Consider the following 60,948-nt stretch of genomic DNA (forward strand, 5'->3'; position numbering starts at 1 on the left):
GAAGTAGCCCGTTTAGCTGCACAGTTAGCCTTGGCATTCCCCAGAGAAATGTTATCTTTAGAGGGAGCATGGGCCTGACACTTTATCACTTAGATTAACGAGGGGAGTTGAACAGCCTCCAACAGACAGGACACAAGCTTACCGTGAGTAATTTGTTTTCCAGAGGAGGTCGAAAACCCTCTATTCTTCTACAATGTTCCAAATCATGCACTACACCAAATGAATACCTACTGTCGGTGTATATGTTAACAGAGCTGTCTTTATCCAAAATACAAGCTCTAGTCAAAATATAGTTATGCTCCTTGAGCTGACAGGTGAGATGGGAACCTTGCACTCTCCACAGTCTCCAAATTGGTCACAACAGCACAACCAACTTAAGGCTCTCCTTAATCATTACGCTGAGCAGACCCATCTACAAATCCGGATTTTCTAACAGGGTATCTCAAGTCCAACCTAGGGCTACAGTCAATTTCAAGAGCTAAGTCACAGTCACGGTCTTCAACCAGCATCTGCTATTGGGAGAAGCGTTCAGTTAAAGGGTAAAGAATTGTACACCGCTTCCGAGTAACATGGGACATTGTCAACAGAATGTTCTGATCGTCTAGCAGTCTCGCAGGCTTTAAATGAGCCGTTTTTGCCTGTGTAATAATTGTGTGCACAGCATGGGGCGCATGGAGGGTTAAAGGAGACACAGCCACAATATCAGAACATGCCAAAACAGCCTCAGTAGCAGCCGCTACCGATCTCAAACAGGAAACCATTCCCCTGATCACACTATCCAATCGTTTAGAATTATAACAAGTCTATATCCATGATATTCCGTCAAAAGTGCTGACATAAACTCCCCCGTCTCAGAAACAAACAGATGAAAAGGTTTTGTATGGTCGGGCAGGCCCAGGCAAGGGTTGGACATCAGAATTTGTTTCAATTTTACCAATGCCACCTCAGCCTCATCGGTCCAGACCCCAACTTCACTCGCCTCCATCTTTGTCCCATAAATACAATCCTGCAGTAGTTGAAATATCTCTGCATAGTCTTTCAACCACGGACGGACGACAGTAACCAGCCACACCCAACAAAGACATCATGTGTTGCTTGGTACCAGGTTGTTAGGCAACCCTTTAATTGCCCATTGCTCCACCATCCCCTTTCTGGGTTACATCATTGCTGCAGGGAGTGTACAGATGGATCGCGGAAAAGTGAGAGCGGTAGTGGATTGGCCCCAGTTTACATCCAGAGTGCAGCTACAACGTTTCCTGGGATTCACCAATTTTTATCGCCGCTTTTTCCGGGGTTACAGCACCCTGGTTTCCCCCCTGTCTGCACTCACCTCTCCCAAGGTTCCGTTCATGTGGTCCCAAGCTGCTGACAGGGCGTTCCGAAATCTCAAACACCGCTTCAGCACAGCTCCCATCTTGGTTCATCCTGACCCGTCCCGCCAGTTTGTGGTGCATGCCAATGCTTCGGATGTCGGAGTGGGGGCTGTCTTGTACCAGTGTTCTGCCCTGGACCTCAAGTTACATCCCTGCGCCTTCTTCTCCCACTGCCTCATCTCCACAGAGAGGAACTACGATGTGGGGAATCGTGGGTTTCTTGCGGTGAAGATAGCATTGGAGGAGTGGAGATAACCAGATGTTCGTTCCTGACAGGGTCTGCTCCTCATCCTGGAGTTGGCCCACTCCTCCAGGCTTGCCCGCCATCCGGGATCCCGGCGGACCCTGGCCTTTGTGCGACAAAGCATTTGGTGGTTCCTGACGTCTCCGCGTTCGTCGCCGCATGCACGATCTGTGCATAGAACAAGACTCCTCGGCAAGCTCCGGCTGGTCTCATTCAACCTCTGCCTGTCCCTTACCGTCCCTGGTCTCATATATCCCTGGACTTTGTCACATGTCTCCCCCCGTCTGATGACAACATCCTGACCGTAGTGGATCGGTTTTCCAAAGCTGCCCACTTCCTTCCTCTCCCCAAGCTACACTCTGCCAAAGAGGTGGCCCAGCTCATGGTGCAGCTTGTCTTCCGGATACATGGACTGCCTGTGGGCATGGTCTCCAACCGGGGTCCTCAGTTCTCATTCCGGTTCTGGAAGGCGTTCTTGCCACTCATTGGGTCGTCAGCCAGCCTATCCTCTGGGTTCCACCCCCATTCCAACGGCTAGTCGGAGAGAGCCAACCAAGACCTGGAGACAACTCTGCACTGCCTGGTCTCCGCCAACCCCACTGGAGCCGGCAACTAGTGTAGGTCGAATGCGCCCGCAACACCATTCCTTGCTCTGCCACTGGTCTATCGCCCTTTGAATGTTCCCTGGGGTATCAGCCTCCACTCTTCCCTGAGCAGGAGAAAGAGGTTGGCATACCTTCGGCCAAGATGTTTTTCCGCCACTGTCATCGTACCTGGAAGAGAGCCCGGTCGGCCCTTCTCAAGTCCACCTCCAGTGGCAGATCGAAACCGGACCCCGGGCTCCCCGGTATCGTCTCGGGCAGAAGGTATGGCTGTCCACCCGGGATCTACCCCTACGGGTGCTGGGTCCCCGCTAGGGACATCCTGGACTCAGGCCTCATCGCGGATTTCCAAAGCCGGCACCTTGGTCAGCCAGGTATGCGCCCAGGTAGGACGCCAGGTGGCGCCCCTAGAGAGGGGGAGGGGTACTGTCACACCCTGATCTTTTTCACCTGTGTTTGTGCTTGTCTCCACACCCATCCAGGTGTCGCCAATCTTCCCCATTATCCCCAGTGTGTTTATACCTGTGTTGTCTGTTTGTCTGTTGCCAGTTCATTTTGTTTCGTGAAACCTACCAGAGTTTTTCCCCTTGCTCCTGTCTGTTCAAGTTCCTGTTTTCTAGTTTTTCCCAGTTTTGACCATTCTGCCTACCCTGACCCTGACCCTGAGCCTGCCTGCCGTTCTGTACCTTGCCACACCACAATGGATTATTGACCCCTGCCTACACTGACCCTGAGCCTGCCTGCCATTCTGTACCTTGCCACACCACACAGGATTATTGACCCCTGCCTACACTGACCCTGAGACTGCCTGCTGTTCTGGACCTTTTTCACCCTATCTGGATTATTGACCTCTGCCTGCCCCTTGATCTGTCATTTTGCCTGCCCCTGTACTAGTAATAAACGTTTACTTCGACACTGTCTGCATCTGGGTCTTACCTGAAACGCGATACACTTGAAGTCAATATTACACGAATCACTCTTTATTGTCAGCAAGCTGGAGAGGTCAGTCAGTTGGGTGCAAAAATTACCAGTCTGAAGTGAGCTCTATACATATATACTTATATACGGCCACATAAAAACCAACATAAACATGATTCATTGGATTGATTCCAGCATGTGACTGGCGCCATCTCCTATCTTAATTCATAGAACATGTTCTGGGCGTTCTGCCAGATGGTCCTAAGGAAAGGGTCATGACTCCCTCGTATCTTTACCCAGCACAGGCAGGAACCAAGGATGACTTATGACACGAAAGACAAAATGAACAAGTTCAAGGCTATCTCATCACTACATACAACGATCCTTGTGTACTGTCCCTCTCCTATTAGAATCATGGTTTTACAAACAGCACAACTATACACATGGAATAGTCTTCTTCCTTTACAAGTGACAGTACAGATACAGTATCATAATATTTCGGAGAAAAAAATCTGAACACAAAGCATGCATGATATTAAAAAGCTATGTAATATATGATTGTTTGTACAAAACAAATCTTATTTTACCAAAAAATGTACACACATTGACCTAAATACAGTGAAACTGTGAAGAGGAAGACATCTATGATAATGGGACCTGAGGCTGTATCATGGACCTAGCAGAATCTCTCATAGTCAAATACATTCAAAAGACACACGCGCGCGCATGCATACACACACACACACACACACACACACACACACACACACACACACACACACACACACACACACACACACACACACACACACACACACACACACACACACACAGAATCACATGATCAATTCCATGTAAAAAAAAAAGCGAGAGCTAGTTACTCCTCCGTGTCAGTGATACACAGTGCAACATTTTAACTACAAGTTTCAGTGTAACAAAATCTTACCTTGCCAACAGAAAACTACAGACACAATAAGGCCCTCAGTACTGCACTACAAATATGAGCCCACGTACTGTGCAACTATAGCTTTTTTTTTCAAGTACTTGAAAACCAAGAACCTTCAAGTTTTCATTTACAGTACGGTGCTGAAACAAAAGGGCTTTGGTTTGTCAGCTCAAGCTTGAAATGAATGAATAAAAACTATATTTGAAACTATTGTGAAACAATTAACAGTTGTCAACCCAGCCATTTGAGATTATATGTACAGTATCTCGGTCTGACAGCCTCTACCATACGTCACACAAGCCTGCACACTATACAGCTGAACAACGAAACTAAATAGAAATGCGCAGGGGAGGAAAAGCCAAGAAGTAACATTAAAGCACACATTTCTTCATGTTGGAGTCTTTCTAGCAGATTCCTCTCCTAGTTTTTGTGTCAGACAGCAAACAAACACGCTAATGTTCAGAATAGCGATACCTCTCCTCTTCTTTTCCTTAATTTTTTTTTCTGCCCTCCATTCAATCAGGCAGGTGAAGAAGTCTCTCTCAGACGTAGTCCTTCCTGTCGTATCGCGCTGCACCCCCGCTGCGAGGGGCAGAGTAGGCCATGCCGGGGGGCTTGTACCTCTTCTCCTCCCTGGGGGGGCAGGAGCTGCACAGCATGGCCCCTCCGATCAGTAGCAGGGCTGCGGCCCCCCAGCCAATGTAGAGAGAGGCCCCCAGCTCCCTCTTCTGTGCGTTGATCAGAAGGGGGTTGTAGAAGTCTTGGATGATGGTGCTGGCCGACCAGGAGACAGGGATGAGGACTAGGATCCCGGCCAGGATGAAGAAGATTCCGGAGATGATCATGACTTTAGCTTTGGAGGGTTCATCATCGATGCAGTTGGTGCACTTGGCTCCGACGATGGAGACCATCACCCCTAGAATCCCCAGGATGATTGCGATGATTGTCATGGCTCTGGCAGCCTGCAGGTCCTGGGGCAAGGCCAGGAGGGAGTCGTAGACCTTACACTGCATCTGCCCCGTGCTCTGGGTCACACAGTTCATCCACAGGCCCTCCCATATGGTCTGGGATGTGATAATATTAGCTCCGATATAGGCTGTCACCTTCCACAAGGGCAAAGCACAGACCACGATGCCCAGGATGAATCCTATGACGCCCAGGGCAATTCCCACGATCTCCATGCCCATCGACATGCTAGCTCCCTGGGCTGGCTCTCTCCAACACCTGCCCTTCCTGGTGGAATGAGGATGTGACTTAACTAAGAAGTTCTTAGAACCTGCTGAGATTCTCAACTTCCAGAGTCCAGTGCACAAATTCTAGAACTAACAGAGGATTCAGTCAAGCTGAGATTCTAATCAAAGACAGAAGAGTCTGTTCCAAATCTGGAGCTTCTTTGTGGTTCTTTGTGTTCAGTGTTCTTCCTTGTAACTCCTCGCTCTCTCGCTCTCTCTCTTTCTCGCTCTGTGTGTGGGGGTGTGATGTAGCTAAGTGATGCTGCCACATAATCAGAGATCCTTTATACCCCAGGGTAGGCAGGAGAGAAGGAAGGGACCAGTCACCTGGTGATGATGTCTCAGTATGGTAGAACAGGAGTTTTCAAGCTTTTCACAAAAACAATGACCTGCCCATAGAGGCTACTGAGAAGGGGATGGATGGAGGAGGAGGAGGAGGAGGGAGGAGAAGCAGGAGAGATGAGAGAAGAGAAGGGAGGGAGGAGGCAGCCAGAAGGGAGGGTTTCACCTGTAATCTGACTCCCTCTTGACTGTTCCTTACAGGAACATAAGGACAATGACAATTACCCTGGCCTTGCCTGCTCCTTTCAGAAGAAATAATGCCCTCTAAATGTTGGGGGAAAGTATGCTGAATCATGTCTTCTGACTGGATTTACACTGTATATTTGAGGTACAGGCTGGTATAGGTCGGTCGTTCCACAACACGAGGGCCTTTTGTGTAACGAGTGCCTTTTTGATAAAGACTTGCTAAAGTGCCAAAATTCTGCATTTGACATGTCCCTCCCTGCACCCTCTGTGACTTCTGGGAATATTTTAACGCACTTAACCGCACACTTTATCCAAGTTTTTACCATCATTGTAAAGCTCTAGTTAATTTGTGGCTTTGACAAAGTCATTTCTGAAGATGATCATTTATTTCATGTGATTAGCGATTCATTTAAGTCTGTCCCTCATTTTAAGGTCAACCCATTTATGTGAACTGAACTCTCATTTTAATATGGTGAAACTATTCATTTAAAAAAAAAAAAAAATTCTAAAGAAACATTCAACATCTGAAAGTAAAATCATAGTGTGGATAAAAAACTGCGTGGGTCATGCATGCAGTAACACGTCAACCCTGTTACCCATAGATATACAGGCTTGAAATGTTTGAACAAATTACATTTTGTGGTGAAGCTTGCATTCAATTGCCACTTCCTGCTGTCCATTCTCCCTGTCACAGGGGGATTTATTGCTGATTTAGGATGAAATCATCAACCTTGTCACGGTCAATCCTGTTACTTTATTTGGCACTTAATGTAGTAAAGTAATTTAAAAAAAAAAATTGAGATGAGAAAACATATTTTTATGAAGTTAAATATGTTCAAATTAAGGAAAATCATTTATTATTTAAAAAAAAATTGTGACACTTCTCAAAAGGCACCGAATTGGTGGAACAAGTCAGGAAGTGTCATATCATGGTTTGAATACAGGTGTATTTCACACAAAAAACATGGAGGGGTTATGTTGGTTTGGCGACAAACATTAAGCAGCCAGTCAATTGGGTAGGGCCTGTGGCTACTTATTTGCATGGAAACACACACACACACACTCAGGCAGACACAAAAATACACAGGCAGGCAGATACACTCAGTCATAGCCACGCTCACACAAAAATGCACGCACGCACACACAGAGCAATAAAGCCTTACATTGTGATCGCCCTAGACCTATAGCAAAGTACGCAATTGCATTTTATGATAGTGATTTCTGACAGTGGTCTCTTGGTCCCTTGACTGTAATGGTAATTATTCCATAATTTGTATAATTCTTCCTTAGTTTATATTCCAAATAGAATGTATTACAGTTTTTTCCAACTGCTTACACACGTTTTCAAAACTGTCTCCTTTTTTCAAAACTCTACACACAATTCCCAAAACTGCACACACAAAATGCAAAATGCCTCACATCTCCTTCAAAATGTAACACTGCATTCAAAATGCCATAAACACATGTCAGAATGAAGCATTTGCATCAAATGGCAAACACTGCTTTCATAATAGTACATTTTTGGATATACCATGTAAACACTGTTGTTCTAAATCTAAAGCTCTTTGGTCTTTCATAGGCTTATATCTACATTTCAATACAATGTTCTACAGTGAAAGTAATCTGCTGAGAGGGGTAACAAGTACACTGTAAACACCAATGCAATGTAGAAACAGAAAATATTTATTAGGCCAAACATTACTGTTGCATACAGTAGCATACAACAAAACCATAAACATATGTAAATCAAAAGTATATTCTTTAGAATACAGTAAAGAACACAATTGTGTGTGTGGGGTCCTGGGGGGGCAGTCCAGGAATTGGTAGGGGGGGGGGGGGGCAGTCACCAGTGCTAAGCTACGCTTCATCTCTTCTCCGGCCTGGGTCTGGCCACAATACTTCGTCCACATCACAAGATACGTTTTCTCTTGCCAGACATCGAGGGAAGTATCTCCTAGCATGGCGTATCCAACCTTGGACAGAGGCAACCTCTATGTCCCCACATGCGTCCTCCATTGCCTGGAGAAGGGGCATGCGGGCATAGGGTTGGCGATCATACACTTTCCAGCGGCAGGCTGAGAAGAATTCCTCTATGGGATTTAGAAAAGGTGAATATGGGGGTAGGTACAAAACTACAAATTGTGGATGGGTGGCAAACCAGTTTTGGACCAGAACAGCCCGGTGAAAACTAGCATTGTCCCATAAAACCACAAATCTAGCAGGCTCCTGATCTGGATCAGGGACAAGCATTGTGTAAATTGCATCCAGAAAAGTGAGCATATGGCCGGTGTTGTATGGACACAGTGTAGCATTGTGATGGAGGACCCCGTTTTGAGTGATGGCAGCACACATAGTTATATTACCCCCACGCTGTCCAGGGACATTGGTAATTGCCCTCTGTCCTATTACATTTCTTCCGCGGTGCCTGGTTGAAGCCAACCTCATCCACATAAATAAATTCATGGCGAATTACATGGGCATCCAGCTCCAATACTCTCTGTAACAGACAAAAGGATATACAGATGAGTAAATATGGTATGTCTGAAGTACTGGAAGTAGTGTTGCATACATACCTCTACAAAGTCATGTCGCATATTCTTGACTCTGTCAGTGTTTCTCTCAAATGGCACCTTGTAAAGTTGTTTCATCGTCACTCGGTGCCGTTGGATGATGCGTTGTATGGTCGACAGGCTTACAGCATTGATGTTGTTAAATATGGTGTCATTATTCAAGATATGCTCTCTTATCCTAATTGCATTGTTGGCCAAAACCATATTTATAATTGCAGTCTCTTGTACATCTGTAAACAAGCATCCTCATCCTCCATGATGTCTTTGCCTTTCCACTCTGTACAGAATTCAAACATAGTATGTGTTCAGCATAGGAACTGTAAACAATGTACAAATGGCAGTAAATGGATGGCTTAGAGTTACAAATGTTTATGCAATACTATGCAGTCATACGTATTTTACAGTACATTACTGTAATTCTAAAATAGTCATTAGACAGTTGCATACCTGTCTCATTTCTGAAGATTCGAATTATGGACACCACTGTAAATTGACTCAAGTTGGGCTGGACTCTCAGTCCAGCCTCTCTCATGGTCAAACCGTGGTTGATCACATGATCTACAAGTGTTGCCCTAATCTCATCAGAGATGGCTCTCCTTCCTTCTCTTCTTTGCCCTCGTCCTCTTCTTCCTCTTCCTCTCCCTCCTACTCCTCTTGCTCGCTGTCCATTGTTGGCATCCATTGTTCAAAACAGGTAATCTGACCTTTGACCTATTTATAGGCCTATACTACAGTAAAGCAGTGATTGGTTAGTGATCAGTTAAGCTATTAGTGTTTGCACATGTGAGGAGTGTGTGTGTGACCTGGTGAATAAGTGTAGCATTTTGATTGGTTGTGTTTGGAAAAGGAAAGCAAGTCACTCCTGTTAGATTTTTGTGTTTTAGGTAGAGAATTGTGTGTAGTGTTTTGAAAAAAGTGTTTTATGCAATTGACAACTGAGTCAAAGGCTGAGAAATAGCTTATGATTTTGGATATTTGGTGTGTAGTTTTGCACTTTGAGTGAGAGGTTTCAAAAATTGTGTGACATGAAAAGATTTTGTGTGTAAGCAGTTGGAAAAAACTGTAATAAAAGACAATAAGGAAAAGGTTAACATTCCTGTCAGAATTGGTGTCGCTTTATTATGTTAGCCTACTTCCTGGTGCCATATGGTGACTTGGCTTTCCACAGCCAGCAGGTTTCTGTGTCTGTTCCTGTAACAGAGCGATTGTGTGTGCAAATATTCCCAGATCCCTGAAAACACGTTTTCTGAGTAAATAGAGAGAGAAAGAGAGAGACAAAGAGCATAGACACCCTTAGCATACAAACTCCCCCACCTCTATGATTCAGAGGGGTTGGGTTAAATGCGGAAGACACATTTCAGTGGAATGCATTTAGTTGTAAAACTGACTAGGTATCCCCCTTCCTTTCCCTCATCTCAGTATCGGTTAGATACACACTCACATTACATATATACCCAATGCCAGATTAGAAATACCATAAAAAATGTCACCCACACAATTGTTGTCCGTCATAAGTATACCTAATATTCAGTAACTTTTAAATCCTTAACTAAGAGTCTATTGACCCGTGCATCAATCTAAGTAACATAATAAAACAAATCCCCATCAAAATCTGTCATTTTAAGCTAGAGATATCTGGTGGCCGAGCTAAACAGTGTTTGTCAGACCATGAGACATCCTGAAAATTGGTCTTCTCACGAAAATGTCTGTAGCATCCGAAAGACTCGTCTGAAATCAGTACTGCTGATTTCAGACAACTGACAACTTCTGTCTGTAGCGTCCGAACCGTTTGGGCTACAAACTAATATGACCACTCTATGGTCACGATGGCGTTCTCCGTTTTCTCTACGACCCTCACAAGTGTCACAGGACTCGTCTGAAGGTAACCTGGTATCGGTTTTCAAAATGTACGGAAGTATGGAGGTAGTTTTGTGCCAACAAAAAAGAGGTTAAAAATGTGTAAAAGAAAAGTTAACATTTCCTGAGCGTTTATATGGGCTATCGTAGTAAAGGCCAAATTCAATATTTTATCAACCCTTTTTCTCAAAATCAAATAGTTAAATGATCCTGGATATGACCATCTTTAAAAAATGACATATGTTAGCTTAGTTTGCTGTTTTGTCCTTAGTTGTCCGTGAAGCACCTTTCAGCTGACAAAAGCAGTTGTACAGACAAACTTGGGGAAACACAACAGTTATGCTGTTTGTGGTCCAGCAACCCAAGATGGCCGCATTTGATGAGATAATGCAGCATTACAAATACATCACAAAGGATACAGTGTAAAGAGTCACTTTGGGGGCTGGGCCACTCTACACTCTTCTTTATAAACATTTGTCTTTATTAATGTCTTAATGAACTTTTTCTAGAACACCATATCACACACTCACAAACTGAAAACATAACGTGTGTACAATTCATTGGTTAGAGAGAGGTCTCAAATATCACTTTCATTTGTATCACCTGTAGCGTTGTAATCGGCGCAAAGTTGCTTCCTGTTCCGGTTGCGTGTTTGGCAACGTTGGCGTGGGTCAAACAAAAACACCCTAATGATTGACTGACAAACTGTGACGACGGCATGGTGCGGTTGGTGAGAAGGAACTGCAGCGACTTGAAGGTGACTTCATAAAAAAAACTCCATGATTTTTTTAAAGTTCATGTAGTCGATATAGTCAGCCGCAAGTCAATTTTTATCCCCATAATTCAAGACACTTTGAAAGGCGGTGACGTCAATGGACGTCTTGACAAAGGTGATCCGCTCAAACACACCCACTCAGTCAGGGTTGGGGTCAATTCAGAATTTTGGAATTGACTCCCATTCAACTCATGAGTTGAAATTAAATTGACCACAACCCACACGATGTAGAATTTGAATATGAATGACTGGAAGTAGAATTGAACTTAGTCATAGAACGAGTGTTTCATTGAATCTGACAAGTCACACTTCCAGATACCAAGAATACAGTATATCACTTTTCTCTGGATTTTTTTTTTCCTATACTCTTTTAACCTCAGTGCTTAGAATAGCCAATTATATTTTTTCGGCAAACAATGTAGTTAAAATAGACCCTACCTTATATATTGCGTTTTGTATTCCAAAGCCACAATCTGTGACTGGTGCAAAGATTTTGTGGACATGTATTTTCTGGATATAATGTAAACCCATTGCTTGGAGGCAGAGGACGGTGCCAGGGACGTACTGAAGTCTGTCCACAAAAACCTGGAGAGACTGGAGATGCTACAGACAAACCAGCAGAGCATCGCAGAACTGACAGCCAGTTTAGAGTTCAGCCAAAAGGAAATAGACAAACTGAAGAAGGAGAATAAATCTTTGAAAGGTACTGTGCATACCATGCGGAATGCTGTTGACACAATCGGGAGAGCAGAATGCTGAAGGAGTCACTGCTTGATATACAATCTCAGGGAATGAGAGACATTCAAATTTTTTGGGGGGGGGATTTCTAAAACAGACAATATCGAACCAGAGAATAGTGTGAATTAATTTATGACTGAAAATCTGAAACTGCCCTCTGATGTGGTGGAGAAAATCACCTTCTCCAGGGTGCACAGAATGGGGAAATCCTTCAGAGGCAGACCTCACGCAATTATTGCGTTCTTTGAACATTTCAAACAGAAGGAAATGGCCAAAAGCAGAGGCAGAGAATTAAAAGGAATAACTATGGGATGAATGACCACTTTCCTCACAACATAAAAGAGACGCAAAGTGCTCTATCCTGTCATGAGAGAACAAAGGGCCAGAGCGACCGAGTTGCACAGGTTGTGAACAAACTGTACATAAATGGCCAGATGTTCAGATACACAAAATGTACTCACTCTTGGCTAACAGGCCATTCCCTGTTTACAATGAGTCCTGAATCCAGTGTTCCACTAAAAACACAATGACTACCTCTACAAAAATGTCCTATCGATTTGCAATTATCAAAGAAAGGTCCCCATATCACCCATATAAATGTGTGTAGCCTCCCTAATAAGATCCATGAAGTCTATGACTTGGTGCATAAAGACAACGTGCATGTCCTAGCTATCACAGAAACCCATCTGGATCATTCTATTACTGATGGACAGCATCAGTGGTCATACTACGATTAGAACGGACAGGAACAGACGAGGTGGTGGTGCAGCAATATACTCTATATATACACAAAAGTATGTGGACACCCATTCAATTTAGGGTATTCGGCTATTTCAGCCGCACCCGTTGCTGACAGGTGTATAAAATCGAGCACACAGCCATGCAATTTCCATAGACAAGCATTGGCAAAAGAATGGCCTGACTGAAGAGCTCAGTGACTTTCAACGTGGCACCGTCATAGCATGCCACCTTTCCAACAAGTCAGTTCGTCAATATTCGTCAATAAGTGCCGTTATTGTGAAGTGGAAATGTCGAGGAGCAACAACGGCTTAGCAGGGAAATGGTAGACCACACAAGCTCACAGAATGGGACCTCCGAGTGCTGAAGTTTGTAGTGCATTATAATCGTCTGTCCTCGGTTGCAATACTCACTATTGAGTTTCAAACTGCCTCTGGAAGCAACGTCAGCACGAAAAATGTTAGTCGGGAGCTTCATGAAATTGGTTTCCATGGCCGAGCAGCCGCACACAAGCCTACGATCACCATGCGCAATGCCAAGCGTCGGCTGGAGAGGTGTAAAGCTCGCCGCCATTGGACTCTGGAGCAGTGGAAATGTGTTCTCTGGAGTGATGAATAACGTTCACCATCTGGCAGTCCGACAGAGGTATCTGGGTTTGGCGGATGCCAGGAGAACACTACCTGCCACAATGCCAACTGTGACATTTGATGGAGGAGGTACAATGGTCTGGGGCTGTCTTTCATGGTTCGGGCTAGGCCCTTTAGTTCCAGTGAAGGGACATCTTAATGCTACAGCATACAATTACATTCTAGACGATTATGTGCTTACAACTTTGTTGCAACAGTTTGGGGAAGGCCCTTTCTTGTTTCAGCATGACAATTCTCCCATGCTCAAAGCAAGCTCCATACAGAATGGTTTGTCGAGATTAGTGTGGAAGAACTTGACTAGCCTGCACAGAATCCTGACCTCAAAACCTTTGGGATGAATTGGAATGCAGACTGCGAGCCAGGCGTAATCGCCCAACATCAGTGCCCGACCTCACTAATGCTCTTGTGGCTGAATGGAAGCAATTCCCCACAGCAATGTTCCAACGTCTAGTAGAAAGTCTTCCCAGAAGAGTGGAGGCTGTGATAGCAGCAAAGCGGGAACCAACTCTATATTAATGCCCATGATATAGAAATACTACGACTAGAGTTTAATTTACCATTTCAACCACCAAAATTAGTTGGGTGTGTGTACATGTTCAAATGTATCTTACCTGGATGTTATATGTGACAGTATTGACCATGCTACTGATGAAAACAAAAAGTGATATATTCTCAAAGATTTTAATATTACTGTAACTGGAAGCACAAGAACGAGGGCCACAAATCCAGACTTGCCAGATTCAATGACAGTGTAAATCTAACGGAAATGGTTAATGCCACCACTAAATCCTCCAGAAAAAGGTTTGGCAACCAAACTTCATCACGTATTGGTTTGATATTTTGCAGTAAAAATATGTACCTTTGGGCTCGACCAATCATAGTATTATTAAAAACAAAAAACACCATTTTAAGTGAGAAGTTGGCGTTGGTCTGAAACCAAAAAAATTTATGAAATTCACATAAGCACCACAATGCCTATTCTACCCAGGCTCTACCGAGGTTTTCCAGCACACAGCTTTGACCTACTACAGTAGCTATGTTGGTATTGTACTTCAAACTATGTTTAGGCATGTTGCTTATGATTCAAACCTTCTCAAACAGTCTAGTTCATACTCTTAGAGGAGGTGCTTCCACAATAACGTGATGTGTACCGCATACAAGGTAAAGCATTTAATTTGTCACCCACCTCAGTAAGACATCTCATTACTCTACCTTTTCATGCTGTTTTAATTAAATGAAAGCAAGCATTTTATACTTACAAGACCATCAGGCTTAACTGAGCTGTTTTGTCTTGTAGTAATGTGGTGCATGCCTGTATTTCCTTAAACCTTTGTTTTAGCAATACATGTCATTGAAAATAATTAATAATAAAAACGTAATTTTTGGGGTCAGTAGGTGCCCAACATAACAACAGGTGGTGGTGTGTTGGACACAGAAGCTCAGATAGATACAGCCTATCTGCATTCCTGATTTCTGTAACTGTTAGCTTTCCTATGTAATAATGACATAAGCTCAGAACCACTTGTGTTTCTAACGTGGTCCTGTTTCATCAATGCTGTGCAGATCAATTCACTACCTCTGTCAAAATAATATGTAACTTAAAGTTATATTTGTACTTGTATGCCTTTTTGCAAAAAAGATGCTGACGCATTAATAATACACATTTACAATAGACCTATACGTAAAACTACATGGAGCCAACTTATATATACAGTACCAGTCAGAAGTTTGGACACACGCACTCATTCGTGGGTTGTTCTTTATTTTTAGCATTTTCTACATTGTAGAATAATATTGAAGACATCAAAACTATAAGTAAGATGGCGCCAATCGAGAAAATCCTGACTGGTTGCATCACTGCCTGGTATGGCAACTGCTCAGCATCCGACCGCAAGGAGCTACAGAGGGTAGTGCGCACGGCCCAGTACATCACTGGGGCCAATCTTCCTGCCATCCAGGACCTATATACTAGGCGGTGTCATAGGAAGGCTCAAAAAATGGTCAAATACTCCAGTCACCCAAGTCATAGACTGTTCTCTCTGCTACCGCACAGCAAGCGCTACCGGAGCACCAAATCTAGGACCAAAAGGCTCCTTTACAGCTTCTACCCCCAAGCCATGAGACTGCTAATCAAATGGCCATCCAGACATTTTACATTGACACCCCCTCCCCTGTTTTTACACTGCTGCTACTCGCTGTTTATTATCTATGCATAGTCACTTTACCTCTACCTACATGTACCAATTACCTTGACTAATCTTTATCCCCCACATTGACTCAGTACCAGTACCCACTGTATATATCCTCGTTATTGTTATTGTATTGTGTTGCTTTTTATTTATTTTTTACTTTTGTTTATTTAATAAATATTTTCTTGACTCTTTTTCTTGAACTCCATTGTTGGTTAGGGGGCCCTGAACTCCAGGGGGCCCTGAACTCCATTGTTGGTTAGGGGGCCCTGAACTCCAGGGGGCCCTGCACCCTAGGGGGACCTGAACTCCATTGTTGGTTAGGGGGCCCTGAACTCCAGGGGGCCCTGAACTCCATTGTTGGTTAGGGGCTTGTAAGTAAGTATTTCAAGGTAAGGTCTACTACACCTGTTGATTTTTGGCGCATGTGACAAATAAAATTAGATTAGATTTGATATGAAAGGCACATTGTTTATTCTATTGACCTAATCATGGCATCAACAGCCTGCAGTTTCACATTACCACAGGTATCAGCTGATGAAGTGCTCAAAACATTCATTTGATTACCTGAGGTCACATGGGCTCAATCTCATTGACAACAAACAATTTTGACTAGCAGCAACTTACTGTATATTGCAGTTCCAATTAGGCATATTGTTAACCTCCCAATAATCCAAGGAAAGTTTCCTAATGAGTGGAGGCATGCAAAATTGTGTCCAATTCCAAAAGAAAAAAAATACCTTTTATAATATCAAACAGTAGACCAATTAGCTTACTGTCGTCATTTCGTAAGATTTTGGGAGCAATTGGCAGAAACCATATATGGGAATATATAGAACAGAATAAAAGTATCACAGCCTACCAGCATGCATACCGTAAGGATCATATGGCTGCAAGAGCTCTGGCTGATTTAAAAAGATCAATGGCAGGTCACGTGACCAAGGTAAACTTCTTCTTGATTTTATTGCTGCTTTTGACCTTGATAATCATGATGTACTGTTGAGATTGTGTGACTATGGATTTGATAACACCTCATTAAGATGGTTACAGCCATATCTTGTCAACAGCAAGCAGTTTACATACATTAAATGGTGCCCATTCTGTATACTGTGGTGTTCCACAATGTAGTGACCAAGAACCTCTTACAGTGCGTGCCTACAGAATGAGTATTCACAACCCTTGACTTTTTCCACATTGGTTTGTGTTACAGCCTGAATTTAAAAAATTATTTAATTGAGCTTCTGTCACTGGCCTACACACAATTCCCCATAATGTAAAAGTGTAATTATGTTTTTCAAAAATGTTTACACACGTTTTTTAAACGAAACGCTGAAATGTCAATTATTTAACCGCTTTGTTATGGCAAGTCTAAATAAGTTCAGTTTTAAACATATGCTTAACAAGTCACATAATACGTTGTATGGACTCACTTTACATTTTTTTATTTAACTAGACAAGTCAGTTAAAAACAAATTATTATTTTCAATTATGGCCTACCAAAAGTCAAAAGGCCTCCTGCGGGGACGGGGGCTGGGATTAAAAATGAATAGATGTTACGCACGCTTCTGAGAAGAGGGAACGCAACTCCCTGCTGCAACTCAACTCTCCGTGAAGCGAAAGAGGCATGGACCGTAGGTGCGAGAAAGGACGACAAAGGCAGAATTTACCGTTACTAGGATTTATTTCCTACACGGTAATATGGGGAAAAGGGGCTGGACGGAACCAAAGCAAAGACAGTAAATATCAAAGCTTCCCCCTCTCCTATCTAACCTGCCTACCTATCTTAGCACCACCTGGTGCCCTAACCAAAATACAGGGGGTGGTCCGCCCAGGTCTTACCTAGTGTGCCTAGACATTGAATATACTACGGGTATTTGTATGCCCGCAGGCCTCTTGCCTATGCCCGCAGGCCTCTTGCCTAAGCACTCCCAAAGTGCCTTCTCCTTCCCCCCTGGGAACAAATGAAACAGAACAACAAACAATTTCAATAATCAAAACAGTGTGTCCTATAACACATAACAGACATAACCAATCAGCTCCCTCAGCAACAACTTACATAGTACATACCAAATCTCTTTGAGAAACAAACAACACTTTATCACAATCAAATTCTCCAGAAAAAATGCCTCTCTCTCTAATCTCTCAAATATTAAATCTTCTCTCCTCCTGAACAGAACACTGGCTTTTATATGGCTTCAGTAGTCTAATTGGATACAGCTGCATCTTGACGAGGGGGCGGGGTCAGCTCTCTAATCATCCCTTAGCCATTGAGTCGACCAATCAGCTGGTTGGGGAGGCTTCCAGGAAGCCATCTCCTGAAACACACACACTCAAATACAACACAGAAACTGGGGAACGTAACAATAGATAAATCAAATATAAATATAGGACAAACACACATCACGACAACAACATAGCATGGTAGCAACACAACATGGTAGCAGCAAAAACATGGTACCAGCATTATTGGGCACAGACAACAGCACAAAGGGCAAGTAGGTAGAGACAACAATACATCACACAAAGCAGCCACAACTGTAAGTAAGAGTGTCCATGATTGAGTCTTTGAATCGTCCTGAATACAAAGTGTTATGTGTAGGGAAAATCCAAAACAACTCATTACTGAGTACCACTCTCCATATTTACAAGGATAGTAGTGTCTGCATCATATTATGGGTATGCTTGTAATTGCTAAGGACTGTGGAGGTTTTCAGGATAAAAAATAAAAGGAACCAGGCAAACCTGGTTCAGTCTGCTTTCCACCAGACACTGGGAGATGAATTCACCTTTCAGCAGAACAGTAACCTAAAACACATGGCCAAATCTACACTGACGTTGCTTACTAAGAAGACGGTGAATGTTCCTGAGTGGCCAAGTTACAGTTTTGACTTAAATGTGCTTGGAAATCTATGGCAAGACCTGAAAATGGTTGTCTTGCAATGATCAACAACCAATTTGACAGAGCTTGAAGAAGTTTGAAAATAATAATGTGCAAATATTGTACAATCCAGATGTGGAAAGTTCTTAGAGATTTACCCAGAAAGACTCAGAGATATATTTGCTGCCCAAAGGTGATTCTAACATGCATTGACTCAGGAAGTTGAATACTTATACACTGCTCAAAAAAATAAAGGGAACACTTAAACAACACAATGTAACTCCAAGTCAATCACACTTCTGTGAAATCAAACTGTCCACTTAGGAAGCAACACTGATTGACAATAAATTTCACATGCTGTTGTGCAAATGGAATAGAAAAAAGGTGGAAATTATAGGCAATTAGCAAGACACCCCCCAAAACAGGAGTGATTCTGCAGGTGGTGACCACAGACCACTTCTCAGTTCCTATGCTTCCTGGCTCATGTTTTGGTCACTTTTGAATGCTGGCGGTGTTCTCACTCTAGTGGTAGCATGAGACGGAGTCTACAACCCACACAAGTGGCTCAGGTAGTGCAGTTCATCCACGATGGCACATCAATGCGAGCTGTGGCAAGAAGGTTTGCTGTGTCTGTCAGCGTAGTGTCCAGAGCATGCAGGCGCTACCAGGAGACAGGCCAGTACATCAGGAGACGTGGAGGAGGCCGTAGGAGGGCAACAACCCAGCAGCAGGACCGCTACCTCCGCCTTTGTGCAAGGAGGTGCACTACCAGCGCCCTGCAAAATGACCTCCAGCAGGCCACAAATGTGCATGTGTCTGCTCAAACGGTCAGAAACAGACTCCATGAGGGTGGTATGAGGGCCCGACGTCCACAGGTGGGGGTTGTGCTTACAGCCCAGCACCGTGCAGGACGTTTGGCATTTGCCAGAGAACACCAAGATTGGCAAATTCGCCACTGGCGCCCTGTGCTCTTCACAGATGAAAGCAGGTTCACACTGAGCACATGAGCACATGTGACAGACGTGACAGAGTCTGGAGACGCCGTGGAGAACGTTCTGATGCCTGCAACATCCTCCAGCATGACCGGTTTGGCGATGGGTCAGTCATGGTGTGGGGTGTCATTTCTTTGTGGGGCCGCACAGCCCTCCATGTGCTCGCCAGAGGTAGCCTGACTGCCATTAGGTACCGAGATGAGATCCTCAGACCCCTTGTGAGACCATATGCTGACACATGCACATTTGTGGCCTGCTGGAGGTCATTTTGCAGGGCTCTGGCAGTGCACCTCCTTGCACAAAGGCGGAGGTAGCGGTCCTGCTGCTGGGTTGTTGTTCTCCTACGGCCTCCTCCACGTCTCCTGATGTACTGGCCTGTCTCCTGGTAGCGCCTGCATGCTCTGGACACTACGCTGACAGACACAGCAAACCTTTTTGCCACAGTTCGCATTGATGTGCCATCGTGGATGAACTGCACTACCTGAGCCACTTGTGTGGGTTGTAGACTCCGTCTCATGCTACCACTAGAGTGAGAACACCGCCAGCATTCAAAAGTGACCAAAACATCAGCCAGGAAGCATAGGAACTGAGAAGTGGTCTGTGGTCACCACCTGCAGAATCACTCCTGTTTTGGGGGGTGTCTTGCTAATTGCCTATAATTTCCACCTTTTGTCTATTCCATTTGCACAACAGCATGTGAAATTTATTGTCAATCAGTGTTGCTTCCTAAGTGGACAGTTTGATTTCACAGAAGTGTGATTGACTTGGAGTTACATTGTGTTGTTTAAGTGTTCCCTTTATTTTTTTGAGCAGTGTATAATAAAGATATATTACTGTTTTTTATGTATTTTTTTTTACAAATGTATGAATTTTTCTTCCACTTGGACATTACAGAGTATTTTGTGTACATCGTAGACAAAAAAATGACAATGAAGTCCTTTTTAATCCCACTATGTATCACAACAAAATGTGGAAAAAGTCAAGGGGTATGAATACTTTCTGAAGGCACTGTATATGCTTGCTTTATACAAATTACCTCCCTCTCCAATTCTACGGCAACCATGTTTGCTGACAAAACCACTGTCTGGTAAAAGGCAATTCTGAAGGTCAGCGAAAAGAGTCTCTGAAGCTGACAGGATAAGTATTTCAAATTGGATAACCCCAAACAAATTAGTGCTAAATACAAAGAAAACCAAGGCAATATCTACGAAGAGCAGGAGGAATAAACTACCCTCCTTACAGCTGACAGTTGGCGGGACACCAATAGAAGATGTTTCAGTGACTAGGCTGTTAGGTGTGCTGCTGGACAACTGTGTATCTTGGTCATCACACATTTCACAACTCTGCAACAAAATGATCAGTATGCTAAGATGGACTCCCAGAGCAAATTCTGGAACAAATCTCACAAGCTCTCATCCATAGTCAAATTACCTCGTCTGGAGCAATGCAAGTGTTGGTGACCTGAAGAGACTGCCGATAGCACAAAATAAGGCAGCCAGAATGGTTCCTCAATGTGGTTTTGATTGGTCCTCCATAGAATTACATAATGCACTCAAATGGCCTGACTGATGTAACATGCGCAGAGAGAGCGGTTGCCAAGTGCGTCGTTGGAGCATGTGTCGATACTGATAGGATCGAAAGAAAGGGGATGTTGCTCTCAGATCAGCATTCTCAATTCAAAATCGTACGTTAACATTCTAATTATTTCACAATACTGACGACAGATCAGCTTCTAGAGAGAAATATTACCGTCTATGGCTGCAAATATTGCGGTGGTTTACTCTAATGCTTATCCCTCCCAAAATCTTTACAAAATGACAGATCTTGCACATGACTGCACACGTTAGGCTGCACATCATTAAATATATATTGAGACAAATTACAGTCAGTAGCCTACTAGTAGCAAAATATAACTACATTTATTGAACATTAAATATATTTCAATATGATTGAAATATGCCTAGAGCCTACTATATTTACATTTTAATGCAGCCATCTCGGTTTTTATTTTAAGCGTCTTTTTATGTCGCTTGTTTGTAACCATTGCAAAGACATTGGAAACTTTATACTGAATTTATCGGCTGTCACAGAGAGATGGATAAACCATGTGATTCTATGTTTAACTGATATATTCTGTGTATACAGTGACGCAGGAGGGCAAAAAAGCATCTAACAACACACTTAGCTGTTCTACGAGTGGTCTGAGGCAGGCGTTAGATTACTAGCGTTTTCAAGTGCAACGTTAATTCATGTGTTTTTGGGAAACAGCTTTAACGATGCTCCTACGAAATTTGTAACGATGAACTTAGACTTAAGACGCTATTGGGAATCTGGGCCCAGTCCAGCATCTCTTAAAGTTGAAATATATAACTTTTTGGGGTAACCCGACCAAATCCGCATAAAAATGTGAGTTGTAGACCTGTCATTCTCATTGAAAGTAAGTCTAACAAGAGGCATATCTGTTCTATGTGTGCTATTTCTATGCTTCCCTTTCTTAATTTTGTTTTTTGCGTCTTTCACTTTCGGTTGTGTACACCAGCTTCAAACTGCAGAAAATGCAACCTTTTTGGTTTTGGAAATTATATTTCACAGCGGTTAGACACTTGCTTGTTTTGTCACATAAACTGAAATTAGGCAAACTATTAGAATTTTAGCAACCAGGAAATGGCAGAGCGATTTTTGCATAGTGCATCTTTAAACATTCCTGGATGCTTTTTCATGTGTGTTTGAGGTCGTTGTCCTGTTGGAAGACCCACAACCTTCAATGGAGACCCAGTTTGTAGACACTGGGTTGAGCATTGGACTACAAAACACATGATAATCTGCTGATTTCATGATGCCTTGCGCACATTCAAGGCCCACAGTACCAGAGGCAGAAAAGCAACCCCACAGCACTATCAAACCTCTACCATCTTTGACTGCAGGGAGGATGTTCTTTTCTTTGAATGCTTCATTTGGTCATCAGTAAACACAGCGTTGATCTGTATTGCCAAAGAGCTCTAATTTTGTTTCATTGGTCCACATAACATTTACCCAAGAATTTTACTTGTTTCGGTGTTTCTGTGGGTTTTTGAATCAAGCTTTCTTGTGTCTCCTTCAGCAATGGGGTGTTCTTATGTTTACCAACGACCAAAAGAAGTGTTCAAAGAAAAGATCACCCTCTATACAATCAATTATGGGGGATGTTCGATAATGCTGTGAGGTTGCTTTGCTGCCTCTGGTACTTGGGGCTTGGGGCCTTGAATGTGCGCAAGACATCATGAAATTAGCATATTATCAAGGTGTTTTGGAGTGCAATGTTCAACTCAGTGTCCAAAAACTGTGTCTCTTTTGAAGGTTGTGGGTCTTCTGGTAGGACAACAATCCCAAACTCACATAAAAAGCAACCTGGAATGGTTCAAGAAGAAACGCTGGACTGTTCTGGAGTGGCCAGTGACGAGTCCAGATCTGAATCACATCCGTTACCTGTGGTGAGAGTGGAAAAGAGCAGTTGGTGGAGTGCACCCCTCAAACATTGAAGAATTACAGCAGTTTACTGCTGAAGAGTGGGACAAATTGCCAGTAGAAAGGTGCAGCAAGCGTATTGATGGTTCAAAGAAAGCATTTGTTGGCTGTTATCTTGGCCAAAGGATTTGCAAACCAAGTAATAGCTCCAGGGTGCCAATAATTTTATTTGCCTTTATTTTCTACTTTAAAATTGTAACTTTAAGTTTACAAGAATATAATTCGTCCTGCAATGTTGAAAATCCAATAAGAAGGTGTGGAGACCAAAAGTTTGTAGGGATTTTTTTTAACGAAAAGTGCAAGGGTTCCAATATGTTTGGCCGTAACTGTACACTGATGTTTATGAATCAAACTGAAAACACAATATTGTCAGGCAAACAGAGGTCCACCATTTACAGTACAGTAGTAACACTTACACGTACCATCGAAAGGTTATTTATTTCAAAATAATTTACAATATAAACAGAGCCCAGATTGGCTGTCAATTATAATAAGAATGGTGAAAAGATAACATAACGCAACAACAAAAACAGATTACAAACTTCCATATGAGCCGTTTTTTTTTAAACAGGTTCACTCTATGGGGAGAAAATTTGCTCCCATCCCAATGTCACTGCTGTCACATAGTTTATGGCTACAGTGCCACCTTGTTGGCTAGACTGGTTGAGCCCCAGTAACCCTGCACAGTATATTTTGGTATTTATGTATCATATAAAATATATTTATACATTTCCTAGTCCTACTGCAAGTATCTTGCTTTGTTATAACATCTGTTGGATCGATTGGACGCATGACCTATTTATCCATTGAAGAAAATTGTTTTCTGCAAACTGTGCTTGCTCTTTGGTACACACAACAGTTATTTACAATACAATACAAGCTTTGCAACGTCCTACCTCTTCTTCTCACAACAGTACAAAACCCAAAGGCTGTGTTTCACATATTCCATATAACATTTGGAAATGAGTGATTCAAACCACTACAAAGAAGAAGAGCAAACTAAAAAAAAGTTCTGATAAATATGATATAAACATTAAGTTCAGCTGTGGGTCAACTTGCCATGACGTTTTATTTATCAGAATATCTATTATATAATGACATGTGTTGTCAAGATACAGTATAATATACTGTATCTTGTAATAATTGTTGTCATAATATACTGTATCTTGTAATAATTGTTGTCATAATATACTGTATCTTGGCCGCCCTGTGCTCGATACATCTCCCTTTCCATGAAGGCGAGGATGAGTAAAAGAATTTGCCCATGGTCCTGGTATATTTAAACAAACTGTGGAAACACTCCGTTATATTCTCAAGAAACCCACAAATAAACAGATATGTTGAACACCCCCCCCCCCCACCCCTCCTTTTCTCACACATAGTCTTTCCTGTTGTAGGAGCTGGGGGCCATGGACCTTGGAGCAGCGGAATATTCCATCCGGCTTTGGGGAGGGATTGAGTACCTTGTCATTGGTTTGTCTTCCTGAGGAGGGCAGCTGCAGCAGAGGATAGCCCCCCCCACCAGCAGCAATGCGGCCGCGGCCCAGCCCAGGTACAGCGCTGCTCCGATCTCCATCTTCTGTGCCGAGGGGATGATAGGGTTGTAGAACTCCAGGATGATGGTGTGGGCTGACCAGGACACAGGCACCAGCTGGGCCAGCGAAGCCAGGATAAAGGCAGCTCCTGCGGACACCATCACCTTGGCCTTCACTCCCTCCTCCTCGATGCAGTTGGTACACTTGGCTCCGATGGTCGCCACGAGGAGAGCTAAGACCCCCAGGATGATGGTAACCACAGAGAGAGCTCTGGCAGCCTGCAGGTCCTGGGGCAAGGCCAGCATGGAGTCGTACACCTTACACTGCATCTGGCCTGTGCTCTGAACCACACAGCTCATCCATAAACCTTCCCAGTAGACCTGGGCTGTGACGATGTTGGCTCCGATGAAGGCTGAGACCCTCCACATGGGCAGAGCACAGCTCACTACGCTCAGTAACCAACCCAGCACTGACAGGATCACACCCACTAGCTCCAGAGCAAACGATGCCATCGCACCACACTACAATTAAGTCTCATTTAGGATTAAGATGGCACTCCTCTTTCTCTCACTCTCCTTTTCTTGGTCTCAGTCACTCACTCTTCTGCTGTGGCTCTTTCCCTCCTTTCTCAGTCTCTTTATTTTCTTCTTCTCTTTCACTGTCCCAGACTCTCACTTCGGCCTTATTTCCTTCTTTCGCTCTCACTCTTCTTCGTTGTTACTATTTCTCACCTTTTACCCCTCACACTGTCTTTCTCCTCTGTATGCAGTCCTATTTCCTTCTCTCCTTCAGTCTTTAGCAGCTCACCTCTCCCTTGTCTCCGTATCCAGGAAGGAAGGCTTCTCACAGTGTGTTCTCTGTGTGTGTATCTCTGTCTGTTTGCTTTCGGGTGAGGAGTTGTCCACTCTTATCTTGTTATATTTTATTGCAGCTTGGTCAGACCCACCTAAGCCATGACATCACACATCAGGGCCAACCGATTAGGTGTGGCCTGAACACCGGCCATGTTTACCGGTGTGTGTGTGTGTGTTTCTCTCATAAAAGGGAGTAGTATTTATGGGTTAGCCATTAGCCCATAGTAGCACTGTGTTCTGTGGTGTGTATCGGTGTTAATGGGTAAGAGCTTGTTATGTGGTTGATGGGTAACTAGATGATAAGGAGGCAGGGACACTGAAACAAAGCTGGTTAGGGTGTGTGTGTGTGTGTGTTTGTGTTTGTGTATGTGCGCATGCGTGTATATGTGTGCGTGTTTGTGCATGTCTGTGTGTTTACTGTGGCCTACGTGTGTAAAAATGGGCTGCATGCTGACAATTCATTCTTAGGGGCCTTGAGGGTGTGCACACCTTCGTTCCAGCCCGAGACTAACATACACACCTGTTTCAACTAACTAACCCTTGACTACTTGAAACAGGTGTTAGTGTAAGGTTGGAACAAAAACTGTGCTCATCAAGTGGTTCCCACACAGGAAAGAGATGAGAAACACTGATGTACAGCAAAGGAGACACACCAACACTGTACAGTCTGCAGCGATTTGCCATTTTTACTGTCTTAGATTGGCAGATTGGTTGGTTGTGTTGGCAGTAGAGTTGGCACCATACCTTTACACTTGTGGAGCTACCAAAGTCCAATGCGGTAGATTTATTGGAATAATTGAATAGCACAAACGGTTAAAACAGGGCATATAACAATTCCATTAGCACATAGTGTCTTGTTTGCTCTCCTTGAGCTCTCTCTCTGTAAGCCTGCATGGGGGATAGGTTACAACATGCAATATAATATATCTCACATGCTTCAGGCCACAATACTTCTACAGGACAATGGCAGGCCATCCGTCTTCGAGCTGAAACTGAAGAGCATGCAGCAAGACAATGATCCAAACCTCACAATCAAGTCTACATGAAAATGGTTAAAAAGCAACACATTTGAAGTTTTGGAATGGCCTAGTCAAAGTCCAGACCTAATCCCAGTTGAGATGTTGTGGCAGGACTTGAAACGAGCAGTTCATGCTTGAAAACCCACAAATTTGGCTGAGTGAAAGCAGTTGATGGAAGAGTGTCTCAGATGACGTGAGAGACTGATCAACAACTACAGGAAGCGGTTGGTTGGAGTCATTGCAGCTTAAGATGGTCTCAATAATTGGTTGTGCTAAGGGGGCAATTATTTTTTCACACAGGGGCATTGGGTGTTGCATAACATTGTTTATGAAATAAATGAAATAAGTATGAAATTGTTGTGTTATTTGTTTCCTCAGGTTCATTGTATCTAATATTATATTTTGGTTGAAGATCTGATAATATTCAGTATCAGAAACATGCAAGGGTAGAGAAAATTCTATGTAAAGAGGAAAATACTTTTTCACAGTACTGTACCTAAGTAACAGAATTTTAAAAAATCCCCATCAAAACCTTCAGTCTAATCCACCAGTTTAAGCATCTGCGGTGGAAGGTGGCCGAGCTACAGCGGTGTGTGTCAGACCATGGGACATCCCGAAAATCGGGTCTTCTCACGAAAATGTCTGTAGCGTCCGAACGGTTTGTCTGAAGTCGGTAGTGCTGATGTGCCACCTTCTCTCTGTAGCGTCCTGACCATTTGAGATACAAACGAATATGACCCCATGGAAAAGTGAGACTCTCACGAACACTATGGTGTTCTCCATTTTGCTCTACGACCCACACAAGTGTCACAGGCCTGAAGGTAATTCATACCAATCAATGGAAGTATGGAGGTAGTATTGTGCCAACAAAAATAAGGGGTTAAATATGTGTCCAAAAAAACACATCTCCTAGATATACTGTATCTTGACAGGCTATATATAACTTGACCACATCAGTGCATTTTTTTTGCAATAATAATCCACATAAAGTACAGTCATTTGTTAAATTAGAGGTACATATGAATGTGAAACCACTGTTGCAATACTATGAAAGACTGAAGTAATGGGAAATCGAATGAGAGATGGCTGATCTTTCTCTGTTGGAATATTTGACACACTGCATTTCGCAGAGATCACGTTGTTAGAGACAGGTGGGACTTTTTTGCGGAAAGTAGAGATTGGCCAATCAGATATCATTTCCCAAAACCAATATTATAGGATATTTGTGAGGATTTAAGACCTAGTTAAGAAAGGCAAACACATATCTTTCCAGTTCAAATCAAAGTGCTATCCACCCTCAAGTTTTTGTCGATGGGCATTTTTCAGCGGGAGCTTGCCCGATCGGCATATCACATCTCTCGATGAGCCAATGTTTTGGATGTAATTATCAGTAAAATTAAATGTAATATACAGTTTCCATACACCATCACACAACAGGTTGAAGTCAAGAGGGATTTCTTTGCCATCAATTGATTCCCAAACACAGAGAAATAGACAGTACTGACCTCGCCATTAAAGCTCCATCCCAAAATGAGTTAAACTATGTCATCAAAAAAAGACTTCCACTCTTATGTGCAGGTAATAAGTTATGTGATCTTCAAAAAAAAATGCTGCTGAATCTGGTGGCCGTGTGGAAGCTCACGACTTGTTCATTCTGCAGATCAGCAATGTAGGCCTATAAGCCTACAGGAGGGAGCTGTTGAAGATGGATGGCTTATTGGTGAGTGTTGCCTGCTCATTTGAAGTATATTTGCCATTGCTAAAGCAACTTGAACTGTCCTATTGGTCGTCTCTTTGTAGCTATGTTTTAATTTTTACTTTGCAAACCGCAACTGAGCGAGACAAATTAAAACTTTGAGAATTTGTGATATTTTGAAAACTTTTTGGGGTTGGGCCGTTGTAGACTATTTCATAGTACTGCGTTGTATATTCTCCACAGGCAAATTCAAGGGATGAATTTGACCATATATTGTTAACCTTTAAAAGTCCATGCCATTGGTGGGGGTTATACGAAGGTATACATTTTTTTTTATAACATAATTATTTGATAAAATATTGAATTTGGCTGTTACTACTATAGCCCATAGATATGCATTGAATAACACACTGAGAAATGGCATAAAAGAGAGACAAAAAAGTGTCTTTCCTGTACAAATGACCAAAAGTATGTGGACACCTGCTCGACAAACATCTAATTTCAAATTCATGGGCATTAATATGGAGTTGGTCCCCCCTCTGTTGCTATAACAGCTGCCACTCTTCTGGGAAGACTTTCGACTAGATGGAGGAACATTGCTGCAGGGACTTGCTTCAAAGAGCATTAGTGAGGTCGGGCACTGATGTTGGACGATTATACCTAGCTCACAGTCGGTGTTCCAATTCATCCCAAAAGTGTTCGATGAGGTTGAGGTCAGGGCTCTGTGCAGGCTAGTCAAGTTCTTCTACACCGATCTCGACAAACCATTTCTGTATGGACCTCGCTTTGTGCAAGTGGGCACTGTCATGCTGAAACAGGAAAGGGCCTTCTCCAAACTGTTGCCACAAAGTTTGGAACCACAGAATTGTCTAGAATGTCATTGTATGCTGTAGTGTTAAGATTTCCCTTCACTGGAACTAAGGGGCCTAGACCGAACCATGAAAAACAGCCCCAGACCATTATTCCTCCTCCGCCAAACTGTACAGATGGCACTTTGCATTGGGGCAGGTAGCATTCTCCTGGCATCAAACCCAGATTCATCCGTCGGATTGACAGATGGTGAAGCATGATTCATCACTCCAGAGAACACATTTCCACTGCTCCAGCCAACGGCAGTGAGCTTTACACCACTCCAGCCAACGCTCGACATTGCGCACGGTGATCTTAGGCTTGTGAGGCTGCATAGCCATGGAAACTCATTTCATGAAGCTCTCGACAAACAGTTATTGTGCTGACGTTGGTTCCAGAGGCCGTTTGGAACTTCTTAGTGAGTGTTGCAACTGAGGACAGACGATTTTTACGCGTTATGCGCTTCAGCACACGGCAGTCCTGTTCTGTGATCTTGTGTGGCCTACCACTTCGCGGCTGAGCCGTTGTTGCTCCTATACATTTCCACTTACAGCCCTTATATAGTTGACCGGGGCAGCTCTAGCAGGGCAGAAATTTGACGAACTGACTTGTTGGAAAGACGGCATCCTATGACGGTGCCACGTTGAAAGTCACTGAGCTCTTCAGTAAGGCCATTCTACTGCCAATGTTTGTGTATGGAGATTGCATGGCTGTGTGCTCGATTTTATACACCTGTCAGCAACGGGTGTGGCTGAAATAGCTGAATCCACTAATTTGAAGGGGTGTCCACATACTTTGGTATATACAGTGTAGGTACTGTATGTGCATGCGTACCTACTTGTGTAAGCTTCAGGGTGCATGTGTGTGTGACTGGTTACTCCAGCACTGGCACAGCCACAGAAGAAAACAGGTGTAGAATATGATCTTGTTTATTTGTACACGTTATCGCTCAACACACTTAAGAATCACTCAGACAGGCCACTCCACCTTGGACAAACTAATCATATATTAGCAGCGATAAGATAACCTGGACTGCATCCCAAATGACACCCTATTACCTAGTGCATGACTTTTGTCCAGGTCGTGGTCAGAGGTTGTGCTCAATTACTGTAGGTAGTAGGGTGCCATTTGGGACGTAGCGGTTAATCTGCGTCTGAGGAAGGATTCAACGGCACAAATAAAGCACACCTTAAGTGTTTGTTCAGTCAAATTGGAAACGATTTTAGATGAATGCTGGTCAATACTTCTGAAGAGTAGAAGATTTGTATTACTGACTGATATACTGTATTGCTGGTTTCCCAGCCTAGTCTTGGACTAAAAAATGATTTCCATTAAAACACTATTTAGTTCAGGACTAGGCTTAATCTGTGTCCAGGAACCCGGCACTCTAAATTATAGTTTGCCTCTGAATCAATAGTAAAGTTAATTGCTGATGACCTGGACTGCATTCATGCATAAGATAATTCATCACACTTTATTTGGATAGTCTGGATTGTTCATCTGTCCATTTACAGATTGTCATACTATCAACAAATGATATGTTGATAATCAACTGCTTGCTAAGGTTACGGTTAGGATTAGGTTTTGAATAGGTGTAAGCGTAAGTTTCAGGTTAAGGTAAGGGTTCAGTTTAGGGTTAGGATAAGGGTTAAGACTTGGGTTACTAGATAGTTAGTTGGAATGTTACTGTATATTGTCTGTGGAGCATCTACAGATGGACTATCCAAATAAAGAATTACCCAGAATTCGACAACCCAAAAACGAACTAGATGTGCGGGCTTTAGTTCCAGCCCAGCACTAACACAGTTGATTGAATTAACTAATCAAAATCTATACAAAGTGTGTACCAAAAAAGGGGTTTCTATGCTTCCTCCCATAAAAGGCCTTAAATTTCGAGTGAAGATGCCACTTTCATCCTAAAAGGCCTAGTGTACACGATCAATGTTAGGAGATATGGGTCCTGTCTGAAACCTAACACTATTGAAACACAGCCAACTGTACCATGTTACTGCTCTAACACTCCTACTCCTTCCCTCCCCTTTTGTAGTTGTTACGGGGAGTTTCAGTCAGCCATAGAGCTCTCTCTCACCCCCCCGCCCCCTCCTCTCTCTCTATCAATTTCTCTCTCTTTCTCTCTCTTTTTCTCTCTCTCTCTCTCTCTCTCTGGAGAATGATAAACGAGTTTCAGTTGGCAGAGGGATTATCGTGACTCTCTGTCCGTGTTCCGCTTGTTTGCTTGTAAGGTTCCCCGGACCTGAGAGATAGCAGAGGTCGTCCTTTGTTCTGGTGGGAGCAGCAGGCAAATAGGAGGCTAATTACGAAACTGTGTGTGACTGAGTGACTGTGTAAGTGTGTATGTGTATGTGTGAGAGAGAGAGAGTGAGTGCATGTGCATGGTTGTGTGTTTCTATGGGCTATGTGTGCCTTCTGGCATGTAGACTAGCAGGCCTGCTAGTCTGTGTATAGGCAAGTAGATGCTCAGTCAGAGAGCTGCTTGGTAACCCCCAGCAGGGTGGTTCCGTCCCAAGTGACACCCTACTTTCTTATATAGTGCACTTCTTATGACCAGGCCCATTGGGCTCAAAAGTAGTGTACTATATAGGGAATAGGGTGCCATTCAGAACACACTCACGTTGTCTCTACTGTCCTGTTTGATACCGTGCATTCAGAAAGTATTCAGACCCCTTGACTTTTTCCACATTTTGTTACGTTACAGCCTTATTCTAAAATGTTTTAAATAAATACAAATCGTCATCAATCCACACACAATACAACATAATGTATTGTAACTCTCCTTCCGTGGCCTCCAACTGCTCTTAAATGCAAGTAAAACTAAATGCATGCTCTTCAACCGATCGCTGCCTGCACCTGCCCACCCGTCCAGCATCACTACCCTGGACGGTTCTGACTTAGAATATGTGGACATCTACAAATACCTAGGTGTCTGGCTAGACTGTAAACTCTCCTTCCAGACTCACATTAAGCATCTCCAATCCAAAATTAAATCTAGAATCGGCTTCCTATTCCGCAACAAAGCATTCTTCACTCATGCTGCCAAACATACTCTCGTAAAACTGACCATCCTACCAATCCTCGACTTCGGCGGTGTCATTTACAAAATAGCCTCCAACACTCTACTCAGCAAATTGGATGCAGTCTATCACAGTGCCATCCGTTTTGTCACCAAAGCCCCATATACTACCCACCACTGCAACCTGTATGCTCTCGTGGCTGGTGCTCGCTTCATATTCGTCACCAAACCCACTGGCTCCAGGTCATCTATCAGTCTTTGCCAGGTAAAGCCCCGCCTTATCTCAGCTCACTGGTCACCATAGCAGCACCCACCCGTAGCACGCGCTCCAGCAGGTATATTTCACTGGTCACCCCCAATCTCCCTCACTAACTTTAAGCACCAGCTGTCAGAGCAGCTCACAGATCACTGCAACTGTACAAAGCCAATCTGTACATAGCCCATCCAACTACCTCATCCCCATACTGTAATTTTTTTGTTTGTTGCTCCTTTGCACCCCAGAATGTCTACTTGCACATTCATCTTCTGCACACCTATCACTCCAGTGTTTAATTGCTAAATTGTAATTATTTCGCCACTATGGCCTATTTATTATCTTACCTCCCTTATCTTACCTCATTTGCACACACTGTATATAGACTTTTTTTCTATTGTGTTATTGACTGTACGTTTGTTTATTCCATGTGTAACTCTGTGTTATTGTTTTTGTCGCACTGCTTTGCTTTATCTTGGCCAGGTCGCAGTTGTAAATGAGAACTTGTTCTCAACTGGCCTACCTGGTTAAATAAAATAATAATATAAATTGCAGGAGACTGAGCACCCAGGGGAAACAGAGGAGCACAGGATCAGGCTGCTTCTCAGAATGGACTGTAGGATGGATGCTGAGAAGAACAGAGGACCCGACGCTGCCAGGGCTTGTGCTCGCTAGGTTGAAATAATGACACAAACAGTGAGTCATGATGATGTGCCATGACACTTTCCTTCTTGAAAGTCCAAAAAAACATGTGGAATGTTGGATGCATAGATTGTGATTTTTGAAACAGGTTTGTGTCGTTTTTGTTATTGTAATCCAAAGGACATATTAGTTAACATATTACAATTGCTGGCTTTAAATGTGTGTTTGTAGTGTCAACTGCATCAAGAACAGTTGGCCTTGGACTTACAATGAATCTTGGAATTTGATTGACAGACTTGATATGAGGTATGAACTTTGACCTTTTCTCTTTTTAAAGAGCACATTGTGAATCCACACACACAGCTTATATGATACTGATCCACATCTGCTCCACAACATGTATTCTATGCTTGTTAGACCTGTTTTTAAGTTCACTAATAAAAGTAACTCTTTCATGTACAGTAACAATGCATTTTGACAAAATATATGATTTGCCGTTTTATTTTTGCCATACATTTGAATGACATTTTTATTTTTTACATATACATTTAAAGTCATGTTGGAATATTTTTCACAAAACATTTCCAAATACATTTTAAGAGATATATACCAACTATATTGATAGATACATTAAATACATTTCCAGATGTATTTATCATATGCTGAACAAAAATATAAACACAACCTGTAAAGTGTTGGTCCCATGTTTCATGAGCTGAAATAAAATATCCCAGAAATGTTCCATACGCAGAAAGAGATTATTTCTCACAAATGTTTTGCACAAATTTGTTTAAATCCCTGTTAAATCCCTGATAATCCATCCAACTGACAGGTGAAGCTGATTAAACAGCATGATCATTACACAGGTGCACCTTGTGCTGGGGACAATGTGCAGTTTTGTCACACAATGCCACAGATGTCTCAAGTTTTGAAGGAGTGTGCAATTGTCATGGTGACTGCACAAATGTCCACCAGAGCTGTTGCCAGAGAATTGTATGTTCATTTCTCTAGCATAAGCCGCCTCCAACATCATTTTAGAGAATTTGGCAGTAAGTTAATCCGGCCTCACAACTGCAGCACAGGTGTAACCACACCAGTCAAGGATCTTCATAGCACATCCGGCTTCTTCACCTGGGGGATTGTCTGATACCAGTCACCTGGACAGCTGATGAAACTGAGGAGTATATATGTCTGTAATAAAGTCCTTTGGTGGGGAAAAACTAATTCTGATTGGCTGGGCCTGGCACCTCAGTGGGTAGGCCTATGCCCTCTCAGAACCACCCATGGCTTTGCCCCTGCCCAGTCATGTGAAATCCATAGATTAGGGCCTAATGGATTTATTTAAATTTACTGATTTCCTTCTATGAACTGTAACTCAATAAAACCATTGAAATTGTTGCATGTTGCATTTATATTTTTGTTCGGTTATATTTTGATATGCATTTTACATACAAGTGTTCCACACCACTATTAATTCTATGTATGTACTCAACACACAGCACCTTTAAAGCTAATTGTTTTTAATTGTCCCTGGGTTCCACTAAGACTCTCCATTTATGAACACATACTCTCTCTCGCATACACGGTCACTGATTGCCTCAATCTGTTGTCTGATAAATGTTTTAATTTGTGAATCCGCATTCCTACAGAGTTCTTGCAATACAGCATTGTGATTACAATTCTTAAGCTGTGACCTTTAAAATGACACGCACAGAAACACACACCTCCCAAAATGTCCCAGTGAGTGGAAGGTGACCATATTAGGTGTTTGTCAGAGGGACTAGTATTTGGAGGAGAATGACTCACTAACCGTCGCTTGGTGACAACCCCTCCCCTCCCCTCCCCTCCCCTCCCCTCCCCTCCCCTCCCCTCCCCTCCCCTCCCCTCATCCCTCCCCTGTCACTAAACTAAACTTAGTTAAACAAGAGAGGGGGAAGGGAGAGGTAGAGAGAAAAGGAAGAGGGAGTGTAGTGTTACCCATAGGCGTCATTAGACCTGTGTTTCTGGGTATATATCTCTTCAAATGTATTTGGAAATGTTTTGTGAAATATATTCCAACATGACTTTAAATGTATTTGTGAAAAAGAAAAATGTTATTCAAATGTATGGCAAAAATAAAACGCCAAATCTTATATTATTTTATTGCAATGTTTTTGGTCCAGAACCACATTTTGATGGTGAGAGAATTTAGAAATTCCAGGCGGTATGTCTGATAGTTTGCATACTGGCGCAACACCATACACGCTAAGAAGTATGCCATATAGAAAAACTGAGCACCCCAAACCAATGAAGTTTCAAGTTTTATTATTTGTGTGTACGGGATACACATGGTATACGCACATCCAACGAAATGCTTACTTGCAGGTTCCTTCTCAACAATGCAACAACATTAAGAAATAGTAAAAAAATAAGCTAATTATATTATGCATATTACCGGAGGTATATCGTTTTTATCTATAGCGAATTCGCGGGAGTCATTTGATAAATTAAGCACTGTATTCCATGCCAAGCTCTCAGGCTCCAGTACCCCCTGCCAATGATGCTCCTTCACTTCCTTTACATTTTTGAGGTTCCTCTAGTCTCTGCTGTCACTTGCAGTTTTGGAAACGGTGGTATTTGGTATTTTATTAGGTTACCCATTAGCTGTTGCAAAAGCAGCAGCTACTCTTCCTGGGGTCCACACAAAACATGAAACATAATACAGAATGACATAATACAGAACATCCTTATAAAAGAACAGCGCAAGGACAGAACTACATACATTTTTAAAAAGGCACACGTAGCCTACATATCAATGTATACACACAAACTATCTAGGTCAAATAGGGGAGAGGCGTTGTGCCGCGAGGTGTTGCTTTATCTGTTTTTTGAAAACCAGGTTTGCTGTTTATTTTAGCAACATGAGATGGAAGGAAGTTCCATACAATAAGGGTTCTATTTAATACTGTACGTTTTCTTGAATTTGTTCTGGATTTGGGGACTATGAAAAGACCCCTGGTGGCATGTATGGTGGGATAAGTGTGTATGTGAGAGCTGTGTGTAAGTTCACAATGCAAATAATTTGGGATTTTCAGCACATTAATGTTTCTTATAAAAAGAAGAAGTGATGCAGTCAGTCTCTCCTCAAGTCTTAGCCAAGAGAGACTGGCATACATAGTATTTATATCAGACCTCTGATTACAATTAAGAGAAAAACGTGCCGCTCTTTTTCTGGGCCAGCTGCAGCTTAACTAGATCTTTCCTTGCCGCACTGGACCACACGACTGGACAATAATCAAGATTAGACAAAACTAGAGCATGCAGAACTTGCTTTTTGGAGTGTGTTGTCAAAAAAGTTTTGACCATGACAGTTTACAATCTAAGGTAACACAAAAATAATTTAGTCTCCTCAACTTGTTCAACAGCCACACCATTCATTACCAGATTCAGCTGAGGTCTAGCACTTAAGGAATGATTTGTACCAAATACAATGCTCTTAGTTTTAGAGATGTTCAGGACCAGTTTATTACTGGCCACCCATTCCAAAACAGATTGAAACTCTTTAAGGGTTTCAGTGACTTCATTAGCTGTGGTTGCTGATGCGAATATGGTTGAATCATCAGCATACATGGACAGACATGCTTTGTTTAATGCCAGTGGCATGTCATTGGTAAAAATAGAAAAGAGTAGATGGCCTAGAGAGCTGCCCTGCAGTTGACATTTGAGAAGCTTCCATTAAAGAAAATCCTTTGAGTTCTATTAGATAGATAGCTCTGAATTCATGATATGGCAGAGGTTGAAAAGCCATAGCACTTAAGTGTTTTCAAAAACAGGTTATGGTCAATAATATCAAAGGCTGCACTGAAATCTAACTGTACAGCTCCCACAATCTTCTTATTAACAATTTCTTTCAACCAATCATCAGTCATTTGTGTCAGTACAGTACATGTTGAGTGCCCTTCTCTATAAGCATGCTGAAAGTCTGTTGTTCATTTGTTTACAGAGAAATAGCATTGTATTTGGTCAAACACAATTTTTTCCAACAGTTTGCTAAGAGCTGGCAGCAAGCTTATAGGTCTGCTGTTAGAACCAGTAACGGCCGCTTTACCACTCTTGGGTAGCGGAATGACTTGGACTTCCCTCCAGGCCTGAGGACAAAGACTTTCCTCTAGGCTCAGATTAAAGATATGACAGATAGGAGTGGCTATAGAGTCAGCTGACATCCTCAGTAGCTTTCCATCTAAGTTGTCAATGCAAGGAGGTTAGTCATTATTGATTATTAACAATAATTTTCCACCTCTCCCACACTAACTTTACAAAATTCAAACTTGCACTGCTTTTCTTTCATTATTAGTTTTTTTTATGCGTGATTATAATTGCTCGCTGTTTGTCGTGGGCATTTCCTGCCTAAGTTTGCCCACTTTGCCAATGAAATAATCATTAAAATAATTGCCAACATCAAATGGTTTTGTGATGAATAAGTCATCTTTATTCGATGAAAGATGGAGTTGAATTTGTCTTTCTGCCCATAATTTAATTTAGGGTACTCCAAAGTTTTTTTTCCATCATTCTTTATATCATTGATTTTGACTTCATAATAAAGTTTCTTCTTCTTTTTGTTGAGTTTAGTCACATAGTTTCTCAATTTGACATAAGTCAGCCAGTCAGATCTGCAGCCAGACTTATTAGCCACTCCTTTTGCTTATCTCTTTCAGCCATACCGTTTTTAAATTCCTCATCAATCCATGGAGCCTTAACAGTTCTAAGTCAGTCTCTTAACAGGTGCATGTTTATCAATAAATGGAAGAAACAATTTCATAAATTCATCAAGTGCAACGTCTGGATCCTCCTCATTGATCACATCAGACCAACAAATATGTTTAACATCATCCACATAAGAGTCACAGCAAAATCTTTTGTACGATCTCTTATACACTATTTTAGGCCCAGCTGTTGGAACTTTGGCTTTCCTGGATACAGCCACTATATTGTGATCACTGCATCCAATGGGTACGGATACAGCTTCAGAACAAAGTTGTACAGTATTAGTAAAATGTGATCGATACATGTGGATGATCTTGTTCCTGTACTGTTTGTAAACACCCTGGTAGGTTGATTAATAACCTGAACCAGATTACAGGCACTGGTTACAGTGAGGAGCTTCCTCTTGAGTGGACAGCTTGATGAAAACCTGTCAATATTCAGGTCCCCAACAAAGTAGACCTCTCTGTTTACATCACATACACTATCAAGCATTTCACACATATTATTTAGATACTGACTGTTAGCACTTGGTGGCCTATAGCAACACCCCAAAAGAAAAGGCTTTAGATGTACCAAGTGAACCTGCAACCACAACACTTCAATAACACTTGACATAAGATATTTTCTAAGCATTACAGGGACATGGCTCTGAATATATACAGCAACTCCTCCCCCATAAGCATTTCTGTCTCTTCTATAAATGTTATATCCTTGTATTGCTACTGATGTACGTATCATCAAATGAATTATCTAAGTGAGCCTCAGAAATGGCTAATATATGAATGTTATCTGATGTTAACAAGTTGTTGATTTCATGAACCTTATTTATAAGGCTACATATATTAATATGGGCTATTTTCAGCCCTTTCCTGGGTAGCTATCAGAGATGGACATAATATTGAAAAGAGCTCCTCCGTGGCTGCTCAAGCACCCTCCTCACTGGCTTAGGCAGCGGCTCCTGGAGAGAGCGAGAGATTACAGGTCTCCCCAGATTCCAAAAGTTGGAGCCCGGAACTAAACGGACTCTAGAACAATCAAAACTGAACTCGAATGGACCTGAGGACAACCCGACCTAGACCCGACAAATTATTTATATATACACTAGATGACTTATTGGGGGCTCTATGTTGAAGCCAACATGCCTCCATATTGGCACTCCCCCATTGTACATTTTTTGGGAATCTACAAACATATTTTTTTTTTGCCACATGTATTCTATTACAGACACCTTAATGCATACTTTTAAATTATATTACGTGAGCTAAACATACAAATAAAAAATGAAAAAATGTATTAAATCATTTTCCTTAAAGTATATTTTTTATTACTAATGTTACTGTCCCCACTAAAACAAAAGAAATACTTAAACACATGTCATTGTAAACTTGAAACATTTAATTGAAATACTGTAGAAGTGAAGACCTTTAAGAGAGATAGAGAGAGTGAAAAAGTGAGATAGAGAGACCTGGTTTCAAGCCCGGCCCTTCCCCTCTCTCCCTCCCTCCCTCCCTCCCGGAGGGGGAGGTCAGAAGAACCTGTTCTCCTGGTAGTCCTTCCCCACTTGGGACTCAGACCTAGAGCATGCACACACAGAAACACAGCCACCCACTGTATTCAGATTAGACTGAGAGAAGACAAAGAACCTCTACATCACACAGAAAGGAAGACAAAGGGCTGTCCAGTATCACTCAGACCCAACAGACAAACCAACGGCAATCGGATCTAAGATGGTGTCGGCTGGGCTACAGATGCTGGGCACTGCCCTGGGGATCATAGGCTGGATTGGGACCATCATTGTTTGTGCCATGCCCATGTGGAGGGTTACCGCCTTCATCGGCAGTAACATAGTCACCTCGCAGACTTCCTGGGAAGGTATCTGGATGAGCTGCGTGGTCCAGAGCACGGGCCAGATGCAGTGTAAGGTCTACGACTCCATGCTGGCCTTGAGCTCTGACCTACAGGCCGCCAGAGCTCTGACCATCATTGCCATCCTCGCCGGCATTATTGCCATTCTGCTGGCCGTAGCCGGGGGCAAGTGCACCAACTGTGTGGATAACGAGGCGGCCAAGGCTAAAGTGGGTGTGGCATCCGGGGTGGTGTTCATCATTGCCGGAGTTCTGTGCCTGATCCCTGTCTGCTGGACGGCTCACAGCATCATCCAGGACTTCTACAACCCGCTCCTGGTAAGCGCTCAGAAGAGGGAGCTAGGGGGAGCGCTCTACGTGGGCTGGGGGGCCGCTGCCCTGCTGCTGATTGGAGGGGGTTTGCTCTGCTGCAACTGCCCCAAGAAGGATGAGGGTTCCTACACCGCCAGGTACAACAAGGCTCCTCGCTCCGAGACCTCAGCAACGACCACTGGAAAGGACTTTGTCTGAGTGAGGAAGAGAGAGAAGAGAGGGAGGGAGTGAAGAAAGGGAGAGAAGTCTGTTTGCCACGACAGACTGTCTGATCCAGCTGTGTATATATGTATTCTGAGTCACTGTGGTGCTTCTGTATTACGAAGGTTTGAGGACGATATTTAATGGTGATGAGCGAACCACAGTGACTAAAGATTCCATGTAACTTAACATTGAAAGAGAACCAAACCCAAAGAGGAACTGAATTCCTTTAAACCAACCCCATGTAGTCTGCAGTTTTGTGTGTTTTGTATGTATTTTTGTGTAAATATGTGTTTATTTTTTATTTCACCTTTATTTAACCAGGTAGGCTAGTTGAGAACAAGTTCTCATTTGCAACTGCGACCTGGCCAAGATGAAGCATAGCAATTCGACACATACAACAACACAGAGTTACACATGGAATAAACAAACGTACAGTCAATAACACAATAGAAAAAAATGGTCTATATACAGTGTGTGCAAATGAGGTGAGATAAGGGAGGTAAGGCAATAAATAGGCCATAGTGGCGAAATAATTACAATTTAGCAATTAAACACTGGAGTGATAGATGTGCAGAAGATGAATGTGCAAGTAGGGATACTTGGGTGCAAAGGAGCAAGATAAATAAATAAATACAGTATGGGGATGACGTAGGTAGATAGATGGGCTATGTACAGGTGCAGTGATCTGTGAGCTGCTCTGACAGCTGGTGCTTAAAGCTAGAGAGGGAGATATGAGTCTCCCTCTTCAGAGATTTTTGCAGTTTGTTCCAGTCATTGGCAGCAGAGAACTGGAAGGAAAGACGACCAAAGGAGGAATTGGCTTTGGGGGTGACCAGTGAGATATACCTGCTGGAGCGCATGCTACGAGTGGGTGCTGCTATGGTGACCAATGAGCTGAGATAAGGCGGGGCTTTACCTAGCAGAGACTTGTAAATAACCTGTAGCCAGTGGGTTTGGCGACGAGTATGAAGTGAGGGCCAACCAATGAGAGCGTACAGTTCGCAATGGTGGGTAGTGTATGGGGCTTTGGTGACAAAATGGATGGCACTGTGATAGTGTCACGCCCTGGCCTTAGTATTCTTTGTTTTCTTTATTATTTTAGTTAGGTCAGGGTGTGACATGGGGAAAGTATGTGTTTTTGGATTGTCTAGGGGTTTGTATGTTAAATGGGTCAGTTTCTTGTCTTGGTGTTTGTATGTCTATGGCTGCCTAGATTGGTTCTCAATTAGAGGCAGCTGTGGTTCATTGTCTCTGATTGAGAGCCATATTTAAGGCAGCCATAGGCATTGGGTTTTGTGGGTAATTGTCTATGTAGAACGTTTGTAGCTTTTGTATTGCACTTACGTTTGTAGCTTCACTTTGTTTTGTTTCGTTTTGTTATAAGTGTTTGTTTTGTGTTTCACTCGTCTCAAATAAAAGAGATGTATTTTTCACACGCTGCGCCTTGGTCCACTCATTATCCTCAAGACGATCGTGACAGATAGACTGCATCCAATTTGTTGAGTAGAGTGTTTGAGGCTATTTTATAGATGACATCACTGAAGTTGAGGATCGGTAGGATGGTCAGTTTTACGAGGGTATGTTTGGCAGCATAAGTGAAAGATGCTTTGTTGCGAAATAGGAAGCCGATTCTAGATTTCATTTTGGATTGGAGATGCATAATGTGAGTCTGGAAGGAGAGTTTACAGTCTAACCAGACACCTAGGTATTTGTAGATGTCCACATATTCTAAGTCAGAGCCATCCAGAGTAGTGATGCTGGACAGGCGAGCAGGTGCGGGCAGTGATCGGTTGAATAGCATGCATTTAGTTTTACTTGCATTTAAGAGCAGTTGGAGGCCACAGATGGAGAGTTGTATGGCATTGAAGCTCGTCTGGAGTTTAGTTAACACAGTGTTCACAGAGGGGCCAGAAGTATACAGAATGGTGTCGTCTGCGTAGAGGTGGATCAGAGAATCACCAGCAGCAAGAGCAGCATCATTGATGTATACAGAGAAGAGTCGGCCCGAGAATTGAACCCTGTGGCACCCCCATAGAGACTGCCAGAGGTCCGGACAACAGGCCCTCCGATTTGACACACTGAACTCTATCAGAGAAGTAGTTGGTAAACCAGGCGAGGCAATCATTTGAGAAACCAAAGCTGTCAAGTCTGCCAATAAGAATGTGGTGATTGACAGAGTCGAAAGCCTTGGCCAGGTCGATGAATACGGCTGCACAGTAATGTCTCTTATCGATGGTGGTTATGATGTCGTTTAGGACCTTGAGCGTGGCTGAGGTGCACCCATAACCAGCTCTGAAACCAGATTGCATAGCGGAGAAGGTACGGTAGGATTCGAAATGGTCGGTAATCTGTTAACTTGGCTTTCGAAGACCTTAGAAAGACAGGGTAGGATAGATATAGGTCTGTAGCAGTTTGGGTCTAGAGTGTCACCCCCTTTTAAGGGGGGATGACCGCGGCAGCTTTCCAATCTTTGGGAATCTCAGACGATACGAAAGAGACCCTCTCTTTCAGGCTAGTAATAGGGGTTGCAACAATTTCGGCAGATAATTTTAGAAAGAGAGGGTCCAGATTGTCTAGCCCGGCTGATTTTTAGGGGTCCAGATTTTGCAGCTCTTTCAGAACATCAGCTATCCGGATTTGGGTGAAGGAGAAATGGTGGGGGCTTTGGCTTGGTTGCTGTGGAGGGTGCCGGGCAGTTGACCGGGGTAGGGGTAACCAGGTGGAAAGCATGTGTGTGTGTGTGCCTTTACACCTTTTGGCAGTGTGTTTTGTTAATTGTTTTATCCCAGCCATGTTTGTTACTGTTGTACATTATTATTTATACATGTTATTGTTAAAGGGATACTTTGGGATTTTGGCAATGAGGCCCTTTATCTACCTCCCCAAATTCATATGAACTTGTCGCTGCGTGTGATTTGAAGGCATTTGCTAACTAGTGCTAGCGCAATTGCTAACTAGCTTTAGCGCAATGACTGAAAGAATATGAGTATCTGATAGCATGCTAGCAGATACCCACAGACTTCCATTAATTGTACCAACACTAGTTGTTACTGGCTGGGGAAACCTCTAACTTCCTTCATATTGTACACACAGAGACATACAATAGTATCCTTGATTTTATCTGACTCTGGAGAAGTAGATAAAGGGCTAAAGATAAGGTTTCCCTTTAATATTGTAATTTGTATTCATCTTTTTTAAAACACGTATGAGTTACAGTAGATGGTTTTGAAACTGTAAATAAATATTTTTCAAATGAATTTTTTATGTTTTGATGGCATTTCATTCATCAACACCACATTCAACATGGAAACTTATTTTAGCACTATTTCTATTAGATACATGTAACTAGCAAGTAAATATTCAACTATGACCGAAAAACAACATACACCTCCTTTTGCCCTCAGAACAGCCTCAATTCGTCATGGCATGGCAAGGTGTCGAAAGCATTCCACAGGGATGCTGGCCCATGTTGACTCTAATGCTTCCCACAGTTGTGTTAAGTTGGGTGGATGTACTTTGTGTGGTGGACCATTTTTGCTACACATGGGAAACTGTTGAGAATGAAAAACCCAGCAGCGTTGCAGTTCTTGACACACCCAAACCAGTGTGCCCGGCACCTACTACCATACCCCGTTCAAAGGCTCTTAAATATTTTTGTCTTGCCAATTCACTCTCTGAATGGCACACATACACAATCCATGTCTCAATTGCCTCAAGGCTTAAAAATCCTTATTTAACCTGTTTCCTCCCCTTCATTTATACTGATTGAAGTGGATTTAACAAGTGACATCAATAAAGGATCATATCTTTCACTTGGATTCACCTGGTCAGTCTACAGTATGCCATGGTAAGAGCATGTTTTGTACCCTCAGTGTATTTCTCAGATATCTTTTTCTTTCGATGTACTATCTAAATGACTGGCTATTAGTCATAACCTAAGGGAAGTTGCTTTGCATGTATCAACTAACGAACATTATTTCCCTAGTCAAATTGCAGAGCAGGATTTTTGGGAACCATTTTGAACAAAGCCTGAAGAATATGAAACTCACTCCAACCCATTAGTATCGATCTTGAGTTCCAATTGTTTGGAATATTCAAGATTACCCAACGAGTGTGTTGTAGTTTCGTCTTTTTGATATAAACTATTTTTCCCTCCATGCACCTGGAAATACCATAGTGTGTGTGAAGTAAACTTTTTTTAAGTGAACAAAGCCTGTTTGCAATGAAATAGAACTTGAGAAGGGTCCATTGTCTTGACTCACCCATCAGGTCTAGGTGTGGCACAGCAGAGGAGTATGGGAGCACGTGGTACTGATAGGTCCAAACTCATTCTTTGTTCAAATAGGGAGCTTTAACTGGAAACGGGACTGGGGGTTGGGGTTGTATTTGAATAAGTACAACACTGCATATAATGATCTGATAAAAAAATGTGTCTACAGAGTCTACATTGAAATGCCAGGTGATGTTTGAGAGAGAGAGAGAGATGGGTTGAGTGGAGTCAATTGTAATGAATACCTGACTACAACCGGTCTATTTTTAGCAGAGTAAAAGTGAGTGCTACGTTCCTATTCTCAGACTGCAAAAGTGAATTGGCATTCAAATCCGTAAGAGTCTATTGACACACCGGCGCATTAATCTAAGTAACATAATAAAAAAATCCCCATCAAAATCTGTCAGTTTAAACTAGAAATAATTGTTCAAAACCTTATTCCTTATGATTTATTTTTTGACTGTCTTTTTTTGCCATTTATGAACACGTCATTCAATGCGTTTCTATGGGCTATAGGAGTAAAGGCCAAAATCAATATTTTATCAAATCATTGTTTTATATATTTTTTTGAAACCTAAAAGGGTCCTAAAATTCTAAATTAATTGATAGAGATGGTATGACCATCTTTAAAAAAATCCATATGTTAGCTTAGTACTTAGTATATAGTTAGTAGGCCAAAGGTTCCCAGATGTCGTTCTAAATTCGCCAAAATACAAAGAATACAAGCAGTGGACGCTATTTCCGTGCCTATAAAGCTCATAATGCAATTCTTCAGAAAATGGGCGTGGCTTCACAATGTTTTCAGAAATTCAATGCTTTAACTAATTATGACAAATGTTAAGGAATGTTATAAAGTAACGACTTTTCAAATAAGTTACGTTACACTTTATATTGGCTGACAATTTGTTAGCTATGCTATCCTTATGAACTGCATAGCATTACAGCAGTATGTACTGGTATGTTCGCTAGTTACCTAACATTAGTTGGCTACTAATATATCAACCTTACCAGGTTGCCATCTAACTAACTACCCAACGTTTATTGACTTGATTATTCACGTCATTCTTAACTAAATGGTATAGTTGTTGTGCATTCTCAATGGACATTGTTAATTCTGTCTATCTTCTCGTCTGAGTGTGATGAATTTAACTGATGAATTTACAAACGCTCAACACCCTGCAGAATATAGCCGGTGTAAATGTTGTAAATGTTGGCAAAAAAAAAGTTATTAAATTGTTGCCAGCAGCACAGTTACAGTCACCAACGCTCTGGATAACATGAAAACAGCCTAACCAACTCTACTAGGGTGATTAAAATTGTCAGAGTGAGGTGTTCTCTCATTTGTGTCTGGAAGTAGCTAGCAAGCTAGCCAACGTTAGCCCGTTAGCTTGGGTGCTTGACTGCTGTTGTAAGGTCAGAACCCTCTGATCAACCCAACTCCTTGGCCAGACCGTCCAGTGTGTGCACTCTGAACGCTCCGAGAGCGGAACACTGAATTTACGAAGGGACAATCTAAACAATGCTCTGGATTTTTCTCTTTCAACCACATAAAATATGCAACCAAGATGAACTGAAATACTATCAGAAACATGTTGGGTCGTTTTGACAGCTTTTCATTTGTTTGAAACCCATCAACAAACTGATGTCATTTGGACATTTTTCATGCCACTCTCCTCATTTTGCCATTGGGCAGAGAAAGTTTACAGTTTTACAGCTAATTTCTTGCAATTCTACACATTTCGCCATGACTTATGCTACGTTCATGATATCTGAGTGAGAGTGACTAACAAAATCAATGGGGGCCCCCTGGGCATGCTCACTGTGTGCCCAGGCAGCATTCGGCCATAATAACTACAAGTTTATATAATTGGCTAGACTAACAATCGTTTTTTGTTGTTGTTGTTGCTGGCCTTCTAGGCAGAGTTCCTCTGTCCAGCGTCTGTGTTCTTTTGCCCATCTTATTCTTTTCTTTTTATTGGCCAGTCTGAGATATGGCTTTTTCTTTGCAACTCTGCCTAGAAGGCCAGCATCCCGGAGTCGCCTCTTCACTGTTGACGTTGAGAATGGTGTTTTGCGGGTACTATTTAATGAAGCTGCCAGTTGAGAACTTGTGAGGCATCTGTTTCTCAAACTAGACACTCTGATGTACTTGTCCTCTTGCTCAGTTGTGCACCGGGGCCTCCCACTCCTCTTTCGATTCTGGTTAGGGCCAGTTTCCGATATTTTGTGAAGGGAGTAGTACACAGCATTCTACGAGATCTTCAGTTTCTTGGCAATTTCTTGCATAGAATAGCCTTCATTTCTCAGAACAAGAATAGACTGACGAGTTTCAGAAGAAAGTTCTTTGTTTCTAGCCATTTTGAGCCTGTAATCGAACCTTCAAATGTTTTATGCTTCGGATACTCAACTAGTCTAAAGAAGGCCAGTTTTATTGCTTCTTTAATCAAGACAACAGTTTTCAGCTGTGCGAACATAATTGCAAAAGGTTTTTCTAATGATCAATTAGCCTTTTAAAATTATAATCTTGGAATATCCGACACAATGTGCCAATTGGAACACAGGAGTGATGGTTGCTGATAATGGGCCTCTGTACGCCTATGAAGATATTCCATAAAAAAATCTCTTGTTTCCAGCTACAATAGTCATTTACAACATTAACAATTTCTGCACTGTATTCTTGATCAATTTGATGTTATTTTAATGGACAAAAAATGTGCTATTCTTTCAAAAACAAGGACATTTCTAAGTGACCCCAAACGTTGGAACGGTAATGCATAATTCAAATGTGTTACAAAAATCGATACGTCCTTCTTAAAAACTACATTTAAATGTCAAAAGCCATTATTCTATGTGTGTACCCTTTACCACACTTTTTACAGTTTTTATTTAACTAGGCAAGTCAGTTAAGAACAAACTCTTATTTGCAAGGACGTCCTACCCCGGGCCAAACCCGGACGACGCTGGGCCAATTGTGCACCATTCTACGGGACTCCCAATCATGACCGGATGTGATACAGCCTGGATTCGAACCAGGGACTGTAGTGACACCTCTTGCACTGAGATGCAGTGCCTCAAACCACTGCGACTGGAACATGGTCTTGAATTATTAATTTCTTATACCTCGTATGAACTTAAAAGAAGTCAAGGCAACCTGAGTCCATCAACTTCTTAATTGGTTTCACAATTTAATTGCAGTATTAATTCATCAAATAATTAAGTGACAGTCAAAATATGAATCTTCAATATGGATCAAGAAATAGCCTTCAAAATAAACCAATGAGTATGGCATCATGCTCAAGCAATACATAGCAACAACTTATTGTCATTCACCATCAAGTCAAAAACATACACAAAACATACACAATAACATTCAGTAACAGTCAATAACCGGTTTCAACCTTATACAAAGGTGGGAATATAGTTTTACAGGGAGGGGTCAGATGTTCAGTCTCAATTCACCTACATGCTCCAAAGTACCTGCCACTGCCGGAATAGAATTTCAGCATATTGTTTTCCTTTCTATGGTATCCAGCTTCTCCTGGTGGATATGACAGACAGCAACATGGTCAATCTGCTTTGTGTCATTGTTGAGCGCAGCCACTTCTTCAACCTCCATGTCAACCAAATCAAATTAGAATGCAGTTAACAATGTTTGTGAAAGCACTTGGGCTACCGTCAGCAAAGATGAGGAGTCGAATCGATCTCTTCGCGATGTTAATTGCTATGCAACATGCTTCACCAGACTGCTTTATAACTAAAATTCCAAATGATGACCTGTTTATCCTCTTCTTCTGCCTCAACATGGGCGGAGCTCTCACTCATGTTGCTTTACTAACTGCCTCTGACCCCTGCCATGACAACCAAAATAAATCAAAATGCAGGTAACAACTGTTTTGTTATGTAGACACCAGTCAAAAGTTTAGAAACACCTACTCATTCAAGCGTTTTTTCTTTATTTTTGGAATAATGGTGAAGACATAAAAAAATGAAATAACACATATGGAATAATTTAGTAACCACAAAAGTGTCAAACAAATCAAAATATATTTTATATTTGAGATTATTCAAAGTAGCCACCCTTGGCCTTGATGACAGCTTTGCACACTCTTGGCATTCTCTCAACCAGCTTCACCTGGAATGCTTTTCCAAAAAGTCTTGAAGGAGTTCCCACATATGCTGAGCACTTGCTGGCTGCTTTTCCTTCACTCTGCAGTCCAACTAATCCCAAACCATCTCAATCAGGTTGAGGTCGGGTGATTGTGGAGGCTAGGTCATCTGCTGCAGCACTCCATCACTCTCCTTCTTGGTCAAATAGCCCTTACACAGCCTGGAGATGTGTTGGGTCATTGTCCTGTTGAAAAACAAATGATAGTCCAATTAAGCGCAAACCAGATGGGATGGCGTATCGCTGCAGAATGCTGTGTTAGCCATGCTGGTTAAGTGTGCCTTGAATTCTAAATAAATCACAGTGTCACCAACAAAGCACCCCTACACCATTACCCCACCTCCATGCTTCACGTTAGGAACCACACATGCAGAGATCATCCGTTCACCTACTCTGTTTCTCACAAAGACAAGGCGGTTGGAACCAAAGATCTCAAATTTGGACTCATCAGATCAAAGAACAGATTTCCACTGGTCTAATGTCCATTGCTCGTGTTTCTTGGCCCAAACAAGTCTATTCTTATTATTGGTGTCCTTTAGTAGTGGTTCCTTTGCAGCAATTTGACCATGAAGGCCTGATTCACGCAGTCTCCTCTGAACAGTTGATGTTGAGATGTGTCTGTTACTTGAACTCTGTGAAGCACTTATTTGGGCTGCAATTTCTGAGGCGGGTAACTCTAATGAACTTATCCTCTGCAGCAGAGGTAACTGTGGGTCTTCCTTTCCTGTGGCGGTCCTCATGAGGGCCAGTTTCATCGTAGCGCTTGATGTTTTTTGTGACTGCACTTGAAGGAACTTTCAAAGTTCTTGAAATGTTCCAGATTGACTGACCTTCATGTCTTAAAGTAATGATGGACAGTCATATCTCTTTGTTTTTTTTTGCTGCCATAGTATGGACTTGGTATTTTACCAAATAGGGCTATCTTCAGTATACCACCCCTACCTTGTCACAACACAACTGATTAGCTCAAATGTATTAAGAAGGAAAGAAATTCCACTAATGTACTTTTAACAAGGCACACCTGTTGCATTCCACGTGACTACCTCATGAAGCTGGTTGAGAGAATACCAAGAGTGTGCAAAGCTGTCATCAAGGCAAAGGGTAGCTACTTTGAAGAATCTAATCTAAATATTTGTATTTGTTTAACACTTTTTTGGTTACTACATGATTCCATATGTGTTATTTCATAGTTTTGATGTCTTCCCTTTTATTTTACAATGTAGAAAATAGTAAAATATAAAAATAAAACTTGAATGAGTAGGTGTGTCCAAACTTTTGTAATCAGATTGTTACTGAGTTTGGGTAATCCAAAAGTTACGTTACGGATTACAATTTTGAACAGATAACTAGTAACTGCAACAGATTACATTTAGAAAGTAACCTACCCAACCCTGGTTAATTGTGAGCAACACTACAGGCAGACTGGCCACGTTTATTAGTTCAGTGGGTGTGCATGGTCCAATAAACATCCACAGGTGCTTTCAATCGGCTCAATTAGTGACCACACCCTGGCAGGTGGGTATATAGGTTGGGGTCTGTAGCCTCACTACAACCATAACACTGCTACACACGGGTCCTTCTGGGTTTACGTGAGGCTTGCATGCGTACAGAGCTCGAAAGCTATGGCCTCCGCCGGTCTCCAGATTCTGAGCATCGTCCTGGCTCTTATCGGTTGGCTAGGGGACATTGTCATCTGTGCGCTCCCCATGTGGAAGGTAACTGCTTTCATAGGCAACAACATTGTGACGGCGCAGATGTTCTGGGAAGGCCTATGGATGAACTGCGTGACGCAGAGCACGGGCCAGATGCAGTGTAAAGTCTACGATTCCATGCTAGCTCTCCCTCAGGACCTCCAGGCCGCCAGATCTCTGGTGATCATCTCCATCCTCGTGGGCTTGATCGGCATTCTGCTCTCCGTGGCAGGCGGGAAGTGCACCAACTGCATCGAGGACGAGGAGGCCAAGTCCAAAGTGGCCATCGCATCCGGCGTGTTTTTCCTGGTCTCTGGCGTCCTCTGCCTGATCCCAGTGTCCTGGTCCGCCAACACCATTATCAGGGACTTCTACAACCCGCTGCTCACGGACGCGCAGAGGAGAGAGCTGGGAGCTTCACTGTTCATCGGCTGGGGCTCTGCTGGCCTGATGCTCATCGGGGGTATGCTTCTCTGCTGCCAGTGTGCCCAGCGTGAGGAGAGTGGGTACTCTGCCAAATATTCTGCCCCTCGCTTCACTGCCAGTAGAAGGGCCCATGTCTGACAGATTAACACTTAAATGTAACAGTTTTTATATGGACATTTCACGCTTGTGTAGTCTGAACGAGGGTAAATCTGTTTCCCTTCAACACTTGACAAGGATGATTTGAATATTTTAGCTTAACAGCTTCATTGCTTTAATAAATTTATATTTTAATGCTTATCATTCGTTCTTGAATTGTAACATTTGAAGAGTGTAGTTTTCAGTAGGCTAGGTCTCATGGTATAGTTAACTTGCGTGTCAGTCACAATCTGCTCATGGTCAACTCCAGTAGGCCTATTAGGCAACAGTATACTAGTCCCCTAAAGCAGACAAATGTAAGTAGGTATCTCACTTCAATGGTTCTGCGCAGTTATTTGTTGTGCAGCCTTGACAGAACCACTACGGCGACAACTTTTCTGTTTCTTTACTCAATGAGCACAGTGCTTAAAAGTAAGTAAAACTCATACAGACACAATATACTTGTGCACATTAGTTCAAGTAAAAGTGAATAAATAGTTTGCAGTCTAACATAAAGCTGTAACATTTTCAGCTTTTTTGACTTTCTCAGATTGCACAATTCAATGTGTTAAGGATGTACATCTGTCTGCTATGAAATGGTATAGCTGTTCTCAATCAAACGGACACGATGTGACTGTCTTGAATACAAAGGGTGAACTGTTACAATTTACCCCAACTCCTGGGTCAGTAACAGGGCTTTGGGTGACATGTACGTTTGAATTTAGAACTTGTATAACTGAGGCAGAATTTAAATGACTTGTGCTCCATTAACTGGCCCTTCATCTGACCTAAATGTTTGGCCTTTAGTGAGAGACTGGTGCAGTGAGTGACTGTTGGCCATGTTCAGTTGTGACAGTGTTATGGTAGTCCTGGCCTACAGGCTTGGTGGTCCCTTGGGTTTGTTACAACTGACCATTAGCTAGCTTACAATTTAGCTATAACTCTAGCATTGCTAAATTAAATCATGTCTATACACACTACAACATAACAACCTGATGTTTGAATCTAAAAAAAAAAAAAAAAAAAAAAAAAAAAGCAGGTGATGCCTTTACAAAAACAAACTACTTACCTCAATCGTTTGTTCAATCAGATCAGAGTATCTCAGGGTCTAGCGTCTTCATATGACGGTTGAGGACTAAACAGCATGTGCACAGTGAGTCTGGTTCTGGCTTGTTCCTGATTGGAGATATTTAGTGTTCCAACTATCCCCAGTTAGGACACATCTCAAATGTATTTTTACTACCGGGGTGACTGTCTCTCCCTGATGTGTAGATGTCCCTGCTAGAGCATTTCCACTGTGCTTTCTTGGAGCCAGGCCATATGAGGTCATCACTAGTTAACAGCCACAAAGTAAAACCCTTCCTGTTTCTACAATTATTCTTAATCTGTTTATTTTAATTTTTTTAATAAATGCCCCCACATTTTTGGCATATACAGCAACCCACTTTGACTTAGTGGAAGCCAGATAGTCAAAAAGACAGCAAAGGCCCTTATCAGGATTGTGTAAGGTACAGGCAAACATGCTGTTATCAAATAATATAGGCCTTCCCAAAGAAATGTAGGCCTAGTATACAAAATAAGAATGCAAATTCTGAAACAACCAAAGTCTCAAACATAAATGTTTCTACTAGAAAATTGTCGCTTTGTATGTTTACTTTTCTTTTGAAAATCCTTGATTTTTCTACAGTTGCCTTATATAGGCCTATAAAGGTGGGAAGGGAAGAAAGGATGGGTGCATATGAAAAGTATTCTAACAGGGCCATATCCTAATTTGCACACTTGGGAATGTGATTTTGGTTGTCAGATGTTAAATGGATGATCTACCAAGGAGGGGATTCGATTATCTAGCCCACGTTGCCCTGGTGGGAAGAGATTGCATTTGTTTTGGAACCGGGCTGCCACCCAGGCATGAGGCAGGTGCCCGACTCTGGCCGATGACAAAGTCCAGTCAAAACAAAAGTGACATGGTTAAGCACATGGAGTAATGAGTAGGATTCTGTAATTTCACACGCAAAAGTGATTGCTTTTGATAAAACACTATCTGCCTTCCCAATGAAAACTGGTTTTGAAAATTCCAAAATATTTTACGTAAAAGACATTGTTGTAGCCTTATGTCCTGAACAATGCACCACGTTGCCTTGTTGACAACATGACTGAGGACAGATTACTGTCTGATTTGGAATGGGCGCTCCACCCTCACCGCTTTTACCCAGTTCAAGTCATGAGCCATAGACTGGTGCACTGCGGGTCAGCTTAATCAAACTTCCTCAGTGGATACAACTGCCTGTGTTTGGTTGACATGCTTCCAATGAATGAGCTTGTACTATTAGCCTCACAGCTTGTATCAATTATGGTTAATTATGTAAGCTACATTCCACAGGTGGCAGCGAAATTCAGACCAATACTATAGGCAGACTGGGCAATTTATTATTTCGGTGGGTGTGTATGGCCAATAAACATCAACAGGTGCTTTCAATCGGCTTAATTAATCACCACACCCTGGTAGGTGGGTATATAGGTTGGAGTCTGTAGCTTTACCACTTCAGCAAGTGTTTCCCTGCTAAACACGGGTCTTTTAGGTTTTATGTGAATCTTGGCTGACTACAGAGTGAAAGTTATGTCTTCCGCTGGTCTCCAGATTCTGGGCATCTTCCTGGCTATTATTGGTTGGCTTGGGGACATTGTCGTCTGCGTGCTCCCCATGTGGAAGGTGATGGCTTTCGTAGGCAACAACATCGTGACTGCACAGACCTTCTGGGAAGGCCTGTGGATGAACTGCGTACAGCAGAGCACGGGCCAGATGCAGTGTAAGGTCTACGACTCCATGTTAGCTCTCCCTCAGGACCTCCAGGCTGCCAGAGCTCTGGTGATCATCTCCATCCTCGTGGGCTTGATCGGCATCCTACTCTCCGTGGCAGGCGGGAAGTGCACCAACTGCATCGAGGACGAGGAGGCCAAGTCCAAGGTGGCCATCGCATCCAGCGTGTTTTTCCTAGTCGCTGGCGTCCTCTGCCTGATCCCAGTGTCCTGGTCTGCCAACACTGTTATCAGGGACTTCTACAACCCACTGCTCACTGACGCGCAGAGGAGAGAGCTGGGAGCTTCACTGTTCATCGGCTGGGCCTCTGCTGGCCTGATGCTCATCGGGGGTGTCCTTCTCTGCTGCCAGTGCCCCCTGCGCGAAGAGCGGGGGTACTCTGCCAAATATTCCGCCCCCAATGGAGGGGCCTACGTCTGACAAAATGAACACTTGTTTTACATGGCTGCGTTTGGTGCAGTACAAATGATTCAAGTTCTTCGATTCACTTCAGTGGACCTGGACATTTGTCAAAAGGCAATTGTAACCCACTTTTTTATATAGTGTTTTATTTTAACTGCTTTAATAAATATTTTAATGTTCTTGAATTGCAACATTTGAAATGTTTTGTTTCAAGTAGGTGCGGTCTCATGGTATAGACAAGGGTTTAACTTGTTTTCACTCACAATTTAATCATGATCCTTTTAATCAGACATATTTAAGTAGGTAAACTAATTTAAGCGGTTCTCTATGGGGTTGTGTGAACAGATTGACAACCAGACTTTTCCATCCAATTTCAATTGTTTTAACTTTACTCCAAATAGTTTAGGAAATACAAGATGCCAACAAATGTCCAGAACCCCCTTGAGGAATAATGTGCTGACAGATCCTTGCCTTTGTCCTGGCCTTCATCATGATGGGCACCATCATGATCTGTGCCCTGCCCATGTGGAAGGTCCCAGCCTTTGTCAGAGCCAACATTGTAACCGCACAGGTGTTACGGGAATGGTTATGGATGAACTGTAGGATCCAGAGCATAGGTCACATGCAAAGTCTACACTTTCTCCTGTCCTTGCCCCAGGACCTGACTCTGTCTCCATCTGGTTCAGTGTGCTCCTCATTGGTCTAACTGTGGTCGGTGCGCGCTGAACCAACTTCTGAGATGACTGGCTGGCGGAGGTTGGCAGTGTGGCGGGAGCAGTGGTATCCTTGTCAGCTGGTCGGTGCACTCCATGCAGGGGTTCTGCCATCCAGGAGAAGAGAGCTGGGGGTGTCTTTCTACATAGGCTGGAGCTCAGCTGATCATTGGAGGGAGAAAGGAGGACATTAGTTATGGATGCCAAAAAAGAGAGAGTCTTGAATGCTGTCCTTGTCCTGGATTTATGAGGGGAGAAAGGAGATAAAATGATATCACATTTCCTCTTCCCTCAAAGACATGGATAAGTCTGGGACCGTATCCACAGTGTCTCAGAGCTGAGAATTGGTCATATGTGCTGAGAATTGAGACATTTTACTCGAACTCTTATGGGTAACAGTGAAAGCTATGTATGAAGGCATTTTTAGTCACAGTCCCAGCTAGTCAACAGATATTTCGGGGACCTTATGAGCTGTCCTAACCAGTTAAGAGTTTCCAACAGGTGTCCTGATAGTAGAAAAAGGCAGCGAGTCAGTTCCTGTGCGATAGACCGGCGATTGCTTTGGAGTTGTTGAAAGAATGTTTTGATATTTCTGTATGATCAACCCATACATAATATAGACCTAAATGCAACCATATCGCTTGTGCCTTTGACAATTATTTCATGCCTAATTCACATGGTACAGTGCCTTAGGAGAGTATTCAACCCCCTTGACTTTTTCCACATTTTGTTGCATTGAAAAGTGGAATTAAAATGGATTTAATTCTAGTTTATTTGTCAACAATCTACTCAAAATACTCTTATGTAATGTCAAAGTGAAAGAAAAATTCTTAAAGTAAAATAAAACACTATATCTTTATTAGGTAAGTTCAACCCCCTGACACCATACATGATAGAAACATACATGACGCTTGGCTTGTCCCCAAGAATACATGACGATCGGCTTGTCCCCAAGAATAGTCTTGAGCTGTTCGTAGAATGGACAAGTGGTTCACCCTGTCCAGCTTTTGTTGTTCTGTTCTTTAGTCTCCTTGTATTTGGTCTTTTAAGTTTTTTATGTTGTGCTGGAACTGTATCCCTGACTGGTTGAACCGACTTTCAGCCATACCCTGTAAAATGTCCTCATATATAGCTTTATTCCTATAGGATCCCTCAAGTCATTCACCCAAAGTGACAGAAAGCAACACACCTCTTCGGCACTCCACAAACTCTTGTCCTCCTTTGATGTGTTTGTTGTCTGTGTCGCAAAGTGATGATGTCAGACAACACCGCGTCGCATAGGGATTGATGAAAAAAACACTTCAGGGCAAATTAATCATATTTGGCCATTCAAACACACATCTCAAAGCCAGGAATCAGATTTGTATCTGACTTCAATCCACTTACGAAGGTGATTTGATATGTGGTCTAAAATATCCGATTCCATGTGCTTTTTGGCTGTTCAGACTGGAGGAAAAATAACAGATTCAAGTCGGATATGTAACAAAATTGAACTTGAGTCACTTCAATCTGCTAATGTGAACATGACTTAAGAACTTTGCACACCTGGACTGTACAATATTTGCCCATTCTTTTTTAAATTCTTCAATCTCTGTCGACTTTGTTGTTGATCATTGCTAGACAGACATTTTCAAATCTTGCCATAGATTTTCAAGCCAATTTAAGTCAAATCTGTAACAAGGCCACTCAGGAACATTTAATGCCATCTTGCTAAGCAACTCCAGTGTAGATTTGGCTTCGTGTTTTAGGTTATTGTACTACTGAAAGGTGAATTAGTCTTCCAAAGTCTGTTGGAAAACAGACTGAACCAGGTTTTCCTCTAGGATTGAAAAAATTAATGGAAGTATATACTGTATGGAAACGGTTAAGTGCCAAAAATAAGCGGTTAAATACACGTCAAAAATGTTTTCCTGATCATTCTTATATCACTCAGATATAGGACAGACACTTCAGAACAAACTTCCTTTAGATTTTTTGGGGGGGACTATCTGTTGTTCAATGTAGAGATTCTGTTACTCAATGCGTTTGTATGGGCTAATAGCAATTAAGAACAAATATTTTTGGGGTACTTTTAAGGGGCCTTAAAATTCAAAATCAAATAGCAAAATGATCCTTGGTAACTATGCCCCCTCTTACCAATGACTTTGATTACATCTATTACATGCTCCACCGCCTGAGAACCTGCTCTCTGTAAGCAGACATCTGACTACCACTGAGCAGCTTTTCAACGTCTGCTTTGGCAGTACGCCTCAGCACTACTTCTGTGGATGTTGCTCTTCTCATGCTCTTCTACTTTTTGGTGAGTATGTTTCCAACCTGTCATTCCACTCATGAAAATACTGCTGTCAGTGAGCTTGGCAAATGCCATACATATTTAACAGTATAAAGCATGGCTTTCTTCACTATATGACAGCAACTTCCGATTGGTGCCATCTTTAAAACATTAAACCTGCATCACAGTTTTTTTACATTTCTGTTGAGGATGGAAACTGTGGTAGCAATTCTATGGGAAGAGAGAAAATGCAGATTCTTTGAAACAACACTTTATTATAAGATTTGCAAAAATGGAGAATCAACCATCCACTCAACAGTTGCATAGTTGAAAGCTCAACGAACAGTGTCGGTTCTCAGCTTTTGTAGAGAAGCACATCCTTTTTGTATACGTGGCAGTCAGCAGATAGTGTGTAAAAGGCAATTCATTGTCTGTGCAGATGTAATGCATTCACAACAGCAAATACTACAATCTGCTCCTTTCTGCAAGTTTCCGTACATGTGACTTCCTGTTGATAGTAAACCCACGGGACGTCACATGCTGCGGTCACATCCAAACGTACCTCAGCTATACGCCCAGTCTTATGACTAAGTCCCACAAAGACAAGTTTGTATCAGGTTAGAAAACTAGCATATAACAAGAGACAATTCTTTAAACAGTAAAACATGGGATAGCATGACTAATTATGTAAATTTCCACGACAAAACAAAAAAACGTGTTTAGGTCGTCTGACTTGAATTAATCAAAAGTTGGGCTGGTATCCTGGCTCTCGTTGACTCTCTCTTCCGCTGCAGCTGAACTGGGCCTATCATCAACCTGGATATGAATTAATTTAATCAACTAAATAATTGTAGAGGCCCAATATTTTTACAAAATACAAACAACACAGCAGCATCCCCACCGTTTGATCAAATGAATGAATAATAACAATAATAATAATAATAAAAAACCTTTTTGTATAGCATGAATGGGGCTGGAGAAAAGTAGCTTAGCACTAAAATGCAGTAACTCATAGTTGTTTTAGCTACAAATACAGAAACATATTGGAAACGGTAGCTTAATAGTCCGGCTGAATCATCATGCTATGTCAAAGACTGACTGATGTAAATAATAGGCCTTCAAACAAACATTAACGTGTTGAATGTAATGTAAAAATATTGATTTCCGCCTAAATAGACATTCCCAAAAGTATGCATTTATCATGAGCGGGCCATAAACAATAACTATTATTGCTGCATACTCCAAGAAAGATTGAAATCTAACCTTTCTGGTAAAAATATACTGAACAAAAATATAAACACAACATGCAACAATTTCAAAGATTTTACTGAGTTACAGTTCATATAAGGAAATCAGTCAATTTAAATACATTCCTTTGGCCCTAATCTATGGATTTCACATGACTGGGCAATGGTGCAGCCATGGGTTGTCCTGGGAGGGCATAGACCCACCCACTTGGCAGCTGGAGAGCCAGGCCCAGTTAATCAGTCAATCACAATCTGAGCCAGGCCCCGTCAATCAGAATGTTTTCTTCTCCATGAAAGGGCTTTATTACAGACAGTAATACTCCTCAGTTTCATCAGTTGTCCGGGTGGCTGGTCTCAGACAATCCCACAAGTGAAGAAGCCGGATGTGGAGATCCTGGGCTGGCGTGGTTACATGTGGTCTGTAGTTGTGAGGCCAGTTTGACGTACTGACAAATTCTCTAAATAACGTTGGAGGCAGCTTATGGTAGAGACATTCATATTTAATTACCTGGCAACAGCTCTGGTGGACATTCCTGCAGTCAGCATGCCAATTGCACGCTCCCTCAAAACTTGAGACATCTGTGGCATTGTGTTTTGTGACAAAACTGCACATTCTAAAGTGGCCTTTTATTGCCCCCAGCACAAGGTGCACCTGTGTAGTGGTCATTCTGTTTAATCTGCTTCTTGATATGCCACGCATGTCAGGTGGATGGATTATCTTGACAAATGCTCACTAACAGGAGAGACATTTTTGGGATTTTTTTATTCCAGCTCGTGAAACATGGGACCAACACTTTACATATTGCGTTTATATTTTTGTTCAGTGTAAATTACTGAGGTGTACTCACATTTGAGGACACAAGCTCAAGTACAGACAGGAATAAATATCTCTCCGGGAAGAAGAAGAAGGGGTGTATGTTTCATGATTAACTACTCATGGTGTGATTGTGATAACATACAAGAACTCAAGTCCTTTTGTTCACCCGACATAGAATTCCTCACAATCAAATGCATTACCTCCCAAGAGAATTCTCTTCAGTTGTAGTCACAGCCGTGTATATTCATCCTCAAGCCGGTACCACGACGGCCCTCAAAGAACTACACTGGACTTTATTTAAGGTGTAAACCACATATCATGAGGTCACATTTATTGTAGCGGGGTATTTTAACAAAGCAAATTTGAGGAAAACGCTACTGAAGTTCTATCAACACATTGACTGCTAAAACTCGACCACTGCTGCTCCAAATTCCCTGGATGCCTACAAGGCCCTCCCCCGCCCTCCCTTCTTATAGACAGAAACTCACACAGGAAGTACCCGTGCTAAGGATTTCACAATGCTGGTCTGACCAATCGGAATCCACGCTTCAAGATAGTTTTGATCAGACAGACTGGGATATGTAACAGGGACACGCTGAGAGATGTTGTTCGCACTGTGACTTAAAACCTACCCTAACCAGAAACCGTGGATAGATGGACGAATACAAACATTGTAGTTATTCCCTCCGTAAGGCAATCAAACAGGCAAAGCTTCAGAATAAAGACAAAGTGGAGTCGCAATTCAACGGCTCAGACACGAGACGTATGTGGCAGGGTCTACAGACAATCACGGACTACAAAGGGAAAACCAGCCACATCGCGGACACCAACGTCTTGCTTCCAGATAAATTAAACACATTCTTTGCCCGCTTTGAAGATAACACAGTGCCACCGACGTGGCCCACTACCATTGACTGTGGGCTCTCCTTCTCCGTGGCTGATGTGAATAAGACATTGTGTGTAGATTGATGAGTTAAAAAAATACTTAATATATTTTAGAATAAGGCTGTAACGTAACAAAATGTGGAAAAAGAGAAGAGGTCTGAATACTTTCCGAATGCACTGTATATAGACAGGTGGGTTTCTTTCTAAATCATGTCCAAGCAATTGAATTGGCCACAGGTGTAGTCCAATCAAGTTGTCGGGACATCTTAAGGATGATCAAAGGACATGGGATACACCTAAGCACAATACTTTATTAAGGCACTGTAGAGAGAAGAATACTTGAAATAGCTTATTTACTACTATGAAGTAGGTCCAATTAAACAAGAGATGGGATGAATTGTATCCTATTTTGTTATATAAGCTACTTCGGGAGTATGAAACCATCACAGTCAGAAAAGGTGAGAAAGTTATTCTGCGATGATCATGGAAATAAAATGAATCAGGATTTTTTTATTTTTTTTTGCAAGCAGACTAGCCGATAGCCTGTGTTCTCTTCAGTTCGAGAAGGAGAAGCGAAGATGAGGATGGGAGGTAAAGTTTGATACCTTGCTACTACTATAATTGATTTTATTAAAAACAATATGTTTCTTGCCCATGATGTATCAAAGCCAGATTCATGTAACTTACATTGTGGTGTTGAAACTTGAAGCAGCAGCCGCAGCACAATCAATCGCAAATGGAAAAATGGTTCTTCGAAAAGGGTTCTCCTATGGAGACAGCCGAAGAACCAATTCTTCTGTGAAAAGTATTGCAGAAGATGAAGTTGGATACTGAAAACTTTGTTTGTTAAATTTCCTTTTGTTCCCCAAGTTAATCTGCAACATATTCTTACATTTAAAATAGATCAAGCAATGGCAAAAACAAATCTGAATCACAATTTTTCGCACATTACTGCACACATGAATTGTTTCCTAATTCACCTATAGACATTACATGCATGGAAAGACTTGGACACAGAATATATAAAGGCCCGTTGTTTTATTTGATATATAATTAATAAGAGTAGTGTGATGGGGTAGATCCTCAAAGGACCTCTGAGCAGAGAATACGATCTGGAGCTTAGTGGCCCTCTCGAAGAGTCGTCTGATGGGTCAGATCTGCAGTGAAGAGAATCCGCACATTACAACTTTATTAATTTGAGATTTTAAAAGAAAACTAGACAAGGACATTCTTGAAGAAACTTTGTGAGCTCGTGACTAGTACGATGGGAAAATGTATTTCCATGGAACTAGTTGAAGAATTTTGTGGCAGTCATAGCTTAGAGATTTCTTCCAAAAAAAGAGTAACTTGCTTATATACATACTTTGCGTCCT

At 42.3% G+C, this 60,948-nt stretch overlaps 3 protein-coding genes across 3 annotated transcripts; 2 read left to right on the plus strand and 1 right to left on the minus strand.

Moving 5' to 3' along the window:
- Positions 1 to 4,610: 4,610 nt before the first annotated feature.
- On the minus strand, positions 4,611 to 25,227 carry LOC129867847 (uncharacterized). Its single transcript, XM_055941332.1, has 2 exons — positions 24,108 to 25,227; positions 4,611 to 5,316 (listed from the first exon to the last, which is right to left on the minus strand). Exons 1-2 carry the CDS (start codon positions 24,776 to 24,778, stop codon positions 4,626 to 4,628), a joined length of 1,362 nt encoding a protein of 453 aa, XP_055797307.1. The 5' UTR covers positions 24,779 to 25,227; the 3' UTR covers positions 4,611 to 4,625.
- Positions 25,228 to 38,941: 13,714 nt separating this feature from the next.
- Positions 38,942 to 50,583, plus strand: LOC129868691 (claudin-like protein ZF-A89). The gene is made up of 2 exons (XM_055942869.1): positions 38,942 to 39,556; positions 49,782 to 50,583. The coding sequence occupies exons 1-2, from the start codon at positions 39,081 to 39,083 to the stop codon at positions 50,422 to 50,424; spliced, it is 1,119 nt and encodes a 372-aa protein (XP_055798844.1). The 5' UTR covers positions 38,942 to 39,080; the 3' UTR covers positions 50,425 to 50,583.
- Positions 50,584 to 52,979: 2,396 nt separating this feature from the next.
- Positions 52,980 to 53,826, plus strand: LOC129868692 (claudin-like protein ZF-A89). Its single transcript, XM_055942870.1, has one exon. The coding sequence runs from the start codon at positions 53,039 to 53,041 to the stop codon at positions 53,657 to 53,659; it is 621 nt and encodes a 206-aa protein (XP_055798845.1). The 5' UTR covers positions 52,980 to 53,038; the 3' UTR covers positions 53,660 to 53,826.
- The last annotated feature ends 7,122 nt before the right edge of the window (positions 53,827 to 60,948 follow it).

This window comes from Salvelinus fontinalis, chromosome 13 (genome assembly GCF_029448725.1).
Source record: "Salvelinus fontinalis isolate EN_2023a chromosome 13, ASM2944872v1, whole genome shotgun sequence".
NCBI lineage: Eukaryota > Metazoa > Chordata > Actinopteri > Salmoniformes > Salmonidae > Salvelinus > Salvelinus fontinalis.

Bases quoted from the DNA above. Each gene is read 5' to 3' on its own strand.
- LOC129867847 (XM_055941332.1), bottom strand. From the start codon at position 24,778: ATGGCATCGTTTGCTCTGGAGCTAGTGGGTGTGATCCTGTCAGTGCTG. The intron at 5,317-24,107 runs GTGAGAAAAGGA...TCATTCCACCAG, and splicing joins TACAACAGGAAAGACTATGT to GAAGGGCAGGTGTTGGAGAG.
- LOC129868691 (XM_055942869.1), top strand. From the start codon at position 39,081: ATGGTGTCGGCTGGGCTACAGATGCTGGGCACTGCCCTGGGGATCATA. The intron at 39,557-49,781 runs GCTAGGGGGAGC...ATGCGTACAGAG, and splicing joins GTAAGCGCTCAGAAGAGGGA to CTCGAAAGCTATGGCCTCCG.
- LOC129868692 (XM_055942870.1), top strand. From the start codon at position 53,039: ATGTCTTCCGCTGGTCTCCAGATTCTGGGCATCTTCCTGGCTATTATT.